This window comes from Ochotona princeps, chromosome Y, assembly GCF_030435755.1.
Source record: "Ochotona princeps isolate mOchPri1 chromosome Y, mOchPri1.hap1, whole genome shotgun sequence".
NCBI lineage: Eukaryota > Metazoa > Chordata > Mammalia > Lagomorpha > Ochotonidae > Ochotona > Ochotona princeps.
Genome location: NC_080866.1, coordinates 9,179,059 through 9,251,147, shown reverse-complemented (window position 1 = coordinate 9,251,147; position 72,089 = coordinate 9,179,059). Strand labels below are relative to the sequence as shown.

Sequence of the window (72,089 nt, the reverse complement as noted above, 5' to 3'; positions counted from 1 at the left end):
GCTTTATGTATACTGATATCACACGCAATAGATTTATGTGTTTGTGTCTTTCAGAGGACTTCAAGATTTTGGATTGAATGAGTTGGAAATGTATTCATCTGAAAAATACTCTGAAGAAAAATATGCATCATTGTCTCAGACAATGACCTTTTGAAAGTAGATACAGAGGTGATAAAGATACTTGTACAATGTTATATTAACTAAGTATAGCATTGATGAAGCAATAAACACTGTGAACTGTGTATGTTTGTTCCTCATTGCTTGTATTTCTGATTCTGATCAGAAAATAAGATAATTTCCGTATCAGATCTTTTTTTTTTTCTGTTTTCAGCATTTAGAATTTTGGAGATGGTTACAAATTGGAAAGAGATACATTCATGCTCATGCAGACACTGATCAGGTAGGAAGGGTCGCCCAATAGAGAAAAGTGCATGAGCCAGTTGTTTCCATTTTTTTCTTGTATCTAGCGTGAAGTTGGGATAAGGTTGTTCCCTTTGGCTGAAGCACATCAGTATCTATGTTGCTGTGGCTGTCCCTGGATGTCATCCTAGAGTCCCTGATATGGAGCATGTTCCAAGGGTACTGCCTAAATGTTTTCCACAGTTCTGAGATACTGTTGATTTCATTGCTCCAAGGTTGAGGAAATCCTTCCAGGGCCCATTGAGTGGCATAATTTAGCTTACAGGCGCCACATGGCCCAGACACTTGCTGTCAAGCTTGGCCAGGCGAGTTGCTCAGTTTCTTCTGCCTTCCCTCACCTGCCATTCTACTAGATGTCCTGGCAGGCATCAATGATCTTTACTGTCGGCTTTGTGCTGCTGAGCATGGTGCCCACTTCACAGGCCATAGGAACCGAGGAGGTCCAGCTTTTACACATGTTTTTAATGATCAGAAGCAGATCTTTTGATTTTCCCACAGTTAAATGTTTTTAATCCAGTGTCCAAGTGTATGTGCGTGTGTGTGTTTAGTGAGTGTCACTGGAGGTGACTGCAGACCTGATTACTGTGGGTTTTGGCCATTGTGAAGTCAGGCTATGTCAGTTCCACACCTCAGTGCACAGGCATTGCAAGTTGCATGATTTGTTCTGTGTCCAGGCTCATCCCCCATGCAAACCATTGAATGCTATGGCCCAGCCCATTCTATCAAACACATATTTGTCCAACAGGCACACCAGCAAGAACCACAGCATATTACAACTCTCAGAAAATTTCAAAACTGCCCCAGTCATGGCTAGTATTTTTAAAAATAATTTTTACAGCAGATTGGTGCAGTTGTCGGGTATCCTACTTGACTTACATACATATCAATGGGTTCTAGAGCCTAGATTACCCTATGGATTATAATATGCAGCCAAAACATAGGATGGTAGGTAGCAAGGCCAGCCTGCAGCCCTGATCATCATGCTCGCTACTGAGAACTGCAGCCTACAAGTTTGATGTTCACAGTTTCCCTGGTACATGCACTCCCAGGAATGGATATTGCACTTTCCAGGTACTTTTTAGTTGTAGCCTGGCAGGGCTTCACTTCCTCCCTGATACTTGCAAGCAGATGCTGTGGCAAAGGCCATCCTGTCTGCACTTACTTTTGCTCACACATTCCCCAGTGGATATGGTCACTTAGCCCAGCCTGACTCTCCACCTAACTCAGCTCATAAGCAAGCCAGGGAGTTTTGTAGACCTGTGCAGCCTGGTCTTCCATCATTCCCAGATTTTATGCTCATCATTGGATCGTTGGTGCAGTGGGGTTGCCCCTCAGTCAGTGAGAGTAATGCTACTCTCACTACCAAGCAGGCACAACTCCATTGCCTGGCTCTTAGGAATGCTAGCTAGTATGTGATGTTAGGCATGGCCCGTTTGAGCTTGGTATTTGCTGGCAGGTGCTGCAGCCTGGTTTGGCATATATTTGCTGCCAGTTCTGGCACAATGTGAACTGACTGGTCCTGCAGCCACACTTATCTTGTCCCATATCCTGCCACTTGGTGCTATGAACTGGCGAATCTGACCCATGACAGAATTGGCTTACTTGTATACCAGCAGCTAGTATAACCTGGCCTCATCCTGACTGTTCATTGCCTTGTACCTGTGCTCACCTGCAGGCACTGCTTCAAACAAAGGACTCAGTCAAGCTCCTGTGTCAGTCATAGGTATCATTCACTTCAGTGGATTCTTGGCCCACCTTACTTTGCCCACCTCCTGTCCAGAGAGTACAGTGGCCTTGTCTGAATAGCCTTTGCATTGGTAATTGTTAGGTGCTCTTGCCCAGCCCTTCTTGATTGCCCCACTCCTCCTGATTGACCCATAGACCAAACTCTTAAATTGTAAAGTGAGTGCCAAGTCCTATACAGCTTCTCTAAGCCACCCCGTCTCTCATGAGCACTTGTGGTTGCCGAAGCCTAACCAGGTCTGGCACACCCTGGACCAACATACAGGCTTGTCGAAGGATGCTTCAGACATATCCAGCCCAGTTCACTGCCTCCATTCCACTTCTCATGTGCACTAGTGGGAACTGCAGCACAGAGGGCATCCCCTTAATTCAGTGATCAGGCCTGCTTCAGTCAGAGATCATGGTACTTTCTGGTGGATGCTCTAAATCAGTCTGAAATAGTCAATATTTCAGATTGATGTTTGTAATTAGATGCGCCTTTTGGCAGGGCCTGGCATGTGGCAGTGGCAAAGGTTCCTATGGTGGGGATATCTATGTGTTCTTGTTCATCATCACATCTGTTATCTTCTTTCATGGTTTCTCTTTGTGAATGAATGATGTCATTCTTCTCCAGAATGTTTTCCAGATGAACACACTTTTGAACCATTCGATCCTAATTCTTGAAGTGCTCTGAAATACACAAATATGTACAGAGAAGCATTTTCCCAAACAACACTTAACATGTTTCATGTGATCAAGGCTCTGCATAAACAGCTCTGTTCTCCTCATGGGTGACCTTCCATTACAGCACCACATCACACTAAGTTCATTTTTTCTCATGCAGAGTAATTGCCTGTACTGATGTGCAATAGCCCAAAGAAGCAAAGAGACATATGTTACTGCTGGAGTCCAGCTCCAGCCCAAGTTTGGAACTCGCGAAGGGTGCGTGGATGAGGCGCGAAGGGAGAAAGAAAGGAGACGGACCACCAGGATTCCTTGATCGTAGTAGACAAAGACAGAAAGCTGTCCACTTTATTTATACAGAAGCAGTACAAAGTTTTTTCTTAGGGGCATTTTGACATAGCTTCAGGGGGGACACAATTTATAACTTCTTGAGAAATGATTGAGGAAGGATTCCACATTCCTTGCTTATCTTGGCTTGCCAGTCTTCATCTGCTCTCCTCAGGTCTGGGCTATAACCTAGGTGCCGCCTGTGTCAACCAGACCCCTACCTTGAATAAAAGGTCTGGGGCTTGGTTTATAGGGATTGGGGTTATTGACATTAGTTGGCTATTAGGTCTGTAAGCTGACACAGTTCGTTAACCAAACAAGTAAAGCAAGGGTTATAACAGCGGAAAGAATTGCAGTTAGCAATGAGCTAAGTTACTCTATTTAAGTTTCAACTCTACAATGGATAAGTGAGTGTTTCCAAAGACAATTCTACAAACTGTTTCACTATTAGACAAGGTATTATCCATTCTAATGTTGTAACCAAGAATTTATCAGTAGACAACACATCTTATGCAGTAATACACTCCTACTACAATTCTTATTGTACAACTTATCTATCACTAAATGGGAGAAATACATCAAGAGAGAAAAAACATGAAGATCTAAGAAAAAAGGTTTCAAACATCAAGTTTCTCTACAACTGCAGGTCCTACAACCTCATAAGTGATCAAACAATAATCATAAGTATATCTTTATGATGTTAGTAAAATCACCCTATATTTCCTCTAGTTAAAAAATAATAAAGGTAGCTAAAGCAACTACATTTTCTATGTTCTAAAGAGTTGCAAGGACAGGCTAACCTTTAAGATCGCAGTAACTATATTTTTTGCCTTAGCAGGATAGCCTTTAGGGTCACAGCAGCTATGTTCTTTGTCATAGCAGGATGGCCTTTAGGGTCACAGTAACTATTACAGAACAGCTTTTAGGTTTCCAGTAACAGGATAGCTTTTAGGGTCCCAGTAACAGAATAGTTTTTAGCGTCCCTCTTATCAAGCCATTTTCCAGAAAGCATGCTAAATACTTGGGCTAGATTATGGCAATGGATAAACAACATGGACTTAATTATACTCCTGTGTGCAGTTAAAGGCCCACTCACCAAGACATCAGTAATATTAACTCTTAAGCTCATGTTGGTTGTAAAAGCCATCTCACAGGGGCAGACAATGCCTCAATAGATTACAAAATTCTTAGTGGGGTGGTTGAGTGCCCATGTGAAAGGGGGTGAAAACTGTGTCAAGCTGGTCAGAGATGAATTGCTTGAGCCCTGCCAAGCAGCTGGAAGCTCCCCAGGCCCTGCCAAGCAGGGAGCTGTTCTCTTCACACCTTCGTGTTATTCACACCTACTGCATGGGACCCCATCATGTTATCTTAATCTAAATATCAAAGGTCAGTTCTAAATGCCAGTTCATGCCATAAACCTTCGAGAATACTTTTGAAAACAATGCTTCAACAGCTTACACTAGCACACACCTACAGACAGGACACCTTGTAGATGATAATGTGGATGTAGGAGCAATAAATGGATCCAGAATAGTGAAGAAAACCATCCAAATTACTTGGTTTCTCAATGGCTTTGTACATCCTCAGCTATCATCTATTCTTTATCATGTCTCTCCCATTACACTGTTTGAAACTAAAAGTTACTGCAGAAATGAGGACCTGGATGAACCGTAAGTACTTTTGTATGTCAAACCCTTTCTTCCTCTAATCTTAGCTCCTCTCCCTGTGAAATAAGTGACTATGTGTGTAATAGTAAGCTCTTCATCAACTCCTGGGCTGATCACTAGCCTTCATGCAGTCAGCAGATGACAAGGCCCCAAGTAGTAGTAAGGCAAGGAATTGAGACAAATGTCCTTGCAGATTATCTGACAGGAGACAGGAACATTTAGGTCCCAATTGCTCCAAGGACCAGGAGCTCAAGAAAATGACTTCTGACTTCCTCCAATAAGCACCCACATCAGCAACCCAGTTACAACCTGCAACAGTGTGGTCTGCAAGCCAGCTGAATATACTGAGATTGCTGTTGTATCTGCTGTTGTGGGTCTCATTACTGTAATCCCGATGCCACTTAACTGGAGTACAATGATAGGCTGCACATCCTGTAGGAAGAGAGGAATATAGCAGGGGGTGAGATCACACTTAAGTGTCCAACATTTAAGTCTCTGAGAAACTTGTCACCAAAGCTGTTGGTCAGATATTCCTTAACAATCACTTTATTAAAGAAGTAGGGGTTGATCCCAAAGAACAACATGATCTTGTAACAATTAGGAGGATGCTCGAGTTGTTCTGCCTACAAGGAAAACAGGGAGAATGCCTATATTTGCCCATATTTTTACATTCATTTTGTTAAAGTAGGTACATTCTTCAGGGTGCCTAGCATTGCCCTGAGCCTGAGGATCACTGGATTCACCTGTAAGTTGATCATGTTGGAAAGGATGTCCTGATCCTCGTCCCTGACCATAGCTCACATGTGTGGATGACTCACAAAGTGCCTAATCAAGGAACTTTCAAATGATTGAAAAAAAATAAAAGTGTGTGTGTGTATAAAAATGATTTGACCATCTCTGACCAGTGCAGACATATGCTCACCCATTCATTGATACATCAAATTATCAACATGCCTCCAGGATCTTTCAAGGGCATATTTAAACGAAACATGGCAGAAATGACAATTTTTCACACTTATGCATTTCCATGAGGCTCACCCCATAAACACCTACCCTTTCCATTGTGATGCAGCAGACCAAAGGATACGAACATGGCACAGAAGCCAGGCATTTTCTCAATGATCATCGCTCTGCGTTTCTGCAGAGCATTGCACCTCTGCAGCAGCCTCTGCTTCAGCCTCTCACGGGCCCTGGTCGATGGATGTCTCCCAGGGCGCACTTGTAACTGGGGTGTCCCTGACCCAAGCGCCGGTGGGGCCAGCTCGTACTCAATGCCGCCTTTCCTGGTGTGCAACACAGACTGCTAGGAGCTCCTGCTCCTCCCTCTCCTCGACTGCTCGCCTCCCTCCAGCACGCTCCTCCCACCTCCTGCTCAGCCACTACCCAACCACTTCAAAGTATACAGCAGCCATGTTGCTGCTGCTGTCGCCCAGCGGGGCCGGGCTGTCTCCCTCACCCACGGGCCTCACTTTCCTGGGGGGGCCTCCTCAGAACGGACACGGAGCACGTTTTCACAGCAATGGACACAAACCGCCTGTCACCTGAAGGCAGTGGTCACTGCCTCCAGGAGGATCCTTGTAGGGCCTATGTCCTAAAGCCCCTCTAGGCCCTTCCTTCCCGCCCCCCACCACCGCCATACTCCACCTCAGTGGACCCCGAGCCCGGGTGCGCAGCTGCTGCCATCCTGAACCGAGCCTGTGGACAAGGTCCCGACTTCTCCCTGCCTGAACACCGTCTGGGTCAGCCGAGGGCCCTCACTGTCTCCCAGGAAACTGCTAATGAGCTGTATGGTATGTGATGTACTCTATGTTTTTGTGTACATAGATCCACTTTCAGGGCTTGTAAAGAAAGCAGCAGTGAAGCAGCTCACTATAGATTAGCTTGAAGTAACATCAGGCTTTCAAAAGTAGAGTAACTGTATACCCCTCCCTGGCCCCTACCCCTTTCCACTTTTTGGCCACATGTTGGCTGTTACTAGAACTGTGAGAGGTGCCTTGTCAAATGTGGGTGGGAAACAGGAGCTGGCTAATTGTGCTGTGAGGATAATGGTCTGCGAATGGGATCATGTGACAGAGGAACATGTGGCAGTCAAAGGTTTCTATGATGGGCAGACATGAGGGCAGAGATGGAATTTGCCTCTTTAGGTTTTCCCATTTACAGCATCATGTCCTCTGCACACATGAATAATTGGACTTACTCTCTTTCTCTATTGTGCCAGCTACTCCTTTCTCTTCCCTGTAAGTGAGGCTGAAGTAGATATCCTTGGTTTGTTTTAGATCTTGGAAAAAGTCAGTTTTGACAACTTAATTTGATATGGCTGTGGGTTTACTATAAGTCCTTTGCAATTTTTAGAGCAGTTCCTCTATACCTAATTATCAAAAATTTATTCATTTCCTTTTGATGATGGATTTTGAGTCCTAATGATGTGTCTTGAATTTGCTCAAGTTGCCTTCGAATTGGTTCTTCATCCTGTAGATACTGTTGTTATAGTCTTTGGTTTACATATGGTGGTAGTATGTATTTCCATATGTTTAGTGAATTTGTATTGGTTATTATGTATAATTACTAAGTTTTTTTGTTGGATTCCATAATATCTGCCTCAGAGTCTTTGGTATGCTCATTAGACATATGGGGCTAAAGATTTTTCTATTTAAGCCAAACGTTTAGTTTTGGGTTAAAGTAATGCTTCTCTCATACAAAAGTCTAGCAGAGTTCTATCTGTTCAACATTTTCCCCTGTGTCTTAATTTATATTGTCTCTTAATTGTGTGACTTGATAAGTATAGGTTATGAAAGTCATCCTCTGTTATTCTGTTAGAATCTGTTCCTGCTTTAATGCCTCATAATATTTTGCCTTTTAGTTTTGGATATTTTATTGACTGCTTCTACATTTGTGATTTCTATTTATCTTTACTAATCCAAAATATTTCTTTTCACCAAATATGATGCTTTTGCTATTTTTTTTTTTATTTTTTGCATCGGTTTGTATCATTGTGAAGAGTTTTGTGTTGACAGATTGGAGTGCTTTGATGATTTTTGTCAGTTTATTCAAATTCAGTTTTCTGGTTGGTGAATTTAATATATTTGCACTCAAGATTAGTATTGACAAGACATAAAACTTGCATTTAGCTTACTCATTGACAACTCTATCTGGTCTCCTGGTATTCATCAATAATCTGTTCTACAATAATCTACTGATGAATTTCAGGTATTTCCAGTTTTTCTCCAATGCAGATGCTCTTCAGGACTTTTTTTTCAGTCTAGTCTGGTTGTGCTGAATTCTCAAATTTGTGTTTATGTGGGAAATAGTTTATTTTTCCTTCACTATTAAAGGAAATCCTCAGTGGATAAAATATTCTTGATTTTAATTTATTATGCTTAGTTCTTAGGATATTTCTATTGTATTTTGACTTGTTTGCAGTATACTGAGAGGCTTAGACTTAATCTAATTGTTTTTCTTGTTTAGACAAATTAATCATTTGCATCATCTCCTTGCTTTCAATATTTGAAAATTTTTCAGCAATATCCTTGGAATAGATTTTTCTGGTTGTATTGCTTCAGATTCTTTGAGCTTATAGTGTTACATGGCTAGGTCTTTGGGAAATTACTGAATATTTTTGTTTAGCAGATTATCAGCTTTTTTTGTTTTTATTCTCCTTCAGCATGATGTGTAATATAGTGTCCATCATTTAATGGTATCCTGTAATATTCCCAGAACTATTTATTTTTTCTCTTTGTCTTTGCTGGCATAGGCATTTCAAATGATATTTCTTTCAGCAAGACATTGATTTTTCTCTCTGGAATATTCTTCTGTTTAAATACTCAACCATGTATTTAATTCATTGATCTGATAATCTGTGTCTCTCAATCTTCATTAGGTATCTTTTTTCTTTTCATCTTCTTCCTTTTCATCTTTTTTCTCCTTCCTCCGCTTCTTCTCTTAATTGTTCTCAACTTTATCCTTCTCCTCCTCCTTCTTCCTCTTCTCCTCCTTTTTTCATATCTGTATCCCTCTGTCTCTTTCTGTTTCTCTCTCTTCCTGAGTTTCTGTCTGTATACTCACACCATTTGCTGATAAAGTAATGAGCATTTTTCAAATGTAAGACATACATGTTTGTTTTAATCACCTTAGTTTGAGTCTCAGTGAATTCTGGTTATATGAACACAACCGTAATTATGATTTTAAGATACTTGTTAAGTTTTTACTGTGTTACTCAAAAGGTCTGGGGGGAAGTATTGCTAGAAGAACCTCCAAAAGAAAACTACTGTTTCGGTATACAAACTTACTAATTTTTATGGATTGATTTTTTATCTAGCAATTCCAGTAAAGTCTTGTGGCCTCTGGTAGCAGTCTCTTGGTATTCTGTATGCCCTTGTGCAGATAATTGTTTCATGTACATCCAATGTTCTCCTGGTTTAATTTTTTTCTGCCTTGCGTCAACCTGATTTCCATTTGTTGCAGAATGATTTTTTGTGTAAATGGTATGTCCACCAATGAAGTAGAATTTGAACATCAGCCATTATTATTGTGGAGACTGCTTCTCCATTTATACCCATTAGCAATCACCTTAAATAAGCATGTAGCCTAACATTGTGATTATATACAGTTACTATAGGTGCTTCTCAGTATTGAATTATTTCACTGTTCACTGTGAGTTATACTTTATCATCACTTTTAATATTTCTTGTGATAGAATCTAATTTGTTGAACATTAGAATGCATAAAGCTTCTCCTCATTTTTCCTGTTGACAGGGATTTTTCACCCATCACTTCGCTCTAATGTTTTGGTGAGTGTGTTGTTTTTGGCAGGAAATGTCGTGCCCTGTTGTTGGAGAAGTTTAGCAAAGGTATGTCACCTAACTTGAGCCTTCAGAGGTCATTTGCCTGTGGAATTGTTATCAAAAGGCGGCATTCCGATGTTGCCAGTATTCCTATAATGTTTTCATTGTGTATGTTTTTGTATTTACTTTGCACTTAGGGAGTTTTGCCTCTCACTTTCTTCCACTCTACTGGTTGCAGTTCTCCGTGGTTGAGACTTACTTAATTAGACATTGTTAGTACTTGAATGAATAACGGTAAATTCTTCAAAGTAATATTTCTTTCGGAACTTTTTGTCTTTTCTTTTTCATCTATCTATCTTCATTTACATGAGACAGCATTGAAGATGCAGTTTTCTACATTGGTAATTTCTTACTATCAGGTGTTCTTATACAACTACCTTGATGTCACTTTTATTCTGCAGAATAGGGAAGTTTCTACAGTTATGTAGGCCTTCTAATACATGCTCTCAGCCCCTTCAACAAGTTATAACTTAAGGAATGTCTGGTTCCTTGTAAAACCTGTATATCTCCCATACAGTTGTCAGTTTCATTTTTAAATATAGCTTTTCTTCTCTCTTTTAGCAGAGATGTTTTAAAGTATTTGTCTTCTAAGCTGGATATTCTTACTTTCTGCATGACCAAACCTGTTTTTGAACATATCCAGTGTTTTAGTATGGCAAAGTGAACTGTTAATTTTTAGCCTTTTCAGGCACTTTTTCCATCTCTGTGTCTTTGATATTACTGTATAGCATATGTGTGTTCCTTTTGAAATCCTAAAGTATTCCTTTGTGTCTTACAGCTCTGCATTTGATTGGAGGCATCTTGTAAGCAGTTGCTGGTTTTCTGGCGACAGCTTTAATGTTCAAGAACATGGCTCATGGTAGCAATATTCCATACATTGTTGGCAGAATGCTTATGCATAATCAAATAGGGGATGAGTGAAAATAACCACATACAACACAGATCTACAGGGAATCATCAAGACACACTACAAACAGCTATATACAAGCAAACTGGACTCATTAGATACAGCTCTGGATGATTTAGGCATGGATCAATGCAATAAAAAGAACAAATTTATACAAATGGGAAAGGAGGAAGCTAACCTGTGTACAGAACACATGCTTTTATGCATATATAGGAATGGTAATCCTATTCTTAGAGACTGTGGAGCACATAAGAGAGTTTGACAATTCATTGGATACCAGAACAAATCACACACGCCCAAAATAGTTGCTCATACTTACACATAAAATCCATGGCTAAGAACGAACCTAAACAATAAGGTACATTTGGAACAGTTGCAAAAATTAAATGGCTTGTAACAAATTTAGCCAAGGATATGATGGATCTCTAAAATTCATGAGACAATGTTGAAGAAAAGAATAGGAGAAACACCAAAACATATTTTAAAGGCATTTAGATGTGTCAGTAGAATTTATATCTTCAAAATTCTGTTTTTGATCAAAGTAATTTAGATCAGTACAATCCTAGTGAAGACACTTATCCACAACCTTTTGGATCAGTGTTCTGGTTCAATCCCTAAGTGGTCACAACAGCCAGAGCAGCCAATTCAAAGTCAGGAAGCTTATTCAGGTCTCTCACATGGCTGAATGTCCAATGGCCTGGGCCATGTTTTACTACTTTCTCAGACCATAAGCAGGGAGCCGGAAGGAATGTGGTGTAGCCCGGGTATGAGCTGGCACCGATTAGGCATCTTTGTGCATGCAAGGGGAGGACTTTAGTTAGAAGACAATTGTGCTGGGTCCATGAAATTTTCCACTCTGTGGATTTGAACACAGCTGTCAAGGTTCAGTTTAGAAGGTATTGCAAGTATTTTAATGAGAAAAGGATACAATGAATTCTATGTGTGGGAAAGTTGGAAATGCTGAGCTTTCCAAAGCACTGAATTACATACTTCTTAGAAATCTAGGAAAATGTGTATTTCATCTAGACCTCATAAAAAGATCAAGAGTGACGTAGGACATAAGACAGTAGAATAAACTAAAACTGTCTGCTACTTTCTGTCATACAAATGAGAAGTACAAAGCATGTTTCTGACAAATGGAGGTTGCTCTACCAATGATCAAAACAAAAGAAGACAAAAACCTTGCTACCAGCAAATATGCCATAAAAATTTTCAAATGCTAAAAATGTCAGAATGTGGAAAATGTTAAAAGAAGTCAAAAATTGTTCTTCTTTAATTTGTTGAATATATATATTCCTTATAACATGGAATTTGAATTCTTTTGTGACACTGTAATAGATACATTAGGATACCTCAAATTATTTTCTTTCATTTGAAAGGATGATTTATATGGAGAAGGAGAGACAGAGAAAGACCTCCATCTTCTGGTTCACTCCCCACATGTTCACAACATGTTACTGGCATTGAGCTGACCCTACATCAGGAAACAGGGGCATGCTCTGTGTCTCCTTGTATTTCCATGGCCAAGAGCCTGGGCTGTACTCTGCTGCTTTCCCAGTATGTGACCATGGGACTGAACTGGAAGTGTAGTAGCTGGGGCATGAAGATTTAGCTTGTTGAGCCGTGGTACTGCATTTTTCTCTTTGCATTTTTCTTAATTTTTTAAATTTTTTTTATTGTAAAGGTAGATATAAAAAGAAGAGAAGAAATATAGAGGAAGATCTTCCATCTGATGGTTCTCTCTCCAATTAGCTGCCATGGCTGGTGCTGAGCTTATTTGAAATCAGGAGCCAGGAGTTTTTTCCTGGTCTTCAAAGCAGGTACAAGGTTCCAAGGCTTTTGGCCATCCTAAACTGCTTTCACAGGCGACAAACAGTGAGCTGAACGGGAAGTGCGGGTGTCAGAATGAGACCTGGCACCCATATGTGATCTCTGTGCATTCAAGCCAAGGGCTTTAGCCACTAGACTATTGTGTTGGGTCATGCCTTTTGTTAATGGTGCTTCTCTCACAAATACACATTGTCTATGCTTTAGAACTTGATTATGACCTGTCATGAAATCATGAGTGTATGTGGAGACCTCTATTCTTTCCTTAACTGACAGTTCATCACTCTACACCAGATTGTAAGATCTGTGCCATTGTGTATGATAAAGAGCTAAGAAATGCTTTGAACAGACAATTAAACCTTACTCCTACAAATGCAATGAGTTGGGCAATACAGTTGATGCAGTCACTGGTTTTGGCCTCTTTATGGATTATTTACATCAAATGTTTGCCCACTGGTTTGATCTGGACTACAGCACTTCTGACCCAGCTTGTCAGTGAAGTGTGCTGGTTGACAGCAAGAGCCATATATAGTGATTAGGGTTTTGGGATCCAACTCAGAGCTCCACATGGAGTTTCGGATACCTGTCTTCAGCCTGGCTTCCTCCAGGATGTTGCAGACATCTGTGGGTGAAACATATGCACTAAAGATTGTGTGTTCTCCCTATCTTTGTCTTCAATTCATCCTTTCTGGTTGATAAAGATCAATACACAAATAATTTGTAAAATGTATCCATCATGTTCCAAGAAAAGTACAAACTGCTTATAAAAGAAATTGAACAATACCTCAAAAGATGGAGTAACATCCCATGCTCCTGGATAGGCAAAATCAATATCATTAAAATGTCTATATTGCCAAAGGCAATATATACATTCAACGCAATCCCAATCAAAGTACCCAAAACATTCTTCATGAAACTGGAAACAATAATTTAAAGGTTCATCTGGAAACACAAAAGACCATGAATAGCTAGAACCATCCTGAAGAACAGGAAGTTAGCAGGAGGAATCACAGTTCCAGACCTCTGGACATACTATAGGGCAGTGGTTATGAAAACAACCTGGTACTGGCTCAAAGATAGAGAGGAAGATCAATGGAGCAGAATAGAAACACCAGAAGGGAACCCACACAGATACAGCCAAATAATCTTTGACAAAAGGACAAACGACAATCCAGGCAAATGGGAAGGTCTGTTCAATAAATGCTGTTGGGACAACTGGTTGATAGCTTGTAGAAACAAAAAGATAGACCCACATCTATCACCATACATTAAGATCAAATCTAAATGGATAAAAGATCTAAACCTACATCCAGAAACCTTCAAACTTTTGGAAGAAAATGTTGGAAATACTCTGCAAGATCTAGGGATAGGTACCGACTTCCTATAAAGGACACCAAAGACAATAGCAATCAAGACCAGAATAAACAAATGGGACCTCATCAAACTAAGAAGCTTCTGTACATCAAGGGAAACAATCAATAAAGTAAAAAAGCAACCTACAGAATGGGAGAAGATCTTTGCGCACGACATAGGTGATAGAGGGCTAATCTCCAGAATATACAAAGAACTACTAAACAACCAAAATGCCAAAACAAAGAAGCCACTCAAGAAATTGGGCATAGGAAACGGGCAGACATTTCACAAAGGAACAAACCCAAATGGCAAATAAACATATGAAAAAATGCTCAAGTTCCCTGGCAATAAGGGAAATCCAAATTGAAACATCAATGAGGTACCACCTAATGCCAGTAAGACTGGCCCACATGAATAAAAGCACCAACAACACTTGTTGGCAAGGTTGCAGGGAAAAGGGAACCCTACTCCACTGCTGGTGGGGCTGCAGGCTGGTACAGCCTCTATGGAAATCAGTATGGAGAACATTCAAACAACTTAAAATCAACATACCGTATGATCCAGCAATAGCACTCCTAGGAATATATCCAAAACACTTGTTTTATGAGAAACCAATATGCACTCCTATGTTCATAGCAGCACAATCAGTAATTGCAAAAACATGGAAGCAACCAAAATGCCCATCCGCAAAAGACTGAATAAGAAAGCTATGGTTCATCTACTCCATGGAATACTACTCAGCTATTAAAAAAAACAAAATGCATTTCTTCGTGGCCAAATGGGCCCAACTGGAAACCATAATGCTAAGGGAAATGAGCCAATCCCTAAAGGTTAAATGCCACATGTTTGCCTTAATTTAAGATGACATGATGTTTTGTAAAACATGCAATGTTATGTATGCTATGTTATATGTTGTGTATAAACCAAAATTGAAATGTCAATGAGGTGGTCACAGAATGTGGTTAATAACCTGCATTTATTTTCAACATATTGGTTACTCATTACTATGCCAATTAATTCCATAATGATGTAAGTTTTTGCTGATGGTATATTGGAAGAGTCTCCCTAAGAAGCCGTTGAACTAGGCCGGACAGTAAGATGCTGGACTCTATGTTTGGTATATGCTTGCAGTGAGGGACTCTCAACTGAACTTAAACTGTGGTTATGTAACAAAGTGGATTAATCCAACATGGGGGGAGGGTGTGGGAAGGGGTAGGGAGAATCCCAGTATCTATGAAACTGTGTCACATAATAAAATGTGATTAAATGAAAAAAATTAATAAAAATGGTTATTATTTCAAGATTATTTCAAGATTAAGTTTTACTACACAAGACTGCTAGTTTTTCTCTCCCACACTTCTTACAAAGTGAACATTTGAGTTGCTCACACTAGAATTCACACTGCTATCATTCTCTATAATTTTTTTTGTTAATGTAGGACATTTTTAAATGTTTTACCTCCCTTCTTTTTCATCTGCCTAAACCCTTTCTTTCCTTAACACATCTCAGGTTTTTGCAATTATAACTTACTGTTCTTACTTTTATTAAGCTTTATTAATTTTTATTAGAATATCATACTTACGTAGTGAAGAAGAGACAGACAGGAATATCTTCTGTCCACTGGTTTGCTATCCAGAGGTCACAGGGATGGGAGTTAAGTAGATCCTAAGTTAGGAGAAAAGAGCTTCTCTTACTCTTTCAGGGTCTCAATGCTTTTTCATTGCGACACAGTCCTACAGGTAAGCACAAGGAGCAGCCCAGACAATGCCTAATTTGAGTACCCAGTGGCATAAATGTGAGTCAGGTCAGGAGAGAGATCATTCTGGGCCAGCGTATAATACCAATTGACAGATCTGAAAAAGAAACCAGGGGGCAGAAGGGCTGAAATTGGGTTGTAACAGTTCACATTAGGATAAGGGCAGCAATTAGACTCAATTGGAATAGCCTGCAGCCCCCACCAGAGGAGGAACAGAGGGCATACTAGACTATCCAGGCTGAGCAATAAGATTGTGGATACTGAGGTGAAGTGAGTCATGTCAGCCTGGGCCCAGAAGTGCCAGTTTCATGCGTCCCAAGGAAAGGGAATATAAGAGGGCTGGAGTTGCCTGGTCTGAATCCTGAGGCTAACCTGTAAGGTGGGTGTCAGGTTTGTGAAGCTCAGGGAGAGTGGATCAGGTTATGCTTGCATGCCTGGATTGGGTACTTGCACCCACCTGTAAGAATATATCCTACATTATGAATGGCAGAGCAGTGGACAAATGAGAATAATAGGCTCATTTAATGCTGTAGCACAAGAAGAACAGAACTGAACTTGATAACTACTCCAAAGAAAATAGGACAGTGAAGAATCTCAGTGAATGAAGCCCATGGGCATTGGAAGGCTGACATCATCCTGGGACCACTGAAACTGGCAGCATTTCAGAACTATCCAAAACACTTGAACCGAACCCTTGGAATATGTACACATTGAGAGCTTGGGTTGTTATGAGTTCACTGTCCCTCATCCCTGGGTACATGGACTTGAAGAAAGTCATGAGTGGTTTCCCCTTTTGTCTCTGTCCTTCCCCCAGAAATAAAGGGAGAAATAACAAATTTGGAAGCAGTGAGTTCACCCAACTTTGCTTAGGCCTTGATCCTTCTCAGCCTGATCAACCATGTGGGTAATCAATGTAAAATAATCAAATGTATAATTAAAGAAATAAATAAAATAATAAACCCAACTGTGACTGATTTTATATTATACTAGGCACTTAAAATAATTTTAAAACTTCAGTGTGATATTGCAAATTTTACACTTGCCATATAGTTTATTAACACAGCAAATATTTTTCTTTCTCTAATTGGTTCTCTATAATTCTGCCTCCTGTATAACACCTCAACATTCCCACAGCCACCAAGCTTCCTGTTTTTAGGAAATGTTCTCTTGGCTTATTGAAGTCTATTTTTTTTAAACATGATTTCCCCCAAATAATCCCATTTTGGTGCTTGTTGCTGTGTAGTTCTCTTTGACACTTTCAAAATAGCAGACAGTAATATATCAAGCAGTTAAATATTTTAATTTTGTCTTGTGAAAGTGAGGAAATGTTAAAGAGCAGAGTCTGTTTTTAAAGATTCTGATTTTGGCTGGCAATGTTAAATAAGCGTATTATCATGCATGGAATTAAGACCAATCTATTGCTAATCCAAAGAGAGACAGCAAAATTAATTTTGGATTGCAGGATATTTTGGCAGTGGTATCTGATATATTGATGCGCATTATTTCTAATTTCTGTATTCTGTTCTTAGTTTCACTGCATTCTCTCTTGCTTTTTCTCTCTCTCTCTCAATGCAAATTGTCAGTTTTTATTGTACGTACACTAACATAGTATCAGTAGCTGTTAATACATCAGCCACAATTTTTTCACATCTGAACTAAGGCTATTCCCACTTCTCTTCCATTTTACAAACACTCCCACTCCAATCTGTTTATGGAGCATGTGTTCCCTGTTATTGTACCAAGTCATTAGCCAGAGTGATTAGGTTAACAAGACACCCTTAACAGTTGGTTTCTAACATGGTCTTTGGGAACAAGCACTTGAGCCATCTTCCACTGCCGGTCAGAATATATTATTAGGAGGCTAAACAGAGGTGTTGGACCTGGACACAGGATAATGAATGCTTTAATCCCAACTGTGGTTCATAAGCCACAGTACAACTGTCTCTGGCTTCTTTGACACTTCAGAAACAGTCTAAAAGCTGACTGTGTATTGAGAGAATTTAGCTTGCATCTTTGTGCAGATTGTGAAAGGACTGTGAAATGATTACTTTAAATAAATGCACACACTCTGTGCAGAGAAGCTCAGAGAAAGAACACAATGGTGAATATGTGTCAAATGTGTCACAGTTGTAGACACCAGCACACAGAGTCACACCTGAGCATGATTGAGAGAGGGAAACATGCCACATTGAGCCTCTGATCTTCCTCCTGTAGAAATCAACTCTAAACCCTACCTGGTTTTTCTCACAGGAAAATGCCAGTTGGAAAATGAAGTGTCTTCTCTCTGGTAACATCAGAATAGTCTACCATGTGAGAATGCCAAGGCTTCATCAATCAGGTCCTAGCTGCCTGGCCCAGAAAAATCATCTGACTCATGCCATATCATTCCCCATGCATGCTGTAATAACCTGTGCCCAATATTCCTATGAGGCAGTTGTTAAAAGAAACACCTCAGGCATGTCAGGACAACAGCACATAAAGCACTATTCACACTCCCATATTGCTGAAAGAAAGCTGACCAGCACAGTCTTTGAGGATGTTTGTTAGAATAACTGTAGGGCATATGCTCACCTCATGAAACCATGGGTGAACCAAAGGAAATGTTTGCCTTTCCTGAATGAGTCATGCTTCCTCCATTCTTTAAGGCAAGGTGAATTCATTCATTCTCCTAGGAAATACATAATCCTTATGCATAAAGGTCAGCGACTCAGTGAAATACCATCTCTTGCTGTGGCATTCTGCAGCCAGATGATGAATTTTTGAAGTATGAAGTATTATCTTCATAATATTTATGCAACTTCTGTGGTAGGAGCACATTCATGCAATAGAACCTTTTATGGATTTTCAGTTTATGTTGTCCTGAAATTGCTTAGCTTTCCTAATGAACCATTTACTGTCACGTGTTCCAAAATATTTTTGCATATTCATACACATTTCTTGTACATAGGTTTTCCTGTGCAAAATATATGACAACATACTGACAGTAACAATAAGATCATTGCATAGAAGACTTGCTTGTATTAAAATAATTGTTAACTTGAATATTGCTAACACAGATTTATACATAATATTAATACTATATGAAAGGAATTATTTTGCATATATTCTTTAGACATCTACTTTCATTCTTTTTATTTTTATTTTTATACTTTTGTAGGTATACGGCATCTCCACTCCCCTTCTCTTTCTATTTCTCCTTTAGCTTTCCCCATTGTTACCTGTATTTTACAGTGTAGTGCTTCAGCTGTTGTCCTTACTGTAGGTCTCTAATCCTTATGGATGTTAATGTTTTGTAGGTATAAGCAATGATAAAGTCTAGGACCTTCTTGCCAAGGTCTAATTAAAAGTTTTGTTGAGAACTTTCTTTTATTCATGAGTAGAAATTCATAATCCAGATACTCTTTAATTTCTGGTACTGTAGTCTTTATTACACTAATCATTTAGGAGACTGTAAGAGTATTCTGGTTTTCCTTTGTATCTTTTTTGTTGTGTGTTTTACATGAATGTTGTCTTCTATCAGACACAACATATGATTCTTGTCGTTTATGGATTGTCTTATTTAACTGCCCATGATGATCTCCAGTTTGCACCACTTGGTTGAAAAGGGTACAATTTCATTATTTTTGTTGTCTGACTAGTATTCCACAGAGTAAATGTATCATGGTTCCTTCTCCCAATCCTCTTTCAATAACCATCTAGTTTTTCCAATGATGTGTTATTGTGAGTTGTGCTGCTATGAAAACAGGAATACGTGTTGTATTCTCATTTGTAGCTCTCAGTCTTTTGGGTACATTCCCATGATTATGACTGCTGATCTATTTGAAAGATGAATTTTGAGTTTTCTGAGACTCTGCATTCTGTCTTGCACAATGGATGCACAAGTGAAAATTGAACCAGTAGTAGAACAGCATATCTTTTTTTCTCACTGTCCTTGTTAATAGATCCAGATCTTACTAGAAGGATTCTAAATGCAGGCCAATCTCACTGAATTTAGAAGAAATCTCAGTGTCATTTTTAATTTGTATTTTCCTGTCAGCTCTTGTTCAGGACTAAGATTTGATATTTGTATTTGCCATTTCAACTTGTTCTAATGAAAATTTTTGAAAGAAAAAAATAAAGACAACCTGACTCATCGTTCCCATTTCTTTACAGGACTGTTTGCTGTCATTGTGTTTCTGGAGCGCTCTTTAAATTCTGGATTTGAGTCCCATTCAGTTGCATACCTTGCATTTTCTCCCCAAACAGCATATTGCTACTTAAATTTACTCACACTTTTCTGTGTTGTAGAGAAGCTTCTTGCTTTGATGTTATCCCACTTTTTTTTTCCTTTGACTGACTGCACATTTGGTGACTTTTCTAGGTGATCTTTACTTACACTTATAAAGACAGCTTTCTATAATTGTCCCTCTAACACTTTGATTGTTTCTGAGTATAGAAGCAGGTATTTGTTCCAATTAGATTTCATCTTTTTATATGGTGCAATTGCGGTATGATTTATTGCTGCTACAGGTTTCTATCCAATTGTCCCAACATTTCTTGAAGAAACTCTGTAATTTTCCACCTATTGTCAAGATCATTCGGCTCTATAGATTTAGTTTCCTCTTTGCTGGTTTGAATCTGTTCAAACATCTTACAATTCATTTACAAGACTGAGAGTTTTATTTTTTATTTTATTTTGGCTTGCTTGTTTGTGTTTTAGAGCTGTTTTAATTGACAATGACATTCAGCATGCCCTAAGTTCTGGGAATGTGACTCCTGAAATTTAACTTATTAATGAGAACAGTTTTTGATATACATGTCCACTTCGGATGCCAGAATTTTTTACTATAATATTTCTCCAGCTCTGTTGAAAACCATTAAGCTGATTTTAGGGAGAATTTTATTCTAAAGGATTGATATAAGTCCCAAGCAAGGGTTTCCAGGAATAAAGGCAGATGCTGCATGTCCAGGTCTGTGCAGTAAGTGGAGAATGATGAGAAAGACGAGGAGGAGGAAGAAGACTGAAATTCCCAGTGGCCCACACAGAGCATGAGACTTCCCTCATTGCCAGCCTGGGGGCGTGCCTTGTTTCCGACAGTGGGGCCCCTCCACACCGCTCACTGCCCACCCCTGGGAAATAGGGAAGGGCCTGCTGTCTCCAGAGGCAATGGGAACACACTGTGTGACTATGAAATGACACAGAGCTTGAACGATGTGCTGTCCACAGGAGATTGCTTTGGCTCAGGTGGTGCTCACAGTGGTTGTGAGGTGCACGTGTGTGCAAGGTGGGGTTAGGGGTTGTGCCTGCAATAGCAGCAGCAGCAGCAGCACTAGGCAGTCACAGGGCTGTCTGTGGCAGGCCCTCTCTGTGGCAGGCCGAGTGGGACCCAGGCAGTGCTCCTGTGCTGGTCATGGGTGGAGCAGTCACAGCTTCCACAATGGCAAGGTAGAATGGCTCCCCTCAAGCCAAGGGGTGTGGATGGGCTGTGTGTGTGGGGGCATGTGCGTGGGGCTCAATGGCTCCATCACCCTGAAATCCCAAGGGAAGCCACAGAGGCAGTAAGCCAGGGAGCTTGCCGCGTTTAATGTGAGAGGAAGCCTGCCTCACTGGGGACCTGTGTTCTGCCCATGTGGCTGACCCGCAGGGCATGTGTGGGTGCAGGGTGCTCTCTAGGTAGCTGGGGCAGCTCCCTGTGAAGCATGGAACGTGGCACATATGCCATGCCTCCCAGGCGGCCCAGCATTCCTGAACGAGCTGTGACCATGGTTCCCACAGGGTGCCTTGTGGGAATGTGTTGGGGACGTGTCACTGTGCCTCTCGCAGGCGACAAGGAGCCAGGCGTGGGTCTGGATGCACTGGAGCTGCCTCCATGGGAAGGCCTTGGCCTGCACATCAGCATCGCCGTCCATGGGGCTGGCCACTGAGGCCCTGTGCTCACCACAGGGGAATCCTAGGCACACCCCGACTTTGCAGGTATACAGCAAGCCCGGCTGGACGGCCAGCACCGTGACCCACCTGGACCGGCCTGGGGCATCAGGGAAGTGGTACAGGCAAAGCAGAGCCCACAGCCCCAGCTGTGGTGGGCACTAGGCCCAGCCAGAGGGTTTGATCTGGTCTGGGACCAGCCCCGTGGGAATCTCTGGTCCCAGCCGAGAACTGCCTGTGGTGTGCATGTGCCCAGTGTCCCTACCCAGTGACCAGCAAGGCCAGAGTGACTTGAGAGATTCAGGGGACCCTGTGTCAGGCCTAAGCATGGAAGACCACCGGCTCAAGTGCCACCATAGCATGCTCCTCTTGCAGGCACTCACAGATGGCCTGTGGTGGTCTCAGAAAAGACCAGACCTAAATAATGGCAGGCAGAATGCTGGCCACACCCCCTGACTTTCGGAAGGGCACGCTGCTGTCTAGCCTGGGTGTTGTCTCTGCCCCGCACTGCCGCCCCGGACCCTGCCCTAGTGTGCTCTAGGCAGCAGCAGCAGCAGTAGCAAGGAGCTGGGGCAGGTTTTGTGGGCAAACTGCCAGGCAGGCTTTAGCAGAGGCCAGTGGGCTGGCATTGGAAGGCCCTTTGCCACTCCGGGGTGCGCACGGGCCACGGCACAGGACCATGTGTGGGCAGCTGCCACACAACAGGTCTGGGCTGCATTCGCTGGTGGCATGTACCGTGTGCACGGGCTATTCTCGACCTTGCGCTCTCCGACAGAAGGCGTTCTGCCCTCCCTTTGCCCCCACAGCCTCCTCTGCCCCACTTGCCCCAGACGCCATGCCTTCTGCAGGCCCTGCTTGATTATCCATGCCGCTTTGCCAGCCACTCTCCCAGCGCAAGCTTCGGTCTTGGGTGGCCATCCATGTCCATGCCATCTGTCCCTCCACACAACAAGCCCTCACTTTCTCCTCTCCCTGGCCAGTGCGCCCACCTCCCGCCATTCAGTCTTAGGCCCAGCGTCCCTAGCCTCCTGACCTACAGGTGCACGCCCCACAATATCTGGGCTCTTAGTAGTGCTGCTGCGTCCCATCACAGCCTGGCACCTGACTAGGGTGTGGAGCTGGCCAGCTCTGGGGTCAAGGGCACAAGAGAGAGCTAGAATTGAGAGACACAGAGAGAGAGTGTTGTCCAGGCATGGCTGTCCTCTGTGTCCTGGAACTGCACTTGGGAGGGCTGAGCTCTGGACAGCAGGAGCACGCAGGTGCGACAGGCACCCTGGCCAGGCCACTGCCCTGTCACTGCATCCCTGGCCGCAGTGGGCGCCATGAAGGCCAGGTCAGCAGCATGGATGGCTCCTGCCCTTGGCGAGTGCAGAGCGCCTGAAGCGCTGGGGAACACAAGGGGGCGCTGGCTGCGCATGTGAGCCTGCGCCTGCACCTGCGCCTGAACATGCGCCTGTGTCCCTGGCCCAGTACGGAGCCCCAGCCGGCACCAGGCAAGCAGGTGTGGTTTCTGGCCTGGCGATCTTCTGGGCTGCAAGCCAGTGCTGCTCCCGGGCCCTGCAGGTACACACACTGTGCGCACACCGGCCCCAGCCCAGCTGCTCAGGGGCTGGGCCTCATGGCCCTGCGCGACCCGGGCCCCGGGTGTCTGTCCTCCCTGCTGCAGCAGCTGCAGTGGCTAGAAGAGCGGCAGAGATCCCTGAGTGCAGGGAGCCAACGGGCTTTTTGCCTGCTTCAGGCCGAGCTGGCGACCAGGCTCAGGCCGTACCTGCTGCGCAGAAAGGCCATCCTCAGGGCCATCCCAGCTTTCTGGCACAAAGCCGTATCCTTCCTGCTGGCCAGCTCAGGTTGGCCGTGTGGCTGGGCACGGCGGGTTGGGGGTTGGGGTTGGCTGGGGACAGGTGGCTGTGCAACGCTGGCCCTGCTGGCAGAGGAGGGCAGGGGTGGTGGGTTGTGTGGGACACGGAGACACTGACAGAGTGTGTGTGTGTGTGTGTGTGTGTGAGAGAGAGAGAGAGAGAGAGAGCGATGGGAGTGTTGGGAAGTGTGGGAGGTGGCAGGAGGGCAGCAGAGTCCTCCAGAGTCTTAGCTCTGGCCAAGGCCCTGACTGGATGAGTCACTTCCACTGTGGCAGGGAGCCAGAAGCCAGGCACTAACCACCCAGAGCAACCCAGCCAGCAGTCCGAATCGCATGGGTGTTGGGCTGTGCATGGTGTGGGGCTGAGCAGCCTGCACCACAGGTGCTTTCGGCTAGCCTCAGCTCTACTCGGCTCAGGCAGCACCCTGTGAGCATGAGTAGGTCCTGGAGTGCTGAGGGAAACCTGCAGGACCCTGCCCACAAACTGTGTGCAGGCCTGTGGGCAGCCAGACCTGCAGAAGAGAACGTGGCAGTGTTCTGCTGGGTCTCCCGTGGTGTGGTGTAGCCAGAAGCACACTGCTGCCGGACTGCCAAGGTGGCACCGAAAAAGCAGCTCCTGGCAAGCGCAGGTTCAGGCTGCGGCCCAAAGCAGAGCATCAGGGGTTGTCCGGAGTGGAACGTGCAACCCCTGTAATTCTGAGCATGGCTGCTGGTGCTGTACCTCGTGGGAGGGGAGGGCGGGCAGCAGAGGCCTGGTGAGCTGAGGTCCAGGCTGTTGGGCAGCACACGGGGCAGTGGAAGGGAAAGCAGTGTGACACCTGCTGCAGGCTCCATGTTCAGTAGTGCCTCAGGTGTCTCCTTGACCCCAAGTGGATTACACACCACCCCGAGCTGAGGAGTCTCATCAACGAGAAGGATGAAGATGTGCTGAGCTACGTGGTTGGCTTGGAGGTGGGGATCCGGCGGTGTGTGTGTGCTGCTGGTGCAAGGGTTGGGTGTTGGTGAGAGTGGATCCCGGGGCTGGATGTTTGCTGGGAGGAAGGCTGAGAATGTGAGCAGGGGTGTGGAGAGAGGGGCGGCATGTGCCTCTGGGCACAGTGGGCTCACAGTGCTCCCCTTGGCAGGTCAAGCAGCTGAGCTGTGGCCAGGGACACTGCAGAATATGCTTTTGCTTCCGGCAGAACCCCTACTTCTGCAATGATGAGATCTGCAAGGATTACTATCGCAGCATGCGTGGTAGGCAAGGCCTAGATGGTGCAAGCGATTCGGTGGGTTTCGTGCCCAGCCACGGGTGCTTGTAGAGATCCCATTCCCGCAGGATACAGGGCTGTATGTTCCAGCGCGATCCGGTGGTTCTGTGACTGTGACGGTGATCCACCCGCCTACAGCCCGGGCTCCTGCCCACCCAGCTTCTTGGATTGGCTGACGGACCATGCTTTCCCAGGCACCAACAGCATTGCCAAGGTGAGGCCACCCCTCATGGGCATCAGCTCAGTGGACTCCAGAGCCTCTGCTGGCCTCAGGAAGCTGGCTGCCAGAGGCTGGCGAGGGCCACAGGCCCAGTGCCGGTGAGGTGGGCTGCTGCTGTATGAGAGTACAGCGGGCAAGGTGCCTGCCGGGAGGTTCAGGTGAGCTTAGCGCCTGGCGGCTGGCCTGACCTCCTCCCCCACCCTCCACCCAGATCATCTGCGACAACCTGTGGCTCAATCCCCTGCTGTACTATCCCAGGGAGGATGTCAGCTTCACGGGAACCGTACCGGAAGTGGGGTGCATAGCCCAGGGACTGGGACATGAGCATCCCCTCAGGCAGGAGGCCGGAAAGCCGGGTGCAATGTGGCAGCCGGCCTCCTCCAGGCAGGAGATGTCCTTCACCCGAGTCCCGCAGGGGCCCCTGCTCCTGTATGCCACAGGTGGGAGGCTTGAATCCTGCAAACCCTTCCCCTTTGCCGTAACAGCTGGTGGGTCCACCCTTGTGCAGCCAGACTTCCAGCCCTCACCCACTTCCCCCTCTGCCAGACACCAAGGGTTGTACTCTGGTGCCAGTGCATTTGACCCCTGCCACCAGCACCCCACCATGCCCGGGAGCATTGCCAAAGCGTGGGCTGCCTGCCTTGCAGACACACTGGGATGTGTGCTGGGTCTGGTGTGGTTGGTGGGTATTCAGGCCTGGTTGGGATGCAGGTGCCAGTGTGGAGGGCCACAGGAGCAGGAGCATAAGTGTCTGCACCACGGTGGCAGCCTGCCAGGAGCACAGTAGCCCGCAGTGCGACTGTTGGAAATGGCAGCATAGGCACAGGGTTGCAAGGCAGCTGCGGTCATGTCAGCACCCTGCGTAACCTGCCTGGTACTGTGGCAGCATGAGCACAGCTGAAATTTGTGTCAGCTACATGAGACCCTGCCCTGCCTTTGTGTCTTGATGCAGGGCTGTGCAGGAGGTGGAGCAAGAAGAGGAGGAGGAGGAAGAAGAGGAGGAAGAGGAAGTAGACTGATTCCCTGTGGCCCACACAGAGCATGAGACTTCCCTCATTGCCAGCCTGGGGGCGTGCCTTGTTTCCGACAGTGGGGCCCCTCCACACCGCTCACTGCCCACCCCTGGGAAATAGGGAGGGGCCTGCTGTCTCCAGAGGTAATGGGAACACACTGTGTGACTATGAAATGACACAGAGCTTGAGCGATGTGCTGTCCACAGGAGATTGCTTTGGCTCAGGTGGTGCTCACAGTGGTTGTGAGGTGCACGTGTGTGCAAGGTGGGGTTAGGGGTTGTGTCCAGAATCATTAGTGTAGATGCTTTTAATTGGATAGGAGTCTGTTGTTTGTTATCAAATCTGGGTATTTATGTCTTCTTGTTGTCCTTTTCACAGGGCATTTCCACAGTTGGCTTTCCAGACGCATTATAGATGTCATGGTTTGAGAACCCTGGTCAGACATCTCTTAGATTCTTTGAGCCATTCCTGAGTTCAACATCTAAATACCGTTCTCTCTTTCTTTGAAAGTCAGAGACATGAGCATGTTCATGGTAATTCAAGCATTGAACCTAGGTAACCTGATGTGAGAAGCCAGTACCTGAAGCACCAGACTCACTGCTCACTTCCCATTTCTTACAGCTAATTGTGTCAGTAGGAGTTGTATATTTTATAATAATGGTAATTTCTACAAGTAATTATGAAAATATTATAAACATTGTAGATGTTTTGTGATAAAATCATTGGTGATTGTGATGGTGATGATAATGATGATGATGATGATTTCTGTACCTGGGGTAAGGGGAGACACAAAGGAGAAGCCCCACCCAGCCTCCAACTGATTCCAGGTCTCTGATCTGGGGCATGCTGCAAGGGTCCTGCTCAAGTGATTTGATAGTTCAACAGTTTTGAATTGCTGCCAATCTCTCCATGCCAAGCATGATGGAAACTATTCAGAATCCACTGGCTACAATAGTTCACCTAAGAATCTATTTCTCTCAGATTTTCATTGCCAACACATGGCTGGGGTAGATGATTGATTTGTTCTATTCCCCACCCTCTGTTGTGGTACTGGGTATTCACTGTATGTTTCTGTGGTTTGCCATATCCTCCAAGGATATGTTTTTACTGCTCTGTGTGAGCCTCTGAGGAGTCTCAGGTTTGATACCTGCACTCCGTGCTCAGGCCATGATGTGTCACTCCATGGTCAGTAACCAAGTCTGCTCTTCTCTTTATGGTGGGGATTTGGAGATTATCAGTTCAGTTGGAGTTGTCCCTGAAGAATCTTCCCCTGAGGTGATCTCAGACCTTATTCTTGTACGTACATGCCAATACAGGGTGCAGAAGAGTCCATTGCTCCAATCAGCTTTTGCACATGCTGGTGGTTGCATTTGCTAGTGCAGGTCTGCTTCCAGCCTTGTCTTCCACATGAGCCAATGCATGTTGCAGCCCAGCCTAATTCTGCCCAGTACACACTCGGCCATCAGACAAACCAGTGAGAGCTGCAGCCTAGTTGGAATGAATCATAATAATCCCCACCAAGCCAATCCCTCCCCTGGTTCCAGTGCTTGCCAATATGTATGGCAGACTGGTCCAATCAGACTCCCACATCCCATTCAGCTCTCATACATGTCAATGAGTATTGAAGCCTAGTTCAATCCAACCAACCCCACTATTCAGCCCACACACATTCTGGCCAGTGCCAGTCCAGTCACTTCTTTCCCAATCCTGGTATTCATGCTCTCCAGTGGGAGTAACAACCAAAGAGGGAGGTGCCCACTATTTCCATCCTAGGCCCACTTCCACTCCTGGATCATGCACTTTCCTGGTAGTTCTGCAGTTTAACATGACAGAATTAGCTCCCAGTGCCAGCATCTGCCAATTGAGACTGTGGAAAAGCCCAACCAACCTGCTCCCATTCTGACTTATGCTTGCACCAGTAGGAACAGTCAGCCCAGCCTGGCTTTCCCCTGATCTAACTCACACGAAACCTGTGGATGTTGTAGCCTATTTGGTCTGGTCTGCCTCCATCCCGATTCACACTCTCCAGTGGGAGTGATGGTCCAGCAGGGGAGGCCTCCAAATTCTGTCTGCTGGTTTTGCCCCATCCTTCCCTGATTTTCACATGTACTGGTTGGGTGCTGTGGTCCACTGTGGTATGGCCTGCTTCATCTTGGCATTGCCAGTGGATGCTGTAGCCTTGACTGGCTTGGTCCAGACCCAATTCCAGCTAATGTTGGTGAAAGTTATAGCCTAGCACAGCCCAGCAATCACCCAATCCCAGCCGTAATGTGTACTCATATGTATTGTGACCAAACCTGGCCCAAACCACGCTCTGTTTTGGATCTCAGATTTGCCAGCAAGTAATGTGAACTGGCTCAGCCTGGTCTACCTCCAACCTATATCAAATGTATGCTGGTGGGTACCTTTCCCTGGCCTGATCTGTGCTGTTCCCTATTGTGGTTCTTGCACTCACCTGAAGAGATTGTGTTCTGACAGAAGAGTTTCCCAAGTTCCTCTGTCAGAGCCTCTCCCAACACCAAATCTTAAGCATACCAGTGGTCCATGGGCCAGCCCTACTTAGTCCACCTTCTGTCCTGGCAGGAACAGTGGCCTTTCTGGATTGGCCTTCAACTTATTCCAGTTCTTATTTTTGGATATTTCAGCCTAGCCATGGCTCATCCATACCCAGCACAGCTCACATATGTCTCAGTAGAGGCAGAGACCTAGCCTAGTCTGTCTTACTGCTACCCTGTTCCTGCAAAGCAAAAGGTGATGCAGGAGTCTAGCTGGGCTCAGTGTGTCCAATACCAGTACACACTTGTGTCAATGGAGACTACAGCCACATCCAAACCAGATTGCAGTCCTCACTCTGACCCCCACACTCACCAGTGGGAACCCCTCTCAGCTAGCATGTCCTCTTAGCTCCCCAACTGGCTCTCTTCCCAGCAATAGATTGAGAGCATATGAGTGGCTGCTCTGACATAGCTTCACATAGTATGTCACTTGTCTTGGCCTTTGTGGTAGATGCTGTGGCCTAGCATCCCTGGCTCATGCATACCAGTAGGCATAAGACCCCAGTTTGGAATGACTTATCCAGTCTGATTTCTATATTGCTTCTGAGGTCAGCCCTGCCCAGTACACCCCTTTCCATAACCAACCCACATAGTAACCAACAACTGTAGCAACTTTGCCCAGCTTTCCCAACCCCCTGGCCTGGATCCTGTGATCATCAGTGAAAGTTGTGAACCACTAGGGGAGTTTCTCAAGTTCCCCCACTTGACCCACTCTCAAACTCAGATCTCATACATGCTGGTGGGTTCTAACCCAGTGCTCTGCCTAGTCTGCCCTTCCATATTTGTTTTGTATGAGCTGGTTAATGTTGCAGCCTGGCCCACCTCACACCCAATTTTAGGATGCACATTTGGGTGGTGCTGTCTTGAGCTGTCCAGTCTATTGTTGGTTGCTTTACACCTGAGTAATGGCAAGTTCCATGGACACACCTAGCTCAGCCAATTACAACCACAACTCTTGAGCTAATCAGCAGGACTAGTTTTTCCAAAGGGTTTAGCCCATCCACTCCCCACTGAATCTACCCCCAGACATGGTTCTCTCATGTGCTGGTCAGTGTTATGGCCTTGTCTAATGAGATCATTCGCCTGATCCAACATTCTGTCACCTAGTAGGATCTAGCCAAGCTAGACAAGCATCTAGCCTTAGCTTTAGCATGGACTGGTATGGGGTGGTCAGCATCGTTTGGTAACACAAATTCTGCACAAGACTCACAAGTGGGCTCATGAATCAATCTGAACCACAGAGATCATCAGTACTCTCCTCCAAATTACCAGGTCTCAATACCCTTGCTTGTTTTCAAGGAAAAGTTACCCTGTTATTGAGAGTCACTCAGGATTGATTCCTCACCTACATGCCTCACCATGGACATACCTAGGCAACAATTCCACACACTCAAGACTCCAGAGCTCGCCACTGGGTGGCCAGCAGGCAGAGCCTGGGGCCATATCACTGCATGCTGGTAGTGGTTGGAGCCACATCCCCAAGCATGAAGTCCAACCTGGTCCCAGGGTTCCGAGGAGCTAGTGGCTGTTAAAAGTGCTGTGTAACCAGACCCAAAAGTTACACAATCATGTCCCACCCACTGCATGATGCTGGTGGCAGGTGGAGCCTAGGCCCACCTTGTTCCCAAGAGACCCCATCCCAGTGTATTCACCAGGCAGACAGAAGCTTCTTGAGCCAAGGCAAGTCCAGCTCCAACTCACCGCATGGTCACAGTGACTGGAGTCAGAGCCCTAACCATGGATTCTGACCTGGTCTGAATGCCCATTGTAGATTTTTTTTTTTTTATTCATCGATTACATTGTATTATGCGATATACATTCATAGGTACTGGGATTCTTCCTACCACTCCCTACAACCTCCATCTTGTTGCATAATCACAGTTCAAATTCAGTTGAGATTCCCATTCTCAAAGCATAAACGAAACATAGAGTCCAACATCTCATAGTACAGTCAAGTTCCTGGGCTTCTAGGAGACCCTGTCTGGTCTGAGGGCAGAAACAGCAGAGTATCATCGTGATCAATTAAAAGCTCCAACATAACATCAGCAACAATTAATTTCATTGTCGAATTAATTGATATAGTATTGAGTAACCAATATGTTGAAAATAAATGCGATTTCTTAACCACAATCTGTGGTCACCTCATTGACATTTCAATTTTAATTTATACACAACATATAACATAACATACATAACATAACATGTTATACATAACATCATATCATCTTAAATTAAGGCAAACATGTGGTATTTAACCTTTAGGGATTGGCTCATTTCCCTTAGCATTATGGTTTCCAGTTGGGCCCATTTGGCCACAAAGAACTGCATTTTGGTTTTTTTTAATAGCTGAGTAGTATTCCATGGAGTCAATGACCCATAGCTTTCTTATCCATTCCACTGCTGATGGGCATTTTGGCTGCTTCCATGTTTTTGCAATTACTGATTGTGCTGCTATGAACATAGGAGTGCATGTTGGTTTCTCATGAAACAAGTGTTTTGGATATATTCTTGGGGAGTGCTATTGCTGGATCATACGGTATGTTGATTTTAAGTTGTTTGAATGTTCTCCATACTGATTTCCATAGAGGCTGTACCAGCCTGCAGCCCCACCAGCAGTGGAGTAGGGTTCCCTTTTTCCTGCAACCTTGCCAACAAGTGTTGTTGGTGTTTTTATTCATTTGGGCCAGTCTTACCGGCATCAGGTGGTACCTCATTGATGTTTTAATTTGCATTTCCCTTATTGCCAGGGAACTTGAGCATTTTTTCATGTGCTTATTTCCCATTTGGGATTGTTCTTTTGTGAAATGTCTGCCCATTTCCCATCCCCATTTCTTGAGTGGCTTCTTTGTTTTGGCATTTTGGTTGTTTTGTACTTCTTCGTATATTCTGGAGATTAGCCCACTATAACCTACGTAGTGCGCGAAGATCTACTCCCATTCTGTGGGTTGCTTTTTTACTTTGTTGATTATTTCCCTTGCTGTACAGAAGCTTCTTAGTTTGATGAGGTCCCATTTGTTTATTCTGGTCTTGATTGCTAATGCTTTTGGTGTCCTTTTTAGGAAGTAGGGACCTATCCCTAGATTTTGCAGTGTGTTTCCAACATTTTCTTCCAAACGTTTGAAGGTTTCTGGATGTAGGTTTAGATCTTTTATCCATTTAGATTTGATCTTAGTGTGTGGTGATAGATGTGGGTCTATTCTTTTGTTTCTACAGGTTATTAACCATTTGTCCCAACAGCATTTATTGAACAGAACTTTCAATTTGCCTGGATTATCATTTGTCTTTTTGTCAAAGATTATTTGGCTGTATCTGTGTGGGTGCCCTTCTGGTGTTTCTATTCTGCTCCATTGATCTTCCTCTCTATCTTTTTGCCAGTACCAGACTGTTTTGATAACCACTGCCGTATAGTATGTCCAGAGGTCCGGAACTGTGATTCCCCCTGCTGACTTCCTGATCTTCAGGATGGTTCTAGCTATTTGTGGTTTCTTGTGTTTCCAGATGAACCTTTGAATCATTGTTTCCAGATCTTTGAAGAATGTTTTTGGCAATTTGATTGGAATTGTGTTGAATGTATATATTGCTTTGGGCAATATAGACATTTTAATGATATTGATTTTACCTATCCAGGAGCATGGGATGTTACTCCATTTTTCTAGATCTTGTTCAATTTCTTTTTAAAGTAGTTTGTAGTTTTTCTCAAATAGGTCTCCTACATTTTTGGTTAGGTTTATTCCCAGATACTTCATGCTTTTCTCAGTTATTTTGAATGGTATCTTGCTGGTTAGATCTTTTTCCAACTTGGTACTATTTGCATACACTATGGCTGTTGATTTTTGTTCATTAACTTTGTACCCTGCCACTCTACTGAACTCTAGTATAAGTTCTAGGCCAGATTGAAGTTTCGGTTAGCTGAAACCATTGTTAGGGGCTTCCTCTCAGAGACATGTTGTGCCATGTGTCTACAACCTCCCAAATAGGTTAAGCAGACAGAGATCCAGAGGCAATGTCTCTCTTTCATACACACACACACACACACACAAACACACACGTTCATATACAAAAATACGTACACAATACACATATATACATGTATGCACACATATACACATGCATAGACACATACAAATATCCATACACACATGCTCATACATATATACATAACCATACATGCACCAAAACACAAATACATACATATTCTACACACATGTACATGTGTACATACACACACATTTATAAATACACATTCTCAAATATGCATATACACACATAACCCACATATACACTAAGCATCCAGCTATGCACACACATCTACACACATACATATGGATGCATGTGTATATACACATCTATATACATACACAAATGTATATACACACATATACACACATATACACACATATCCAAACACATAGATAATACACATGCATATGGGTAGTTACATCTATACACACATAATGCACACACATTTACACATGTACATACACACTTGCACATACTGGCTGATATACCTAATTTTAAAAAATCATTTGCTTGTCTTCTGTGTCAGAGTAACTGAGACAGGGAGAGACAGAGATCTTCCATATGTTGGCTCACTGCTCAGAGGGCTACAACATCCAGTGCTGGGCCAAGCTGAAGCCAGGGGCTTCATCCAGGTAACTTATGCCATTGGCAGGAGCCCTAGCATTTGAGCTATACTCCACTGCTTTCCTGGAAGCATTAGCAGGGAACTGGCTTGAAAGTGGAGCATCCAGCACATGACCTGTACCTGAAGGCAGGCAGCAATTTTACCCCTTATGCCATAACATCAGCCTCAAACACATATTTGTTCTGGACTGATATGTGTCTCATGTTTAGCGTATACTCAACAGGAAATTTTTCTTGTGAATCTAATTCAATCATTTGAAAATGAGGGTCAGATGAACCCCTGGCATTGTATGTATGAGATCAGAAATATCCTGCTCTGATACCTCTCCGAAATGAGAGTCACCATCCAGGTGTTGTCTTGGTGGCTATCTGCTAGCCTGAGGGTTCTTCACAATGCAATAGAGTGTAGTCTAAATTAGGAATTAGGGTTAAAGTTAGGGATAGATTCAAGTTTGGAATAATGCTAGATGCAGAGTTTTTTTTTCACATAGGAATTTTTTTTATTAATTACTTTGCATTATGTGACAGTTTCATAGGCTCTGGGAATCCCCCCACCCCTCCCACGCCCCTCCCCCCTGGTGGATTTCTCCACCTTGATGCAGTATTACAATTCAAATTCAATCAAGATTCTTTCCTTGCAAACATATACCAAGCATAGAGTCCAGCTACTTATTGTCCAGATGGGTTGAACAGTTTCTTAGGGAGACCATTTCTGGGCCAAAGTTAGAGCTGGCAGAATATCATCACAGTCAATTAAGAGTTCCAATATAACATCAACAGCAATTTGCAACATTATGGAATTGACATGGTTTTGAGTAACCAGTATGTTAAAAAAAAAAAAAAAAGCAAGTTCTTAACCACAACCTATGATTAGCTCATTGACATTTCAATTTTAGTTTACATACAGGACCGGCTGCTATATACCTTAAAATGGCTATAAGGTACCATTCAGCTGTCTCGTGTCTATTTCATTTTAGTATTTAGCCATATGTTGTGTTGAAGTATAATTTTGCTGATCTTGGCAGATTTTAGGATAATCTAGACAGGCTTGTAACTCTAACAAGACATTTGTCAACATTTAAGGTGCAGAACATTCTTTTGGGGGGAGGGATGTGCAGGAAAATCCTCAACACCATGGTGAGGAGTAACTAATCTTAGTGTCCCACCCAGCGAGGCATGTGCCAATCCACGCCAGCTCTTTCCTGTCAGATTTCAAGCTCTATTTTTTGTTGTTTGTCTATTTATTTCAGGTTATTTTAGTTTGTATGATTGTTTGTTGGCTATGAGGGGTTTTCGGAGCCATCCCGACGGTCATTGTGAAGGAGAGTGGGGGTCCAGACGTGGAGCCAGGCTCAGACCAGAGAAAGCTCTCGTCCCTGGTCCCGAAGGACATTTATTGTTCTTCTGTTTCTGCGGACCGCTCAGGGCTTCTGGTTGTCTTTCCGATGACGTTGGTTTCTGCACGGTAGTGTTTGGACTTCTTCCATCCCCTGCAGAAGCTCCTGTTGGGGGTGGGTGACCTCAGAGTACTTGGACTCCAAGGGCATCCAATTCCTTGTGGCCTCCTTGGCAGTTGGGATATAGTCCTTGTTGCTCATATTAATAGTTTGTGGTGAAGGTCTGGGTGTCTTCATGGTTGGGATCCAAGCATCCTCCCTACCACCTGCTCCTAGATGTAGAGTTTTACAGTTCTGGTTTGGATTTAGTCCTGTGTGACGTTGGAATAGAGTTAGGGTTACAATTAGTATTAGGATTAAAGTTGCGGCTACTTTTAGGATTAAGATGTTATTTTGTGCTAATTTTAGTATTATGGTTATGTTATACTCAGGGCTAGAATTATTATGCTTAGAAGCAGAGTAATGTTAGGGTGAGGGCTAATGCTAGTGTTAAAGCTTTTCTAGGATTAAGGTTAGATCAAAATCCAGTGTTAGGCTTATGTTTAAGGTTTTTGCTAACATTGGATTTAGGTTTAGTGTTATGATTAGGGTGATGATTAGAGCTAGCATTAGGATTAGGTTTAGAAATACAGTTATGGGAAGACTCATTACCATGGCTAGGCTTCAAATTAGGATTTTGATTAAAGCTAGGTTTAGGTTTAGGGTTAAGTTCATGAATGGGGTTTGAGTTTTGTTATAGTTAGTTTAAAAACTAGGTTAGTATTAAGACTGGGTCTTGATTTGGATTAAGATTAAAGCTATCTCAGGGTTAGTTTTTATGATTAAGGTTAGGTTTATTCTGAGTAGGGTTAGAGCAAGTGTTATGATTAGTATTAGAATTGTGGCTAGTTTAGGTTGAGTTTAAGACTAAGGTGAAGTTTAGTGTTAAGCGTATTGTTTCCAGTTTGGCTATAAAAAGTCAAGAGATTTAGTTAGAAGTATAGTCAGGGCTAGGATTAAGAAGAATCCCAGTTCCTATGAAATTATAACACAATGTAATTAATGAATAAATTTAATAAAAAAGAATAAGGTTACTAATTACTAAGGTTAATAATTGATTTAGTACTGGTAGTAGATTTAGGGTTAAGATTAAACCTAAGGCTCAGGTCAGATTTAGAAATAGGGTTAGTTCTTGAGACTATACTTTCTACAGTTTGGGTTGGCCACACATTAATCCTAACTCTCAAATGGCTCTACTATGAGCACTAACCATACAGTAACTCTATCCTGACTACTAATTCTAAATGCGTCCTGATTCTAAATCTAGTCCTAACCCTTATCTTAATCCTATAATAAACTGCAGGCCTATTGTAGCTCTCATCCCAGTATTATCGCAAATTTTAATTCTAACCCTAACTCTCATAATAATCCTACCCCAAATAAAAGCCTAACCCTACTCCAAACCTAAGCATAGGCTTAACCATAGCTCTAACCCTAATCCTAAATGAATCTCAGAACATAAGCTTCATCCTGTTCTAAACCTGACATTTGCCCTAAACTTTACCTTAGCTCTTACCCTAACATTCACAATGACTAATATCTTTAGTCCTAGCTCTAAATCCTTACATTAATCTTTGCCCTAATCCTAATCTTTAGCTATAACCATTGAGCTATCCCTAACATCAGGCATAACATGAACACCAATCAAAGCCATAGTACCAACTCTAATCCTAATCTTTATCCTAACACATACCTGCCCCAAACCTAAAAGTAATACCAAATAACAGATCTAACACTAATCTTAACCATAAATTGAATACTAATTATCACTGTAGTCCCAACTCTAATTCCAATCTAAATCTCAACTTTGCACTTGCCTTAACTCCAGCCCTAATGTTAACACTAATTTTAATCCTAATGCCAACTGAAGCACTGGCCCAAAGTTTAATACTAGCCCATACATGACGCTACAATTTATCCTAACCCTCAATGTAATCCTAACTCTAATGTCAGTCAAATATCTAGCCTTAATTTTATGCTAATCCTAACTCTTGCTGTAAAACTAGCTCCAATTCTAATCTTCGCCCTAGCATTAACTTATCATAGACATATGCTTTCTCTCTTTTTTTTACTTAATTTTTTTATTCAATAATTACATTGTATTATGTGACACAGTTTCATAGGTACTGGGATTCTCCCCACAACCTCCCCACAAGCTCCCACCATGGTGGATTCCTCCACCTTGTTGCATAACCACAGTTCAAGTTCAATTGTGGCTCCCTCGTTGCAAGCATATACCATAGAGTCCATTGTCTTGTTGTCCAGTCAAGTTCAACGGCTTCTTAGGGAGACCCTCTCTGGTTTGAAGACAGAGCTAGCAAGAGTATCATCCCGATCAATTAAAAGCTCCAACATACCATCTGCAACAATTTACATCACTATGGAATTAATTGACATAGTAATGAGTAACCAATATGTTAAAAAATAAATGTGAGTTCTTAACCACATTCTGTGACCACCTCATTAACATTTCAATTTTAGTTTATACACAACATATAACATACACAACATAACATGTTATACATAACATCATATCATCTTAAATTAAGGCAAACATGTGGTATCTAACCTTTCGGGATTGGCTCATTTCCCTTAGCATTACGGTTTCGAGTTGGGCCCATTTGGCCACAAAGAACTGCATTTTTTTTTTAATAGCTGAGTAGTATTCCATTGAGTAGATGAACCATAGCTTTCTTATTCAGTCTTTTGCGGATGGGCATTTTGGCTGCTTCCATGTTTTTGCAATTACTGATTGTGCTGCTATGAACATAGGAGTGCATATTGGTTTCTCATGAAACAAGTGTTTTGGATATATTCCTAGGAGTGCTATTGCTGGATCATACGATATGTTGAATTTGAGTTTTTTGAATGTTCTCCATACTGATTTCCATAGAGGCTGTACCAGCCTGCAGCCCCACCACATATGCTTTCTCTTAACCATATCCCAAATAATAGCCCTAATCCTTGTCCATCTATACTATTAGCCCTAACCCTAATCCTACCCAAATCCTAATTCCATTTTTTAAAAAATGTAACCAAAATATGAGCATTAAAGCTAAACATAATGCCAACCATAATCATCACCCAAACTATAACACCAGACCTAAACACAACACTAAAGTTCCAATTAATTCTCAACCTAGTCCTAAACCTAAAACAAACCCTGCCCTAAGGCCAAATCCTATCTATAACTCTAAGACAAGCTCTATACTTCACCTAACAATACCCCTAGACCTGATAATTTCTCTATTTTTACTACTTTAGAGCATCCCTAGCACAAACACAATTCAGACTCCTAAAGCTGACCATAACTTGGGTGATAATCATAGCCATAGCCATAATAGTAGCCATAGCCATAACCATAATCCTGAATCTAGCCCTAATCCTTGCCTGAGATAAATTTCAGTAAAGATCAAACCTTGGGAATGGTGCATGACTAGGGGGAGAGAAGACAAAAAGAGACACAGACCACTATAGTGTGGTGCTCATAACTGACAACTTGAAAAAGTTGTCTTATTTACTTTACAGAAATCATGACAAGCTTTTGTACAAGATCCAATTGTTTTATTTCCACCACGTAGTTAAAATAATGAGTAGAAAACTAATTCTTAGAAATAACTATGATCATTTTACTTTAAAGAAAACATTCTTAGCAAGCCATTGCTCATTTAAGTTTGCAGTCATCCAGTTGGCAGCCAGGAACTCCATGGTTGGCAGCACATGTGGTTACATAATACAGGAGAATTTTGTATATCCAAAACCACATTTTCACTAAACTTAAACTAATATTAATTTAAAAATCAAGAACACAAAATTAAAAATAAAGTTTACAAATGAAGGGATTTATAAAAGCATATATCATAAACTATTATTAATTCTTAGAATCAATCATGCACTAGTTTCATCACCTTCACCTAGTACTATTCAACTGTACTTTTTTTTTTTATCATTGTTCTTTTGTTAAAAACAGAAGAATCAGGGCAGCATAGCCTTTGTATAGCACAGGACCTTTGAAAGGCACTCATTTTTCATCTTTTTAAACTGTTTTTTCCTAAGTATAAGTGCCATTATAGAATAGAGACTTCAAAACATTTTGTTCTAGGGGATCACAACATTTGTCTCTCTTTAGAACATGCCCCATATGCTTTCTGCTTTATGTGGTGGGAAGCAAAACATTTGTCATTCCATGTAATGTACCAGTTTGAAGCTGTGGGGAAAAATACAATTTATGTACCTCCAGAATTGCCATCTGTTTCTAAGATATTATCAATCTACATATTAAGCGGAACATTATGCATTTAAAGATAAGTTCCAGGACAGAGGTGGGCACATAATATGACATTTGTGAACAATGCGGTCTTGACTGTGGTACTGTATGATTTTAGCTGTGTGTCATTGTCTTAAGTTGCTAAAGACCCTTTTACCATAACATGATTGATAAAGACATTTTTAGTTATTACTAGATACAGGAACCATTTTCTCATGTGCAGAAAAAAAGCCATCAAAAGAATTACATAAAATATCAGAGGGGTGATCCTTGAGCCACTATGAATACCACATCTGTCTACGTTAAACATGGGGATCCACGAGAATGGTTTGACACAGCGTTTGGGCTGTCCCTTGTATGAAGTGGGCCCTCTGCTCACCAAATACTAACTATGGGAGACAGATACATTTCAGAAGCTGTGGTTCATCTTGGATTTCTTAAGTAGTAACCAGTTGCCAAAGAAGGGTGTGGCAGGTGAGTGGGAGTGTGTGGGTGTGTGTGGGGGTGGGCCATTGTAGCAGTTTGATGCCCATAGGATTGAAGACCAGGTGCCACAGGTTGTGTAAAGCTCCAGATCCCAGGAAGCTCGCAGGAATGGGGTGGATGAGTTGGAACAAACGGAAGGTGACAACACACAATCTTTGGTTGACCATGACCTCAGCCCTCACTCTCGCTTCACTCACCTAAGCCCATGGGGCTGTCCCGGTACAGCGAGCATCCCAATTGGCTGCCCCTCTGTGACTGCAAAGTACCTTGTGGTCATACCAGCTGTCCAATCAGCAGCTGCCTGGTCATAATTGGTCTGGAATGCTACAGCCTCAGCATTCTAGAAAAGCAATGGCAACAGAGAGGCCCCTTTTGGCCTGGTGCAGAAAGCAGACAAGTGGCTCAAGCTTTCCTCTCTGTGGTCTTCCCCCTTCCCTCTCCACACATACCCACAGGCCTTATGAGGGAGGATGTCCAGCCTCCAAGGAAGCCAGCTGACAATGAGTGTATGGGGCTTGGGTTGTCTACCTCGTGGGAGTGTGCCATTATGCAGAAAACATAGTGAAGCTCAGGGTTTTTGCAACACTGTTACTAGGAAAGCGTTTTTCCAAGGTTGTGGTTTCATTGTCATTTTCTTTTGAGTGATGTAGGCAGAGGATGGACATAGCACTGTCCCACAACAGAGATTCCTTGAGCCTCTATGGAAACCACATTTGTCTAGGTAGAACATGGACTACGAAAATGATGTGACACTGCATTGAGGCTGTCCCTTGTATGATTGGGTCCTCGGCTCAGGAAGGACCAATATGTGAGACATATACATGTCAGAAGCTGTCATGCATTTTGGATTCCTTGAGTAGCAAGCATTTGCCAAACAAGAGCGTGGCGGCTGTGTGGAGTGGGCTGTTGTAGCAGTTGGACGCCCATAGGATGGTAAGCCAGGTGTCACTGATTTTGTCAAACTCCATATCCCAGGAAGCTCACAGGCATGGGAAGGTGGATGATTTTTTTTTAGATTAAAATGTGTTTATTAGGAAAACAGTATCCTAATTTGCCAGAACTACATCAATGTCAAAAAGTAGGGACTCTTTCCAACTTCATACAAATATGCTACAAGCTTAAATGCCTCTTTTAGATAAATTTTTGCAAAGTGAGATAAAAAAGAACAAGTTAAAAGAAAGTGGTACTTATCTGTTCACCCACCCTCCCTTCAATACACTCCCCCAATGCAATACCAGACCATGTGGAAAATGTTCAATGGAAGCAAGATGACCAGGACACTTGAGGTGGACAGGGGCTGCTGGCAAGGCGCTTGGTGACTTCATCAGTGGCCAGGGAGCAGACAGTGCTAACATCATGGCCTTGAACTACATACAAATTTACTACAACTTTACTATGCATTTTCTTCTTAAATGCATAGTTTTAAGCTATTGTGCTAGCATGTTCTCCAAAGGAAATTTGATTCTTTAGGTTAAGAGCAGGATAAGGTGCAGAGTGTATTAAATAATATTAATCACAGATTTGTAGAGCTTTTAACCAGTCCTGAGAAAATTAAACCCACGAATCATGTTAAATTTGAAACTGACTTAGTACTCCTGCCCATGAACCAGGTTTGCGCAGCCACCTGGGCAGCATGTGTGTGCAGAATGCCACACTGATGCCTGAATTCCAGCTCAGCATTCTCAGAAGGAAGGCAGGACCACATCCAACACTGGCCCGCACTCTAAATTTTCTCCTAAATTGATTTGCTTGAAAAACTTGATCTTCCAGAAGCACAAAGTCAAAAATACATACTTTGATACAGGTACACTTCAATGTTGAGGTCTAACTTAACGTACCAAGCATAGCTCATAAAACAAGCTATCTCAAAGATAGTATTACCTTTATTAAAAATGGATAGACATAGCAGCACATGCAAAACAAATTAATAAAACGCATTGTATGCTGTCAACTGATAGTGTGAAAGGTGCAAGCCCTGGCTGGCTGGTTGCAAGCCTGGCATCACCACACTCACTCATAAACAACTGCTCCATTTACCACAGTGTGCCCAGAACATCCAGGAGGAGAGCAACAGCAGCAATGATGCTGATCATATTGAAGCCTTTGTCACAATGTGAACAGTAAGTCTAATCAGGCAGCACCCTCCTTAGTAACACCTGGAGCACTCACTGGTGTTCTGGAGGTGGCTGGTGTACTTGACAAACTCATTTATATATCGAAGCATCCAGTTAAAAAAAAAAAAAAACCTTCCCCCTATCCCCATACATGGCTCCCAAAAGAAAAAGTGGGCAAGTGGCTCAATCTCTACTATCTATGGTCTTCCACCCACACAAAAGCACACACACACACATACAAACAGGCGCTAGGGAGGATGTCAAGCTTCTGTGGAAGTCATCTGAATGTGAATGAATGGGGCTTAGGTGTCTTCCGAGTGGGAGTGTCTCCCGAGTTGTGGTGTCATTGTCATTCTCTTTAGAGTCACATAGGCAGAAGATTGCCATAGCGATGTCCCCCAACACTATGGCCAGTATGGAAGCCACATTTGTCTAGTTGGACAGGGGTACCTCCAAGAATGATTTGACACAGCGTTTGGGCTGTCCCTTGTATGAAGTGGGCCCTCTGCTCAGGAAGTGCCCACTAGGGGAAATAGATCGATGTCAGAAGCTGTGGAACATCATGGATTCCTTGATTAGCAACCAGTTGCCAATCAAGGGCGTGGGAGGGTGGTGGGGTGGGGTCATGGGATATTGTAGCAGTTTGATGCCCATAGGATTGAAGACCAGGTGCCACAGGTTGTGTCAAGCTTCAGACCCCAGGAAGCTCACAGGAATTGGGTAGATGATTTGGACCAACTGGAAGTTGACAGCACCAAATTTGGTGGACCGTGACCTCAGCCTTTATTCTCACTTCACTCACCTAAGCCCATGGGGCTGTTCTGGTAACAGGGAGCATTCTGATTGGATGCATCTCTTTAACCTCACAGGGTTCTTTGGCCATACCAGCTGTCCAATCAGCAGCTGCCTGGTCATAACAGGTCTGGAATGCTACAGCCTCAGCATTCTAGAAAAGCAATGGCAACAGAGAGGGCCCTTTTGGCCTGGTGCAGAAAGCAGACAAGTGGCTCAAGCTTTGCTTTCTGTGGTATTAAACACCCTCTCCTCACACACACACACAGGCCTTATAAGGGAGGATGTCCAGCCTCCATGGAAACCAGCTGACTGTGAGTGTATGGTTCTTCGGTATCTTTCATATGGGAGTGTGCCATTATGCTGAAAACATAGTGAAGCTCAGCTCTTTTGCAATACTGTTACTAGGAAAGCATTTCACCTCTCCTTCCATGAGAACACTTGGTATACCTTTAATGAGACACATTGTTCCTAGTTGTGCATTAGAGAGATGATGTTATGCAGAACACATGTCATGGAGACAGCCAAATCAGGCTGATTTGCATAGGCAGAGCACATCTCCTTTTCTATCACGCTACTCTGCAAGTTCTCCCTAAAAGAACACAGTCTCATGCCACATGATCACCGTCTTAGAATAGATGTCATTTCAACAGATTGTTATGATGGACATGGAAGTTGTTATCCACAGATCGACATGGCTTCTGATAGGTCTGGTTTTGTCTGACATTGTCTCTTCTTCACTGGGTCAGGCTTGTCTCTGTTTTTGAGGTAGATAGATACATGCCTGAAAAGGTTGAAGTTTCTGCTCATGATAAGGAGGCAACAATAGCTCCCTTTAATGGGCATGCTTAGTGTCTCTTGGGTTGTGGTTTCATTGTCATTCTCTTTAGAGTTCCAAAGGCAGAAGGTTGCCATTGTCATGTCACACACAGGAGAGTCCTTGAACCACTATGGAAACCACATCTGTCTAGGTGGAAGAGTGGAACCTACGAGAATGGTTTGACACAGCGTTTGGGACTGTCCCTTGTATGAATTGGGCCCACTGATAAACAAAATGGGACACAGATCTGTGTCAGAATCTGTTGTGCATCTTGGATTCCTTGAGTAGCAACCAGTTGCCAAAGAAGGGTGTGGCAGGAAGTGTGGGGCTGTGGCAGGGTGGGCCATTGTAGCAGTTTGATGCCCATAGGATTCAAGACCAGGTGCCACAGGTTGTGTCAAGCTCCAGATCCCACGAAGCTCACAGGAATGGGGTGCTGGATAAGATGAACCTCCTGAAAAGAGACAGCACACCAAATTTGGAGGACCATGACCTCTGCCCACACTCTTGATTCAATCATCTAAGCCGATGGGTTTATCCTCTTGACAGGGAATATCCCAATTTGCTGCTGTGGCCTCACAGGGCTCTGTGGCCATACCAGCTGTCCAATCAGTAGCTGCATGGTCATAATTGGGCTGGAATGCCATAGCCTCACCATTCCAGAAAAGCCATGGCGACAGACAGGTCACTCAGCATGTTGCACCAAGTGGGCTGGCGGCTCAAGCTATTTTCTGTGGTCTTCCACACCTAACCAAACACACACACTCTCACAAAAACACACAAGCACACATACACACACACACACACACACACACACACACACACACACACACACTAAATAGGCCCTACAAGGGAGGATGTCCAGCCTCCAAGGAAGTCAGCTGACCATGAATGTATTGGGCTTGGGTGTCTATCATGTGGGAGTGTGTCAATATACTGAAAATATAGTGAAGCCCAGGGCTTTTGCAACATTGGTACTAGGAAAGCATTTCACCTATCTCTCCATGAGAACACTTGATATACCTCTAGCGAGACATTGGTTTACCATGACCTCAGCCCTCACTCTGGCTTAACTCATCTAAGCTCATAGCTGTCCCGATACAGGGAGTATCCCGATTGGCTCTCACTCTGTCATCTCACAGGGTTCTGTGGCCATGCCAGCCATACAGTCAGCTGCTGCCTTGTCATAAGCCTGGAATGCTATAGTCTCAGCATTCTAGAAAAGCCATGGCAACAGATAAACCCTTCAGGCTTGGCCAGAAATGTCCAGTCCGACAAGTCAGGCAATGGGTATGCGACCAAACTAGTGGGGATTGGGTGACAAGTGACCTAAGAAATCGACAGCAAGAAAGGTACATATGATCAAGCTCGCCAATTTTATTTTCACACACAAGGCTTTAGAGATGGCAAAACAGGGTCTATGTGTGAGGGGAAGGAGGAAGCAGGGACTGGGTTACGGTTTCACAACTCTTTCTGGGTAGCTATCCCTAAAAGCCCCTTATGCTCGCAAGAGGTGGACATGGTTTCACAACTCTTTCTGAGTAGCTATTTCCAAACACCCCATATGATTACAAGAGGATGCTGGCAGGTAGGGCATAAGCCAACATCCTGTCTTGAGTACCAAGGGTGGTCATAGCAGGGTGGATTGCTAGATGACTTGTAAACCGCAGGGTGTCTTAAGACTTGGTTTCTCTTGCACTTTGCTAGCTGTTACTTTCCACTGAGCTAGATCTATACTCAAAATGGCTTCAGTATGGCTCAAATTTGTGGCTCCCACCATCTCCCAGTTTCCTCTAATAAATTAGCAAAAGCTGCGAAAGGCAAAGTGTTCATCGAGGCAAGATAAGCGTCATCTGTCTTAGGTTTATTCTGAGGCACCCTCAACTCCCACCCGTCTCTGGGTCACCCTGTCAATCATCCAGGGCTCCCTGTCTTTGGTTGGTTGAGTATCAAAAAGTTGCCTGTGATCACCTAAATGCTTACTAGGAAAGGGCCTTATGACAATCCATAGTCAGAGCATGTACCTCCCGGCAATACTGCCATGAGTGACAGTCTAACCTGAAAATACTTGCCCCTACCATGAAGGGCCACATTACATTAGATGAACCAATTTGAAGTCTGGAGCCATGCATTGAAACTTGAGGGATCATCACCTGGGAAGTCAAAATCTTCCATGCACAATCTATCCTCTAATGCTAGGCAATAATACTGCATTTGAATTGATTTAGAAGCCAGGTTATCAACTTGTTGTTTTATCAATTGGTGATTTTTGTAAATGCTCAAGGACTGAAAAAAGTTAAAAGTAATAATCCATCCTGGGGTCCTAAAATGGTGGGCAATATGGTAATTAGCCATGGAGAAGAGGAGAACCAACTCTTATACCAACTCTTTTCTTTCTCTCTCTCTTTTTTGTTTCTCAAGACCTTCACAGACTTTTTTCATGTTTTCTTTAACTAAGCAGTTTTACCCACATAAAAACAGCATTCCTCTTTAAGGGCAGCACAAAGGACTCCTTGTTGGAGGAAAACCAAATTTAAACCATGGCAATTCTGTAACACAACTTCAGCTAGTGAGGAAAGAGAATCAGTTAAATCATCTAAACCCTGTTGTAAACGCTGTACATCCTTGTCAGTGGTTACAAGCAATTCGTCATAGTGGTTTTGGGAAAGAACAAGGGAGGAAATGCCAGTGCTGGTGCCAACAGCACCAAGCCCTAAAAGAACGGAGATGGTAAGGGCAGTAATTGGCTCATGCTTGGAGTGGGATGGGGAAGCGGGATTGGATTCCCATGATTGCAAATATTCCTCAGAGGTATAGTAGGATAAGCAAGGAACTAACTGGACTAAAATGCAAAATTCCTTATAATAAGAAAAAGCCTGATAGGAAAAGCAGGGGTGAGGCTGCCGATGCAGGTACACCAAGTATCTCTACGGGGAAGAAGAAATTGGGAATGGGCTTCTGGAATAATGCTGGAATTACACAAATAGGAAAAGGAATCTAAATGGGGGGAAATATGGGAGGTAATCAAGCAAAGGCCTATACCAACAACCTGGGTTAAAGACATACCAGACCAGTCTTTGCTGGTGTACCTACTAGAAGAAGAGAAATTGTAATAATAAAAAACATCAATCAAAGAAGTACCTTCACAAAATGGGGGATCGGCATTTGTACAAAGCCAGCAATCATTTATAAACTCAGGTGAAGATTCACAAACCGTCAAGGCAGTTTGATTGACCAAAGTTAGAATGAGATTTTCAGGAAGAGAGGCAGAGGGATGTGGGGAAGGAGACAATGGGAGGAGCGGCGAAGGAGAAATGGAAGGAGATGGGGTAGGTTGAGGGGTTGAGGGGTGAAAGGGAAGTTGAATAGGAGGTCAGGGTAGAGAGTGCTTATATGCAATTACATTATTTGGTCCAAGATTGGTGGGATGTTGAGCATTAACAGGCCCTTATAATAATTTTTATGGAAAACAACACACCAGTATCTGCCCCTGATTGATATAATCACTATATATATATAGTCAATATAATAATATAATATAATCAGTATTATATAAACAATAATATAATCAAGAATATAATATAATCAAAATATAATCATTACATATTCAATATAATGAGTCCCCAATCACGGCATCTCATTCACAACTCCTCTCTATATATGCTCTGGGAGTGAGGCAGATTTCTAGTGGGAGTACCAACCTTTTCTAACAGGATTATTTGCTTTACAAATTTCAGTGATTTGGATGGAGTATATAAGATTTACAGAGACACCATAGCACACAAGAACAGAGGGGATTTCCACAGTGTGGTGACTAAAATTCTTTTTTTACAGTTATTAAATCCCATTCTCTAGGGGGCTGATTGCAAAGCCAGTAATCAGTTCCCGTAGTTTCACATCCCGAAGAAGCACAAAAGTAGTCAGCCGAACCACCACACTGGTGGAGTAGGCGGTGGTTGCAGTGACTATCTGGGCACACAGAAAAGTCAGTGCATTGAAGAAGATTTCACTGTTGGAAATCGTTGCAACCTGGGGTGTGTGGCTGGTTAAACAGTTCTGGACACACAGAAAGTCCCAGGAGAGTAAGACCCCATAGGTTGTTGGCTCTAAGGGCAAGCTTTCACAAGTCTGGGGTGAAGGCTTCTGGTCACCACATGTGAGGAGTGATTCAAGATGTTGACCAAATGACATCGTGCCATTTGGAGAGTACTACCCAAGTTTAGATCCATGGCTGATGAGGATTATGAGGCTGGAGCTTGAGGTTGATGGCAATTATTGGTGACCTTTGGATTGGATTCCATAGACTCCACAGGAGCCACAGGTGTAGGAACAGCATCATCTGGAAAAGAAGGAGATGAAGGTGTCTCAGAGAGGGGTTTGGCCTCTTTTCTTGACGGTGGTGAGTTAATGGCCCTAAGAAGCCGCTCTGGTAGCCAGTGTGGTTCTGCATTTTCTCTGTCATATACGCAGACAGAGCCTCGTCCCCAGATAAGAACTTGGTCTGGTCCTTTCCATGCTCCTGTGAGGGAGTCCTTCCACATGGCTAAAGCACAGGAATCCTGGGTTGTGGAATGCCAATGTTGAACAGCAGCAGATTCATTATTGTTGTCTAGAATTTAAAAATGTATAATAATCTATTCCTAGGAGTAGGTGTCATCACAGATAAATCTGTAGAGAGTTCCACCTTCTTAATCATGTGTTTTAAAGTCTGATGTGTCCTTTCAACAATTCCTTGTCCTTGTGGGTTAGAAGGAATGCCAGTAGCATGTTTAATTCATAGTAGAGAGCAGAATTATTGGAATTTAGCTCCTGTGTATCCTGGGCCATTATCAGTTTTAATGCTGTTAGGCTTGCCCACAATTGACATGCTTTTTAGCATGTGGGTAATAACATTCTTGGAGGCGTCTGTAGTTAGCGCTGTGGCATGGGTGAACCCACTGTTACATGGACATATTTGAGTCTGCCAGAGGATGGAAAATACATGATATCCATCTGACATCTATCATTTGGAAATAAGCCCCGGGGATTAACTCCTAAATGAGACACTGGAGAAAATTGAGCACAGGAGTTACAATTTTTGACAATTTCTCTAGCCTGCACTCTGGTAATCTGAAACATCTGGTGAAGTGAGATCACATTCAAGTGATGTAAGACATGTGCACGGTGGGCCTTGGACACAGAGAGATCTAGGGTTAGGAAAACTAGCTGTGTGGCAGCATGGGCTTGGAGTTTGCCTTCAGCCAAGGGTCCCTTGAGTCCTATATGGGTTCTCAAATGCCCTATATAAAAGGGATCTCTTCTTTTTCTAATTAAGGATTGTATCTGAACAAAAAGCTGAGAAGCTGTGGGGGTGGTCTTAATATATGGAACTGTTTCTAATAGAGGAACAGAATGGGCTATATAAACACTATCCATATACAAATTAAATGCAGTTATTGAAAACCTTTTAAAGACTTAAAGCACAGCAAGCAATTCAACTAGTTGAGCAGATGCATAGGAGGATTTTATTGGGAAAGATTGGCTTTGAATAACGTAAGCAGCCATTCCATTTGAGGAACCATCTGTAAAAATTGTAATTCCTTCATTCAGGGGGCTATTTGAGGTAACTTTGGGGAAAACCAATGAGCAGTTTCTCACAAATTGTATCAAAGGGTCACTTGGATAATGGTTATCTATGGAGCCAACAATGATGCACAGGCAACACCATATTAATTATTAATTTGGAGTAGCCAATCTACCTGCTCTGAGGTATAAGGCATGATGATGGTATCTGGATCTTTTCAAAAATATTGTATGGCTAATTTCCTTGCCTTTAAAATTAAGGGAGCCACAATGGAATAATAGGTTGCAAGGACCTTGTCTAGATTGGATTGTAAGGGTATTCACATTAGTGGGTGTCCTGAAAGGGGACTTATTCATTCCCTTTTGTCAAACAACTCCTAAGGGAGAATGTGCAATGGCACATGCAATAAAACTCATGGGAATACGGGAATCATAGTGGAAAATATGGCATCACTTATTGTCCTAATAGACTCTCCTGCTGCTGATGTAAGAATGTGAGATGAAAAGGGGTGAGGGTCCCCAATCTATAAATCATGAAGTGCCAAAAGAATTTAAATATGGCCTTAAAATTGTAAATTACCTAAAGGGGATTGAAAATAATGGAGTGTTTTCAGGGCAGACAAATCAAGGCTAATTTTGGGTGTATAAATTTTCCCTTGATTGAATTGTTATCCTAAAAAATTGTAATGATATCCTAAAAAATTGGTATCCTAAAAAACCTGAACTTTTTCAGGGGCTATTAATAATCCATCATTTTGAAGAAAATGAAACATTTGTTCAAAATAAGAAATGGCAGAAGCTCGGTGGGTGCTGCAATTAAAATATCTTCCATATAATGCAATATATAAATTTCGGGCATCTATTTCTTACTGGTTTAAAGGTTTGAGCAACATATTTTTGGCCTAGAGTAGGGCTAAGTGTCATGCCTTGAGGGAGGATTCACCATTGATAGCGGTCCATGGGTCCCTGAAAATTTATTTGTGGGAGGCTAAAGGCAAAATGTAGGCAATCTTCTGAATGCAAGGGGATACTAAAGAAGTAATCTTAAAGATCAATAACCATTTAAAATAAATTGTTGGGTATTGCTATGGGGGCTGCAAGACAAGGTTGCAAGGCTCCCATAGGCACCATGGGTTTATTAGCCATTCTTACATCTTGCAATAATCTCCACTTTCCAGATTTTTTTCTGAATGACACATATGGGAGTATTCGAGGGGGAAGAGGATAACTCAGTGTGTCTTATGGCAAGCTATTCCTGCGCCAACTCTCTGGTTGTGATAAGTTTCTCTTGATTTAGTAGCCACTGATCAACCCATACAGGTACACTAGTATTCCATATTTTATCAGCGTGTCTGGTCGCTAGGAAAAATTTTGTATTTTCAGATTTCAGATTTCTGTCTTTTCAGACTTCTGTCTTTTCAGATTTCTGTGTAACTTGTATAGGCTGTCTGATTCCTTGAGATGGTTTCCCTAAGTGATGGCCAGGGAGAAAACCTTGTCCAAGCATCTGTTTTGCAATAACTTCATTAGGGCTACACATGATAACATTCATTTGAGAGAGAATATATCTCCCCCAAAGATTAACAGGCAATTCTGAAACAATATATGGTGTAACAGTACCTGAGTTCCCTTCTGGATTGGTCCAGGTCAAGGTTTGGGAGCTTACTAGGGGACTATTAGCCTGTCCAATGCCTTGAAGATGGGTGACTGAATTTACCAAGGGCCAGGACTTTGGCCAGAACTTTGAAGAAATTACCATAGCATCAGCACCAGAATCAAGAAGGCCTATAAAGGCTTTGCCATTTAACTTATGAGTCAGGCTTGTTTGAGTAGGAGGAGAAATTTTATGTGACCCAAAGACCTCTGCTACACCTGTCTCATTACTCTTTTGAGAGGGTTGATATTGAGGATTGGAAAATCTCAGGAAAAATGGCAAAAGAATTAATTGTGCCAATGGAAAACATGGGGTAATAACTAAAGCTCCTTCAAAAATTTTGGCCAGAACTTTTGATTATCCAGTTAATGTTGGTTCAGTTGGGGTATGATTTATGTGAAGGCCCTTATTTGCCAATGCAAATTGGCCAACTATTAAGCCAAATGTATTGGGAGGAAAAGTGCCAAAAACAACAGTGGGTATAACTTGTACAACTTCCTCTGGTTTTAATACTGTGCTGGAGGAGAAACAGAGGTCCAAGCCTGGACTTTCTTTTGTGGTTTTCCATACGTGGAAAACATATTTTCTGTCTGAGCTACTGGCTGTGGTGGGTAGGTGATTTCAGATGAGATGAACCTCACACCCCTGGAGTTCATCTGAGGCAAGGGGTCTGGAAGCTGACCCCACTGGGAGTTTCCCGAGTGGCGGGGAGTGAGAGGATGCCTTGGATGTTGATATGTTTCCAGAAACAGACACTCCAGCTAATTGAGTAAATTCTATTGGCATCAGCCAACCCTCAGGATAGGATTCCAATAGTGCCAAGGTAAAGGGGGCAACTGGGCCATAGGTAGTTACTGCCATTTTCAGCTTCTCCAAAATTTTTATATCCAAATGTTGAGAAACATAAGGTGAATGGGGTAAACGCCCACATGCCGGAATTCTGGCTCTTAAGTCTCCTGCCTCAGTGCCCTGCTGGTTGTCTGGCTCATGGCTTTCTGAGTGGACTTCATCCTCTACTCCACCCTCACTTCTTTCTTCTATGCTCCTAGGTGTGCTCTATTCCTATGGTGGAGGAGAAGGATTTCTAGGTACTCTAGCTTTGCTATGGAGAGACAAGGGGAAGGCTGTAACTTTTGGATTAGCATTGCCCTTTGGTTTAAATTTAAGACTTGGCAATCTGCTTTCTAACACCTGTAATTTTTCTGTGAGCTCGACCTGCTCTTCCCTGGCTTGCACCATTTGGTGCAGAGAGGTGACTTCATCTACTGTCTCTTGGAGCTCAAAAGCAACTGAGGGGTGATTATAAGGAGGTGTGGGGGAGAATGAAGGCATCTCCCTCTGCTCTGAGTCACTTGGGAGCAAGGCATTAATTAATTTTGGTGGGTCATGATATTGATCAAATTCATACCTGGCTGCCTCATCCTCCAGAGAAGCCTCCTCAGAAGGAGAGAGGCTGTCAGGGGGAGGGCCAAGAATGGTGGTGAGAGATGGGTAGAGGCGCTGTGGATGTTTCTTTATCTGAAAGCGCTCACCTGTGGGGGTGGATTGTGGACAATCAGGGGGCTTCATCTATGGCTCTGCCTCAATATCTATAATGACAGAAGATGGGTGAGATTTGTGAGGCCCATCTTCAGTCATTATAGGCACCGAAGCAGGCAAAGGAGCGGGAGGAGACAATCAAGAGCAACTCTTTCTAAGTGATCGTACTCCATCAGACACCAGGCATTGGAGTTATGGCCATTGAGACTTATAACATTCAAAACATCATAAATCATGGTCCAATAGTTAAAGGCAGTTATAGGAATCTTTTCAGACTCAAAAGTATCATAATAATCTTTGAAACAATCACCGACCCTCTGCCAAGTTCTCTCATCAATAGAGCCTTCTCACGGATACCATGGACAAACATCACCAACAAAATATAAAAATTTCTTTAGGTCCTTTTTCTTTACCCAAATTCCTCATGTCTTGAATGAGATGTTAAGATATTGCAAGAATAGTTCTTGCTGTGATAGTGCTTGTCCCATCTTATGTAGACTCTGTAAGATTTGCACCACGAATGGTTCTCTCAAGCATGAATTCCGGTGAGCTGACCGTGAAACTGCTCACCCAATGTTCAATTCAACACTCTGAGAGGCCTCTCCAGCAATGATGTGCAGCCTTCCCTCTGTTGGTGGTCTGCATGCCCCACATTGAGTGCCAACTTTCCCATCCAGCAGGACATTAAACACATTGGGCTGCGACCAAACTATGAGAATGGTGGGACAAGAGACACAAGAAATGAACAGCAAGACAGTATGTCTGATCAAGCTGACCAATTTTATTTTTCACACACAAGGCTTTAGAGTCTGCGAAGCAGAATCTATGGCTGAGGGGAAAGAGGAAATAGGATCCGGAGTATGGTTTTACAACTCTTTCTGAGTAGCTACATCCCAAACCGCCCCATGATCACAAGAGGATACTGGCAGGTAGGGCATAAACCAACATCCTGTCATGAGTGCCAAGGGTGGTCAGAGCAGTGTAGTTTTCTAGATGACTTGTAAACCACAGGGTGTCCTAAGACTTGGTTTCTGCTGCACTTTGCTAGCTAGCACTTTCCACTGACCCAGAACTATATTCAAAATGGCTTCAGTATGGCTATAATATATGGCTCCCAACAGAGAAAGTGGGCTAGTGGCTTCCACCCAGACCCAAATGCACACACATACACACACCCACAATGCACACACAAACAGGCCTTTCCAGGAAAGATGTCCGGCATCCAAGGAAGCCAGCTGACCTTGAGTATATAGGGCTTGGGTTTCTACCGAGTGGGAGTGTGCCAATATGCTGAAAACCTAGTGAAGCCCAGGCTTTGTTTTTTTTATTAATTATTTTGCATTATGTGACAGTGTCATAGGCTCTGGGAATCCCCCCACCCCTCCCACGCCCCTCCCCCCTGGTGGATTCCTCCACCTTGATGCAGTATTACAGTTCAAATTCAATCAAGATTCTTTCCTTGCAAACATATACCAAGCATAGAGTGCAGCTACTTATTGTCCAGATGGGTTGAACAGTTTCTTGGGGAGACCATTTCTGGGCCAAAGTTAGAGCTGGTAGAATATCATCACAGTCAATTAAGAGTCCCAATATAACATCAACAGCAATTTGCAACATTATGGAATTGACATGGTTTTTTGAGTAACCAGTATGTTAAAAAAAAAAAAAAAAAGCAAGTTCTTAACCACAATCTATGATTAGCTCATTGACATTTCAATTTTAGTTTACATACAGGACCGGCTGCTATATACCTTAAAATGGCTATAAGGTACCATTCAGCTGTCTCGTGTCTATTTCATTTTAGTATTTAGCCATATGTTGTGTTGAAGTATAATTTTGCTGATCTTGGCAGATTTTAGGATAATCTAGACAGGCTTGTAACTCTAACAAGACATTTGTCAACATTTAAGGTGCAGAACATTTTTTTTGGGGGGGGGATGTGCAGGAAAATCCTCAACACCATGGTGAGGAGTGACTAATCTTTGTGTCCCACCCAGTGAGGCATGTACCAATCCACGCCAGCTCTTTCCTGTCAGATTCCAAGCTCTACTTTTTGTTGTTTGTCTATTTATTTCAGGTTATTTTAGTTTGTATGATTGTTTGTTGGCTATGAGGGGTTTTCGGAGCCATCCCGACGGTCATTGTGAAGGAGAGTGGGGGTCCAGACGTGGAGCCAGGCTCAGACCAGAGAAAGCTCTCCTCCCTGGTCCTGAAGGACGTTTACTGTTCTTCTGTTTCTGCAGACCGCTCAGGGAAGCCCAGGGTTTTTGCAACACTGTTACTAGAAAAGCATTTCACTTCTCCCTCCATAAGAACACTTGATATATTGTTAGAGTTTGGGCTAAAGTCTTTGGATGTCAGGGTGAGAACTAGTTAACTTTTAGAGAACAACAAAGAGTCTCGCTGCTAATGTAAACAGCAAACATTGTGTACTGCGTTAGTATGTTTGGGTCAGACTGCACTTGGGGCACACAGGCTAGCCAAGTAGGGTGGTCAGACTCCAAACGAGCCCAACACAGAAGACTATATAGGCTCTTTTGGGTTAGGAAATATATTAAAAGTAATAACTTTAGACACGTTAATTTTTTATGGTCTTTTTATGGAGCTTGTTTCGTTTTTATATTTACTATTTTTATGGTTCATTTTATTTTTACGCTTTTATTTATTTATATTTTTTGGTTTGTTTGTTTGTGGGACTGGAGAATTGTGTCGTTGTTTTTTCTTTTTGCACTTGGTTTCGCGAAGTTGTAGGGCAGCAAAGAACAGATTTATTGCTAAAGTGGAATCTTTTCAAAGTCTGGGCACCACTTGGCCTAGCAAAGTAGCAGCTTTTTTTAGTACAAGGGAATCTCACACTGCCTTATATTAATATACCATCATAGCATTTATCTTTACTCTAACACTTTTCTCTTTTTTGTATTAGACTGAGGAATGTTTTTCAGTGCAGGGTTGTTGTTGGAACTGTTGTTGGAGGACTAGTAACTGGACAGTATTGATATGGTCTTTTATAAATTTTATTTGTTTAGGACTAGGGCTTAATTATAATTAGTAGAAGTAGGATGACTATAGACCTTAGTAAAGAGGACAATAGTGTAGTTAGCCATGGGTTTATGTTAAATTATGAAACTACTCTTGTTGGGATTTTTGTTTTTGTTTTTTTTCCCCTTTGGGCTAGACTTTATGGAACTTAGTTATGGAGTCTTACTATTTTAGTGTGGTCTGTATAGAAGTAATACTTTTTTTTTAGGGCTATGCAAAGACTGCTTTGTCTTAGGAACACTAGGTCTAACTCTATAATTTTGTAGGACTGTTTTAGATAAGAAGGTGAGGGATTTTTTTAAAATGGATAATGGATCATTGTATGTGTTTTAGGACTTCATTGATGGTTGTTTGTAAGGAGTTGATTTCTTTGATTTGGGTGATGAAGGATGCAATCTTTTTTTGTGTGTGTGTTTGCTAGTCTTAGATTTAACAGAGCGGTTATGGTTAGAACAGTCATAGGCTCTCTTTTATATTTTAGGACAGAATTAGATTATTTTTAGTGTGATACAGGACACAAGGAGGAATTGTCACAACTATGCAAAAATCAGTAGTTGCATTAAAAATAGCATAAGTGCTGGGTTAATTTAGTGCGAGAGTAAAACCACCAACTTTTTGAGGTGGGAGATAATCAGCTTGCTTTAATTGAACAAACACGGCTTGCTATCGAGGAGTAAAGCCTGTGCTTGTTTTTAGGGATAGTATTAATGCAGGATCTTCGTCCACTAATCTGGGTCACAGTTAGAGGGGGTCTTTTGTTAATATAGTTAGTTGGGGCTACTGTTGAATAGCTTTAGGTAGAGTTGATACTGATAGTCTTGTAGAATGGGGGGGGTAGACATTGTAACATAATCAACGTTTTTGGGTAAGGTTAGGACTAGTAATGTTTAGGGTGTCACATAGTGCACAGATTAGTTTTCACAGAGATTTGCTTTCTTGACCCTAGATTGGGAGAGGGGAAGCTTTAGTTTGCTCCTCCTTTATCGTGGGAGTGTTAGAAGAAAGGAGTGTGTAAGGGGGGCTGCTGGAAGAAGAAAGCAGGTAATGGGCTCCATTGTCTGAGACACAAGGAGGATTTTACTGGGGTTGCGGGTGTATATGTGATAAAACACGACACTTTAGGTCAATTTGGACATCCACCTCTTTTTTTTTTTTTTTTTTTTTTTTAGCTTATTGAATCTGACTTTGACTAAGTCACATGGGGACTTGCCACAAGAATTCTTACTCTAAGGAGCTGAATGCCACATTTTTTTTGTGTCAATGGGTGAACAAAAGAGAGTTGGATTAAATTTGATTTAGTAATGGCCTACTTTTGGGGTTTATTATTAGAAGTTACATAGCTCTAATTCTTATAGTAATAGTCATTTACACTCTTACATGTATTGTAAGTCGTTTTAGTGGATTTGAGGCAAGCATAGAAATTTATTACACGTACACTGTTTGTGGACTATTTTGTTGTGGTCCAGTTTCTCAAGTTGAAGCATAAATTTGGCCATCATGAGTTTAGAGGCTGTAAGGCTGATATCCAGGCAAGAACCTCATGAGTGCGGCTGTTTTTTAGTTTCTAGGTGATGTTGTAAGGCTGATGTGGATTGTTAGTAGTAGTCTCACCGCCTAAAGTTGCAAGAACTACAAAGATGAGTCCAAGGGATGCGTACACTGGGTGCTTGTCTCATAGTTTTTCACTAGCTTGAGTCTTAATGGTTGTTGAGATGCCGTTGTGCTTTTCACGAGTTGTTGGTCTCTAGCTTGGTGGATGGAGTAGCAGCCTTTTGGACATGTGTGTGATGCACCTATGGTTTAACTCAGTTGACTTTTAGGGCAGATGGGGTAGTAAAAAGCACAACATAAGTGCTTTTTTAACGTGACTCGAGAGTTTTTACCTGATGATGTCATATTCAGACTTAGTCCTTTGAGAAAACGTCATGTTCTAGGTTTGGATATTTGTATATATATATATATATATATATATATATATATATATATATATATATATATATATATATATAAGCTTATTATATATATTATTATTGGATATATATATATATATACAAGCTTATTATATAATATAATATTATATATTATTATATATATATAATAAGCTTGTAGTAGAGGCTAAGTTTTTTATTGCACTGTGAATAAAACTTGCATACTGGCCAAGTAATTTGGAGTCACTTTGGTCTTGCTTACAAAGAGAGCTCGTTGGACAATAGAGGGTGGAGCCCCATACATAATTTTGATTGGGGTCAATCCATGCTCATAGGGAGAATCTCAAGCTTGGAAGATGGCGAAAGGGGAGCGTCACTTAGTCTTTGTCAGTCTCGAAAGCTAATTTAGATAAGGTTTTCTTAATGGTTTTGTTTATTTTTGTATTTGTCTTGAGTTTTGTGGGTTGTATTCACAGTGCAGCTTTTAAATTGTTTTTATGGCTTGGACTAGACTTTGTAGGACTTTACTTTTTTTTAAAGGTTTATTTTATTTTTATTACAAAGTCAAATGTACTGAGAGGAGGAGAGATAGAGAGGAAGTGGAGCTACCAGGATTAGAACCAGCGGCCATATGGGATCAAGGCGAGGACCTTAGCCACTAGGCCATGCTGCCAAGCCCTGTAGGACTTTATTAATGAAAGCTGGACTGTTGTTTGATTTTAGCATAACTGGAACTTCATATCAAGGTATAATTTCTTTAAGCAATACTTTAGCCACTATTTGACTGTGTTTTTTCTTAGTAGGGAATGATTTTATTCACCTTGAAAATGCGTTTACAGAGACTAGAAGGTATTGGTACTTGAATTTTTTTGGCCTTATCTTTGTAAAGTCTTCTCAATTACATCTTGGTATTCACCTCCGAGCTTGAGTACCTCTTTGTGGGAATTCTCTCTTGTTAGGTTTCATCACCTGGCATCTTGCACATCGTGCCACTATTAATCTGGCCTCAGAGTTTTGATGTGGAAACCGGAGGGACGCAGTGTCAAATAGATCTAGTAGTTTTTTTTTTTTTTATTTAAGTGGGTGATGTAAGTTGGTGATACAAATCTTTCTAGTTTTGTAGGCAAAAACAATCTTCTCTTTGAGTTTTTGTATCAATTGTCCAACTTGGTCTCTTGGAGGTGTTGGTGTTGCATCCACTCCAAATTTTTTGAAGTGTAGTTTGGTTGGGGTGGCCACACGGGGAGCTCTGGTATTGGTAAGCCTATTATTGTTATATGGAAAGCTTTCTTCTCTTTGTTTTTGGAGTCTTCAACAGCCATGGCCACTCTTTTTTGCTTTTTTATTTGTATGATGGTTCACTACTGCTTTGGCAGTGTTTACGGACTGATGACTGGGTATATGCACTATGGCAGCCACCTTAGGTTTCTCTACGGCTGCAAGTAGGCACTGTACTGTTGCTAGGTTTCGCAGCTTTCTCCACTCAGTTGTCATGAAGCCTTGCTCTTGGTATACGGCGTTGTGAACATGCACAATTTTGAAGGCATACTAGCTGTGCAAACAGTCACCTGTCTTCCTTTCGGTTGTTTGAGAGCCTTGGACAGTGCAATTAGTTTTGCCATTTGCGCTGAAGTCTTTGGGGGAAGGGCACAGCTCTAGACTACTTTTTTGTTGTAGTCAACCACCACTGTCCTTGCTTTTTGTACTCCATTCTTTACAAAGCTTCTACTGTCTGTGAACTAGGTCAACTCATCATTTGGCAAGGGCATGTTTAGGAAATTATGATGAGCTTGAGTAACTTTTGACAGGATCTCACAGTATCCATGAAGGGGGGTCTCTATGTCCGGGTTAAGCAGCAAGGTGGCAGGGTTTAAGATGGTTGGTTCAAGGAACACTATTTTGGGAGAATCTAGTAAGAGTCCTTGATAGCGCGTGAGCCTTGCATTGCTCATCCATTTGCTAGGGGATTATCTCAGGATTTTTTTTACAGCATGAGGAGCTACGATCTTTAAGTTTTGGTCAAAAGTTAGTTGGTCTGCATCCCGTACCATGAGAGCAATAATAGCTATAATACAGAGGCATGGTGGCCAGCCAGTTGCTTCATGATCAAGCTTTTTTGATAGATAAGATACTGTTCGCTTTTATGAGTCTAGTTGTTGAGTTAGGACTTTTTCTGCAATCTCCTTTTTTATCCACGAAGAGGATAAAAGGTTTTAATGGGTTAGGGAGTGTCAGTGCTGGGGCTTCAAGGAGGGTGGCCCTTAGTTCTCTAAAGGCTTGCTGGTGTTTCTCTAGCTATTTTTAGTCCTTTTGTTCTTTCGTCGCTTTACACAGGGGCCTAGCCAACTTTGCATAACTCAGTATCTAGAATCTGTAATAACTTGTCGACTCTATGAATTTTTTTTACCTCTTGTGGGGTGGTGGGCATGGGAATTCTGAGAATAGTTTTTTTTTCTGGCTTTTGTTAGGCACTAAGATCTCTCTTTGAGTTTTTACCCTAGATACGTTACCGATTGCTTATAGATCTGGGCCATTTTTTCACTAGCCTGATAACCCTATTTTTTTTAGCTCTTTAAGCAATTCTCTAGTAGTCTTTTGGCAATCTTTTAAAGTTGGAGTGGTGAGGAGTAAATCATCTACATATTGCAGCAGGATTACTGCGGGATGCGCTTGCCGATATGGTTTTGGCTAAGTGCCTCATTAAAAAGGGTGGGCGAACTTTTGAATCCTTGAGGGAGCCCAGTCTAGGTCAGCTGATTAGCTTTGTCTACTTTGCACCACTCAAAAGCAAATATTGGCTGGCTTACTGGGGCCAAGGCTATGCTGAACAAGGCATCCTTTAGATCAAAGGTTGTATACTAAACATGCGAAGGAGGGAGACATCTTAGAAGAGTATATGGATTAGACACTGAGGGATGGATATCTTTCACTCTCTCATTTACTCTTCTCAAATCTTGGTTGGGTGATAGTCCTGTCCATTTGGCTTTTTCACTGGGAGTAGTGGTGTGTTCTATGGAGAGTGGCAGGCCTTTGGAATACAAGTCGCTATTAGCCAGTGAATGTGGGGTGCAATGCCTTGGCGAGTCTCATCTAGCATGGGGTACTGCTTTGCTCATATGGATTGTGCATTGGCTTTAAGTTTTACCACCATTGGGGGCCGGTGTTTTGTTAATCCTACTCTTGCAATCTTGGCCCAGGCCTAGGTGCAGGCCTTAACCTAGTAGCTCATGTACTTATTCCAGACTGCTGGGAATTTGGAAAAGAGGTTTTACACATCAGAGACACAGTGAGTACATGGAGCAGTTGTCCTTGATTGTTAGTTACTTTTATTTTATTTGGCTCAAAGTGAATGCGAGCCTCAATCTTAGTGAGTAGGTCTCTGCCTAGTAGTAGTGCCAGGCTCTCTGGGACCACCAGGAATGAATGCGTGACCTGGTGCTTTTCTATGTCCACCTTTCTATTGCTTGTTCATGAATAAACTTTTATCCTTGTTGTTTTTTGCACTATGCTAGTCTTATTAGTGACGGAGCCTTGCACTTGGTTAAGTACAGAGTACTGGGTTCCTGTGTCCATTATAAATCCTATTGGTTTACCCTCCATACATAAATTTACCCAAGATTTGGGGAGGGTATTCGAGCCCCGACTTCTCTAGTCTTCTCTTGCTAGTATTATTCGGGCTGTGTTCACTGCCTCTGCCTTTTCCCTCTCTTTTTGATTCCTTTTGAGTTGTGGACATTCTTTTTTTTAATGTCTCAACTCATGGCAGTGGAAGCAATTTTCTTTGTTTAACTTGGACTTGTTTTGGTGGGGGCTCTCTCTCCTATCTTGCAATTTAGGAGGCCTCAGCCTATCGTTGAACCCAGCTAAAAAGATTTTTGTCATTTGTTTTTGCTGCTTTTTCTTTTCTTTGCTTTGGAACTCACGATCTTTTTTTTTTTTTTTTTATTCTTTTTGCTTTTTCTTTAGGAGTTTCTCTGCTATTGAAGACTTTTTGTGTTACCTTTATTACATCTCTAATACTCATCTCCTCTAACTCTTCCTGCTTGTGAAAAAAAATTTTTTTGACATTTAGGCGGCTTGGTGGATAAAGGACATAATTATTGCTGACTGTTTTTTTTAGCCATGGGGTCTAAGGGAGTGTCCTGCCTACAAGCATCATAAGGGTGTTCAAGGAAAGCAGCCAGGCTTTTACTTTCTCCTTGCATAATAGCTTTTATCTTGGCCAAATTCATGGGTCAGCGCGCTGCCGCCTTGAGACCTGCCACAAGAGTCTGGTGATAAACCCATAGATGCTGTATACATTTTAGGGTGTCGAAGTCTCAATCTGGTGGCTGCAAGGGGAAGACATCCTCAATGATATTTTGGAGGGTCGTGGGTCTGTCATTTTCTCCATTTACATTTTTTTGAGCTTCATTCAAGATACGTTCCCTTTCTTCTGTGATGAAAAACATTTTGAGCAACTGCTGGCAATCATCCCACGTGGATCTGTGAGTGTTCATGATCAATTCCACTAGGTTAATTCATGCTCTGAGGTCTTTGGAAAATGGGAATTTTTGAGTTTTCCAGTTATAGAGGTCAATGGAGGAAAAGAGCCAATTTTTTTTTTTTTTTTGGAATTTTTTTTAAATTTTTTTTATTTAAATTTTTTTTTAATTTTATTTTATTGTTGTTGACAATCTTTACATAGTTAATTGCGGTTAAAAAAAAGGTTCAGGGGGTATAGGGAAGTGGGTAATACTATTATGTCCATATTGTTTCCATCATGTATCTGAGGTAAAGGGGGATATTGAGGGGGAAGCCCCACCGGTTTCCCGCTCACCCCAAGTCCCGGATGTGGGGCATGCTCTGAGATATTTGCTCAAGTGGTTTTAATAGTTCCAGTTATGAATCGTTGCCAGTTTCACTCGATGAGGTCGTCCACTGATTGATAGGGTCCATCATAAAGTCTCCGTTTGCCCCATATTTCACTGCCAACATATAGCTGAGATGAATGATTGACCTGTTCTGTCTTCTGTCTTTTCTTGATTAGAGTTCTGAGTCCAGCAGTTCGATTGGGGAGATCTCCAAAGAAACTTTGAGGTATTCCCAGACCAGATTCTTGTATGTTCTAGCAAGCACAGGCCCCGGCACAGTCCATCACCCCAATCAGCTGGTGGTTGCAATTGCTGGGTTGGTTCTGTTTTCAGTCCCGAGTTGCACTGGAACCAATGGGTGTTGCAGTCCAGTCTGGTTATGCCCAGCACATACTCGGCCCTTACATCAATCAGTGGGAGCTGCAGCCTAGTCGGGGCGACCCACAATAACCCCCACTAGGCCTGCCCCCTACCCTGGTTTGCCAGTATGTGTAGCAGTAGACCAGTCTGTCCCCCCTCCCATTTGGCTCTTGTACTTGTCAATGGGTATTAAAACTTAGTTCCATCTAACCAACTCAACCATCCAGCCCTCACGGATGTTGTTGAGTGCCTCTCTGTCTTGCCACCCCAGCCCCCATCCTAGTTTTCATGCCCTCCCTTGGGACTAGTGACCCAGGAAGGGGGAACCCACTTTTTCCCTCCCAGGCCTCTCTCAGTCCCAGTTTATGCACTCTTTAGGTGGTTCTGTGATTTGACTTGACAGAATTAGTCCCCAGTGTCAGCTTCTGCCAGCTGATGCTGTGGCCAAGCCCAAACATCCCTCACCCGCTCTAATTCATGCTTGCACCCACAGGAATAATCAGCCCAATCCTGGCTTTCCCTGATCTAGTCCACATGCAGCACACGGATGCTGCAGCCCTGCTTAGTCTGGTCTGTCCTCATCCCAGCCCACGCTCTCCAGTGGGAGTAGCTGTCTGGCGAGGGGACCAGGCCCTTAATCCCCCTGCCAACTCTGTCCCTCCCTTCCTGGATCTCACGTGTGCTGGTTGGGTGCTGCAGTCAAATCCAGTACAGGCAGCCTCACCCTGGCATTCCATAATGTGTACTGGTTTTGTCGCAACCAAACCCGGCTCAACCCACACTCGGTTCTGGTGTTCAGATTTGCCAGTGGATGACATGAACTGATTCAGCCTGGTCTGCCCCTGACCCATGCCGAATATGTGCCAGTGGGAAACTTTCCATGGCCTATTCTGGGCTGTTTCCAATCATGCTTCTTGCGCTTACCTGCAGGGACTGTGTCTTGCCAGAGGAGTTGCCCAGGCTCCTCCATCAGAACCCCTCCCAATGCCAGATTTTGCACATACCAGGGGGTTCTTGAGCCAACCCTACTCAGTTCACCTCCTGTCCTAGCAGGAACAGTGGCTTTTCCCAGCTGGCTTTCACCCCATTCTGGTTCTTGTTGGATGTTTCAGCCCAGCCATGGCTTGTCCATACCCACATACAGCTCACACATGGCTCAGTAGGGGGTTGAGACCCTGCCTAGTCAGTCCCACATCTACCCTGGTTCTCCATGACACCAGATGGTGTTGGGGTCTGAACTGGCCTGGTGCATCCAATCCCAGCCCACACTAGTGCCTCGGGTGGCTGCAACTGTTTCCTAGATAAAACACAGCCCCCATTCCAGCACACACGAAGGGCCAATATTGATAAGTTTGGCCTCCTCTGGGGCCTATCTGCCCAATGGTGCACACAGGCAATATTGGAACAGAATCCCCCGCGAAGTTGAGTCACTCATGATTTTCTATTTTCTGGCAGCAAGGTCTCAGATTTCTCCCGAGCTCCAATGGTGGTGCCAGAGGTGGTGCATCTGCTCCTGCTGCTGGCTGCGCCAGGAGGAGCTCTTGGTTGCCACCCGCAGCAGCCTGAGCTAGAAGCGCAGGTTTGCAGGGGGCCCAGGCTAAGAAAGATTCGGCCTCCAGGGCAAGCAGAGGGACTGCATATGGGGGCGGATTCTCTCTCCCTGGGTTGATATTAAAATCCAAATGTATTAGGGAAGGATATAGTCTGGGGTCTTCTTGAAAGACTGGCTTCTTTTGGGCAGTAGCCTGTCCCCCATTTTTGGCATCAGCCTGCGAGTCTTGGACAACTAAGGCTAGAAGCACTGAGGTCAGCACCACTCCCCCATCTGGGAATCCTGGAAGGAATGTCTAAGTCAATTAAGAGGGCCCTCTACTAAATCTTGCCACAAGAGAATATACGGAATCTAGTCTGGATGTCTTGTTCTCTCCAGTCTGGTTATAACCTTCTTGCCTTTAGAAACTAGGTTTCGGGAGTATTACCCCTTGGGGGGCCAGCCAACCCCAAACTTGGGTCATTTCATGGAGCAGAGGGAATTCAATTTATCCTTCTTGATCTCCAAGCCCATGCCATGAGCCCTCTTCTGAATCTCTGAAAAATGGCTCAGCAGTAGAGACTTGGGGGTGACTAAACTCTGCTTCATATTTTTCCTTAATTCAATTAATCAAGACAGGTAGAAAAATGTAGAACACAACTAGCAATATAGTGATCCCACAAAGTTTCACAGCAATCCAATGCTCACTCGGACTGGTTCTTTCATGCACTTCTCCACACATCACACTCCAGATCTGGATCCTTACTCGGGAGCGCTCCAAACGGCGTCAACTTAGACTGCCGACAATCTGTGAGCTCAATGCCTTCTGCCAGGTAAATTCCTGCTCCTGCCCTGCAGGTCATTCTTATGTTTCTTACTCGGAATGGCCAAGTACCACCGTGGTCACTGGAGCCTCGCTTGCTCCCCTGAAGCCTCGTCACTGGAGCTTCACTCTCTCCCCTGAAGCCTCTTTGGCTTCCCTGGCTTTCTTGGAGGTTCCTTGGCACCTCCTCAGGTGATCAAATCCCACTGCAGTCCCTGGAGCTCCCCTTGTTATTCCTCTGGGGCGATCAAGTCCTGATGCTATGCCTGGGGCCTCATTCAGCCCCTCTCCACCGGAGCCTCAGGCTCCCCATCGGGTCTAACCCGAGCCTTTGAGGAATACTTAACTCTGATACCAGTTGACTGTTTGGTCACTCTGAAAGGGAACTAACAATCTTGTTAGGGCCTCCAAATGTTAGAGTCCATGCTAAAGCCCCTGGACGTCAGGGTGCGAGCTAGTTAACCCCCAGAGAATGACAAAGAGTCTCACTGGTAATGCAAACAACAAACAGAGTTTATTGCACCAGCATGCTGGGGTCAGACCACACTTGGTTCACACAGGCCAGCCAAGCATGGTGTTCGGACCCCAAACAAGCCCAAGACAGAAGATTATATAGGCCCCTTGGGCTGGGAAATATACTAAAAGTAGCAATCTTAGACACATTAATTTTTTATGGCCTTCAGGCACAGGGAGTTTGTTCTGTTCCCATACCCACTAGCTTTATGGCTCATCCCATTCTCACACACTTATCTTTCTCCTGTTTCTGAGACCAGAGAAGAATTGTGTCCTTGCCGCCCCGCCCCCCCCGCCCTGCACCTAGGTTCACAAAGTTGCAAGAAGAGCAAAGAACAGATTTATCGCTAAAGTGGAATCCTCCCAAAGTCTGTGTGCCTCCTGGCCAAGCAAAGTCACAGTTTTCTTCAGCACAAGGGAATCTCACACTGCCCAACAAAAACATTCTGTTCTAGCATGCTAATATACTATCATAACATTTATCTATACTCTAACAATATCTATATTGAGACACATTGTTCCTAGTTGTGCATTAGAGAGATGATGTTATGCAGAGCACATGTCATGGAGACAGCCAAGTCAAGCTGATTGGCTTAGGCAGAGCACATCTTCTTTCCTATCATGCCTCTCAGTGACTTCTCACTAACAGAACACAGTCTCATGCAATGGGGTCACCATCTTAGGAAAGAGCTCCCTGCCACAGATTCATCTTATGTATGTCCAAGTTGCTATCCACAGATCGACATGACCATAGCCATATCCCACAATGGTGATTCCTTGAGCCACTATGAAAAGTACATTTGTCTTGATAGAACTGGGGACCTATGAAAATCACTTGAGACAGCGTTGGGGCTGTCCCTTGTATGAAGTGGGCCCTCTGCTCACCAAGGACCAATTATTAGAGACAGATCCATGTCAGAAGTTGCTGTGCATCTTGGATTCCATGAGGAGCAAGCAGTTGCCAAAGAAGGGCATTGCGGGATGTGTGGGAAGTAAAGTACAAATATATGAACATAAATTGGTGGCCCATGTTTGTATGAAAAATGCAATGTCTTGGAAAAAACTTTAAAATACTGACCCTGAAAATAGCCATGAAGAATCTTAAATACTTTGGAATAAAACTATGTAAAGGTGTGCAAGACATCTTGGAGGGAGTTTATAAAACATTAATTACATTAGCATAAATTAAATTCAATTAACTTGATCTAGATGAATTTACCTCAAACGTAGGCATTAGAAGATGAAGAAATTTAAAATATTCACAGATAGATGCAATCAATATCATCAAAATATCCAAGTTACCAAAAATAATGTAACAATTAAAGATAATCTATTTAATTTGAAAAAACATCTCTCCTAGAACTGGAAAAGATGATACAAGAGTTCTTCCATTTAAAAGTCCACAATAGCTAAACTAAAACAAAGCTGAAGGAGTCACAATTCCAGACCTCAAGACACAACACAGGACACTGGTAACCAAAAAAGTCTGGTGCAGACACAGAGGAAATCAGTTTAACAAAATGTAAGCACCAGATGTGAGCACTCAGATTTAAATACAACTGATCTTTTAGAAAATCTGTGCTTATTCCAGGAAAAAAAATGTGTGGTTTTTCATAAATGCTGCTGACATAAGTGGATGCAGCCTATAATATAAGAAACAAACTTCACTCCTCCACCTGTCACTTTATTAAAAAGTCATCTCTAAAGGGATAAGGGACTTAGTCTGCACCCCAAAATCATCAGACTCTTAAAGAACATGCTAGAAAGCACTCTGCAAGAATGTAGCCATGGGCATGCACTCTTTCTGGTCGTTGAAAGGAGTTCTTCATTAAACTGGTCCCTTCCTGGCAGTTGCTTGTGTGGGATATGGGTGAGCAACTTGCATTTTCTGACAGGACCCTGTGCCTGGAACACTATGACCTTACCTGACAGGGACTCAAAGGCTTTCCAATTGTATCAAACCAAGAATGAGTGATTTGCACAATATTTACCCTCTTGACATTTAAGACATAAACTTGGGTTTACATGAGATGTACTGTTGGTTCCAGAATTTAGCTCTAGCCATGAACAGATAACCATTGCACACAACAATGCCAAAGCAAAGAGACTTTATTGACAGCTCGGGCTGGGGTCTGAGTTTCATCCAACTCAGGGGAGTCTTGACAAAGACCCGATACACATATTTTACACAGTTTATGTAGGGTTTTGCTCACATAATGTTAAATTCCAACAATAGGTTTTAAATTATATAGACACAGGTAGGATTGTGATGGATTGACCTTATTACCCATGACCACCTGTTGACCAGGGACTTCCCAGGTCTCTTTTGATTGATCAGCTCTACCTAGTGTGGGTGGCAATCCACTTCAGCGAAGTGTGTGCATTAATTCTAGGAAGTTGAAACTCAGACTCGGTTGTTCTGAGGCCTGTCATGCTTTTACCTTAGTTCTCTATGCAGCAAACTAAGCACCTTTTTACAGTAGCCAAAACCAGCAATTATATTAATAAGCTCTATTTAGAAACAATTTAAAATGCTCTAGCATGCACTACAAGTCTGTGTTCCAATGGTGGAATATCACATAGTCATCATTTTTAATATGATCAGGGCAGCCACAATATGAAGTTAAGTTAGTTAGTTTTTCATTTTCATTTCAGTAAAGACTTTTACAATAATTTGGCCTGATAAGAAAGTGACACAATATCATTCCACATTTTAATAATTTCAAAAACATTGCTTACCTGCTGTTCTTCATCAGGACTTTCTGGCATTCTTTGATAACATTATCCAAAGTTAACATTTCTAAATGCATAATGCCTTAGTTTTTCCAGGGGTTCAGTTTTGGTAGCATTAACACAAGTGTAGTAATACAAAGTACATGTGCCACATTCATTACCTGTTTGTTATCCATGAAAGAATAATAGTCTCCTAAATATTCTCTCTGTTCCTATGCATGTAGACAGGAGACTTTTTTCTGAATAATGGCTTGGCCATCTTAATTAACTAAAGGATTGTATTTCAAGATGGCATCCTATTCCCAAAATTGGATTTCCTATAATGTGAATAGGTGCATGCACATTTAATTTTGGATTTCCTCTTGTTATGTTTTATTTCTCCAACAATTTAAAACTTACAAGATATTCCCTAGATGATACACAATGTCTACCCAAGGGATCCCAATCATAAAAAATGAGACTGTGTGAGTCAGGCAAGGATTTGAAACTTCCATGTGTATGTGGGAAATTAGTACCAAAATGATTCAGAGTGTTCTAAATTGTTTTAAGTGGAAATGCTTCCTATACATTGTAACACCCTCCCTGAGGATGGCTGGCATGTTCTCCAGGTCCAAAAGGAGTGACTGAGATAACAACTATCGACAGCATTTTACAGAATGTTTCAATATTATCGTTCATGGTGTGTATTCTAAATTTCTTTTTTTAAAAAAGATTTTATTGTTATTGGAAAGCCGGATATACAGAGAGGAGGAGAGACAGAGAGGAAGATCTCCCATCCGATGTTTCACTCTCCAAGTGAGCCGCAACGGGCTGGTACGCGCCAATCCGATGCCGGGACCAGGAACCTCTTCCGGGTCTCCCACGCGGGTGCAGGGTCCCAAAGCTTTGGGCCGTCCTCGACTGCTTTCCCAGGCCACAAGCAGGGAGCTGGATGGGAAGTGGAGCTGCCGGGATTAGAACCGGAGCCCATATGGGATCCTGGGGCTTTCAAGGCGAGGACTTTAGCCGCTAGGCCACGCCGCCGGGCCCAGTGTTCTAAATTTCTTGAGCAATAGTGGCTTTCTCATTGAGACATCCTGCATGACAATGAGACTCTGATTTATACTGTTAGGACTTCGGGAACTATGGGAGATTCAGGCCTCAGTTCATCCTTGACACAGTCAATATGAGATGGAAGAGAGCCAGGCTTGCACATTTTAGATATATGTGTCAACATAGGTTTACTTTGCTAATACTCTCTTCCTTCAATTTTTCCAGGTCTTAAGAGCTATTCCTGCCTAACTCTATAGTGATTTCCTGTTGTCTCACAATGGTTGTAATGTTACAGCACTCTGGTTGAACAAAGGCCAAACAGACACAGGGAATTTTCTCTCTGTTTGTAGGCTGGCCTAAATTATTTTACCACCTTATTCCACTGAGAATTGTTTTGTTTTGCATTTTTCAAAGTGCCCTATTGTGGAAATCAGTCACAGTGTTTTTTTCTTCATAATGAGAATTCTTCAAATTTGCTTCTGACCCTGTATTATAAGAAGACTTTAAGTCCCACTATCCATTCATCCATCCATGCATCCATCCCACCCTCCATTCCTATGTGCATTCCTACTTCCATTAATCCATCCATCCATCCATCCATCCATCCATCCATCCATCCATCCATCCATCTATCCACTTATCCATCTCTACATCCAGCCTTCCTTCCTTCCTTCCACCCCCTCATCCAATTGTTCATACATTCATCCAATATTTGCTTTGTACATTCAATTCAGCCTCCTCCTTGCATGCATTTACAATTCTGACTGGAAAGAAATGCTGGTGAAGGAATGAGCAAGACATTCAAAGCCCTGCTCTCGTGAGAACTTGCAACGTATGGATGTTTCAGTCATCTCAAAAATATCCATCAGATTTAGTGTGCCCAAGGGTGTTGTGGTGATAATTATCCCACTCATTCACAAATGCCATTTATAAAGTAGCAGCAAGGCATGAGTACACCTAGATAGATATAAATGATTTAATCAATTACATTACGGTAGTCTAGTGACTAAAAACCTCATCTTACATGCACCAGATCCCATCTGGATGCCAGTTCATATGCCAGCTTATCCACTTCCAATCCAGCTCACTGCTTGTGGCTTGAGAAAACAGTCAAGGATGCCCCAATTCCTTGGGACCCTGTACCTGTGTGGGAGACCTGAAAGAAGCTCCTGGCTCTTGAGTTTGGATCAGCTCAGCTCGAACCATTGTAGCCACTTGGGAAGTACACCAGCAGATGGAAGATCTTAATCTCTGTCACTTCTCTCTTTGTAAATCTGACTTTCAAATATAAACAAACAAATAAAAATAAATGTTTAAAAAGTAAATTAAAAATAAATAATAGAGAAACTATATGCAAGAGACTAATCAGTTCTTCCTTATGAGTGAAGGCCAGTAAATGCACATAGAAGAAGTAAGGGAAACAATAATTTTTATTACAGTAATAATTTTTGCCAACAAAATCACGAGTGGATCCTAAAATTAGTAGACAAATGTTAGAGGATAAATAGGTTATCTACCTACTCTTAAATCATATTAATTACAAAGACAAAGCAGTGACTTAGCAGTGAGAAGTCTGAAGCTTAGGGTCCAAATTTATAACATAAGTTAACAGGGCAATTTTATTTCTTGGGACTCCTGATATAAAGTATTAAGAAGGACATAGCATCACTTTGGTAATATTTCTTCCCCCAAAGTATTACCTCAGTGTAGCCATGAGAAAACATCAGACAAACTCTAACCAAGAGACATTCCAGAGAACAACTGATGAACTCTAATCACAAGCTCTTGGGGTGGATCACAAGACTAGAGCAATGTGATATTGGAATGCAATGGGATGCGATGAATTAGAGCTTCATATAACAGTGTTCTCTTCAACAGAAGCAATGGTGGAAATGAAATGCTCCTTTTAATTTGGTTCATAGTTTGTACTGTGTTATTTGTGTATTTTGGTCCTTGTGATATAGTTAGGAAAGAGATCAACATCAGAGGAAACTGGGTAAGCAGTGTTCAGGAGCTCTGTCTTTGTGACTTCCCTGATTTTGTTTTCTCAGAGGGCTTTATCATCTCTCATAGAGGTAGCCTGGGTGACCCAGATAGTTGCAAATACATGGATTTTATTTTTCTTCACTCCTCTTCCCCTGACCTCCAGCATATGGTCCTTAACTCTGTAACTGTTTCTCCTCTTTGTCTTAAGGCCAACTACTCTTGTCCAGTTCCCCTCTGATGACTGAAACATTTATGACTTGTGCTTTTGTTTCCACTGTGGTTCTCAGCTAATTCATTCTTAACCCAAGGACAGGTTGATTGTTAAAACACACACACACACACACACACACACACACACACACACACACACACACACACATTAGTTGCATTATTTCATCCTTTAGGTAGCATCGCAAATCCTTGGTATGCTATGCACAAAACCCTGCATATCTTCCTCCCTTATGTGTCCTTGCTTGTAACAATCCCCACCCACTGTCCCTCTGTCCACCATGTTCTGATACTCTCTGTTCCTTCCTCTCTAGTACTTTGTCAAACACAGCTCTCCATTTAAGCCAACATCCCTTACCCAGCCATGGACACTGTCCACTCCTACTTCTCACCAAGATTCCCCCTGAACCTTTGTCAGTGAAACTGTTGAATCCCCACACCAGCAAGCAATCATTTGTTTAACAGGATGATTCCAAGAAAATGTGACTGTGCCTGTCCTTCTAATCAGCATATTCCCAGTGCTGGGCATACAGGACAGACCAGCAATGCTAATAGAAAGAGGAACTCTTTTGAGAAAATCCAGGTCTGTGGTATCACTGGAACTCTCCAATGATGATAAGTGTGTCCTCTTTGCTGTCATGTGGCAGTCCTAGCAGTCAGGGTCTCTTATGACCCTCATTTTCTAGGTGAGGCCAGCAGGACTGACAGAGGCAGTGCCCCTCCTACAGTCACAGAAGTCAGGACGCTGGTGAATGCCCATCTGAATCTCAGGACAGGCACTGGGGCACCCTAACATGTCTGCAAAGAGTGATAAAAATGTTAACTGTAGTTTAGAAGAGGCTGAAGTCAAGAGGCTCTCTGGGAACTCAGCCTCAGGTGCCTCCCAATCCTAAGGAACAGGGCAAGGAGAAGGCACAGTGGGGAGTGACAACATTACCTTTCTGAGGGGTGCAGGCATCTGCTAATCCAACAATCACCAGGATCACCAAGGACATCTTCAGCAGTGGGTCAGGTTGGCCCATAGTGAGGTGAGGGATTCAGTTGTACCTTCTCCTTCCAGGATCAATAGGACTCCAGTAACCTACACTCTCTCAGCCTCCAGGAGTGGCACTAACTGTGCACACACATGCTTTTAGCTTGTCTGGAGGCAGGTTAATGCCCATATGGCCAGGAAAAGAACAACTGCCTCCGATGGGAGCCCGATTCTCCACCTGAAATAGCCTTCAGATCAATCACATGCTGTACATGTTGCTTGTCATCCTACAACCTGTGGGGCCATGTGCAGTATGTGGGATTTCCACATTTGCTAAATGAGTGAGGGGGGAGAATATTTAGTGATGTGTGAATTCTTAGTTTGTGAATTCCAATGACCACACATGCAATATTGGCACACATATATAACTGGATGTTGTATGTGTTCTTTAGAGCCTTTTGCATGCTACAA

General features: G+C 42.9%; 1 protein-coding gene across 1 annotated transcript; it reads left to right on the top strand.

The window, feature by feature from the left end:
• Window positions 1–23,027: 23,027 nt before the first annotated feature.
• On the top strand, window positions 23,028–25,756 carry LOC131478711 (testis-specific Y-encoded protein 1-like). Its single transcript, XM_058659293.1, has 6 exons — window positions 23,028–23,231; window positions 24,111–24,218; window positions 24,392–24,503; window positions 24,586–24,731; window positions 24,949–25,034; window positions 25,690–25,756. Exons 1-6 carry the CDS (start codon window positions 23,028–23,030, stop codon window positions 25,754–25,756), a joined length of 723 nt encoding a protein of 240 aa, XP_058515276.1.
• Window positions 25,757–72,089: the final 46,333 nt, after the last annotated feature.

What these genes read in the sequence shown, in the direction of transcription:
- LOC131478711 (XM_058659293.1), top strand. Translation starts at nt 23,028, where the DNA reads ATGGCCCTGCGCGACCCGGGCCCCGGGTGTCTGTCCTCCCTGCTGCAG. An exon ending in CAGCTTTCTGGCACAAAGCC is followed by an intron (nt 23,232 to 24,110) that starts GTATCCTTCCTG and finishes CATGTTCAGTAG; the next exon opens with TGCCTCAGGTGTCTCCTTGA. An exon ending in GCTACGTGGTTGGCTTGGAG is followed by an intron (nt 24,219 to 24,391) that starts GTGGGGATCCGG and finishes TCCCCTTGGCAG; the next exon opens with GTCAAGCAGCTGAGCTGTGG.